Genomic DNA, 72089 nt, shown 5'->3' with positions numbered 1-72089 from the left:
GGTAACCATGGGCACAGGCAGGTTAGTAACCAAAGGGCTCTCCACACTCAACTGCACCTGGGGCGGCCGAAATGCTCCTGGCAACTCACATCGGGGCCGGGTCGCTTGTTGCAGTGATGGTCTTTGTCCGATCCTGCTCCACCTACCATTGGAGAGACCTATAAAATGCGTGCCTGAGGGCTCGCTGTACCCAAAATTCTGTTATTCAGCGTTAAAATTAAGAAATTTCATAGTAGTGCCTACTTTATTATGAAATGAATGAAAGCGGTGGGGGAAGGGGAGAAAAAGGACACAAAATTTTCAGGCAGCAGAAGTCAGCTGCTTTCAAGGAAGAACTTATTCAACCTAGAAACACCAAGAAGTACACGGCAAAATCCTTGTCTGTTCATACCAGGGCATTTTACAGTTGTTAAGGAATTAATCATCCAGCTGTTACTGGTGCTGTTGTTAGCCTCATTTCATGAAGGCAGCAGCTGGAATAGAGAGCTTAAATAGTCATGAAGAAGGTCTCAATAAAAGAAATCCTCCCAATGGAAAAAGTCATAATTTTTTAGCTGCATTAATGTAGAAGAACTATTATGTGCTATAAAATAGTGCTCCGGTGTTGGTCTGGCCTAAGTGATCATGGTTCTGAGTACACTTAAAACAGCACTGAATCATATAATTATTATATGACAAACCTGTGTGCATGGTAAGGAGGACAAAATCACGTCTTTAGATCTTTGCAGGTAACGTAAGCAGGTTTATCTGCCTTTGGCTTGTTGTAGGTGGTCATCGTTTGCTTCTAACACACAAGTCTCCAATGCATGCGTTGGGTATTTGACTGTCAGAGCTGGACCAAGCAGTTTTTGTGAGATAACACAAGTGCTAATAGCTAGACAGAGATGAACAAACTCAGGTCATCTTTGCAACCCGGTCGGCAGTACATGAAAAAGCCACATCTTCTCTCAGGGGGCCATCTGGCCATTTTGAACACCAGTCCTAGAGGCACAACGCAAAAGGCTCTGTGTTGCATTGCCATGCCAAAAAAATTCTCCTTATTGAGTTCGCTGGTGTTTTCGTCTTGCACCTCACATGGTACAAAGCAGAGTATTGTACATTAGGGTGTGGGATCAGCAATAGTTTAAACTCAACACAGACTGAAGGGTTGTCCTGATGATGTTTTACTCTTAATTGGCTCTTGATATGTGCATTTGACTCTACAGGGTTGTCTGCTGGTGGTTAAAAAAAGCACTGAAGCCTTCCCATTCCCCCGTGAGTGTTTTTTAAGCCTTTTAAAGAGAAAAATAGGGTCCTCTGGCAGCAAATAGAGGTAACCACCAGCCTTTGGTAGATACCACCAATTAAAAATTAAAATAGCGAGGTAGGAGGTGGGGAAGAACGGGTTGTTCTTGGCAGTGGGAACCCTGAATGCCTGAAACTGATGAAGCAACATCCCGGTTACTAAAAGTGTTCTCACTTCCCCTGAAGCAGTAATTTGGCAAAATACCCCATCTCATGGGGCATCATGTGATTTACTATCCTTGTTTTCTGGAATAAGGCTTTTCTAGATGCTCAGTCACATTACTCAGCTCATTTATGCCATTGTTAGAGGCTGTCAAAACGATGCTGGGTCATAACATTTGAAACAGCAACACAGAGTTTACATTTAATTATTTTCTCTTTTCTCCTGTGTTGGAAAGTGTGTTAAAACAAGTCAATCTAATGAGCCCTGCACTGTTGCAATCAAATGCTTGCAGGATGCTCACCCAACAGCACTTAAATGCTTCGGTGTCAAAACTCCTGCCTGGTTCAAAGGGAGCAGCATGAAGGTTTGCAGGAAGAAGCCAGCTCTAGGGAGGGAAGTTTGTTACCTTTTTTTCTTGGTGACTCTGCAGGAGAGATGCTGCCACACAGAGCAGTATTAATCCCTTAAACATCTGTGCTTACGGACTCCAGCCAGGAGGGCACCCTCAAACTTACAGTTTCCATCTTCCTGGGTGTGCGATAGGTGTCACAGCGTCTGCGCCAATTTCTAAAATAACACAGTTTCTCTCTTAGTAGCAGGCAAAAGAAAAATCCTTAGGACACTTCCTTGTTTCAGGTTTCTCACAAATTTGAAGTATCCTTTGGGTTATTGGCCCCCGAGCCCACTCTGGTTGCTCAAGACCCCTTTTAAGCAGCTTTTCTGGATGCTAAGTCCATCCACTTGCTATCCCTGACTTTGGCTGTCTCAAAGCCAAAAGGAGAAGTTTGGAACAGCAGGCTGTTTCTCTTTTATTTCCTTTTTGTTTTTTTTTCAGCAACAAGTATTTATTTGGCTCTCTTTATAAAGGAAAAGTATTGCTTGGGAATAGTTTCACTGCTGGTTTTTTTCCCCACCACTCTTGTTATAACTTGCATCCCACCTCCAGACTCTGCTAGTAGCTTCCTACAGTTTCCTCAGCTCTCTTTAACTGACCTGGTCAGTATTTAGTTGTTAATGTGGTCTGCTTTTCCATGATCTTGAATCTGGTGGATATGAGCTATATGTATTGGCAAAAGTGGCTGACTTATAGGATAGCAAGATTTGGAAAGGACATCTGGTCCAAGACCCTGCTTAAATCAGGTTGCTTGAGGCCTAGTGCAGCTTTTTTGAACGTCTCCAAGGACAGAGGTTCAACAACCCGACACCTTTAGAGGCACTCTGGTATGTATTAACCTTTACGGTAACGTAACCGGAATTCATAATTGTGCATTAATCTTCCCAGTCATCACTCCACTGAGAAGAGCCATACTGGTAAGTAAAGTATCTGTCCTTGCTTGGAGCTGTCGGAGCAGCCTCCTTGCCCAGGGCCATCAGCTCCTCCATCCCTGGCACCTCCCATCCCTTCTCTGCTTTGCCGGCATCACTGCAGTGGGAGCTGCCTCCGTGTCCTGCTGCCTCTTTCGAGGACATAGAGACACTTCAGTCATCTTTCACACTGTTTATGAAAGGGCACAGCTAATTACTCACTGATTTACTAACCTTTCTGTGGGACTGGTTTTTAAAGCAGCTTCAACAAACCCTTTTCATGACTATGAACCCAGCATGGATTTATTTTTAATTTCTGACAAGAAGTTTTCCATCTGCCCCAGAGAGAAGGAAAGCAGCGAGCTGGAAAAAACCCAGCCAACATTAAAACCAGTACAGGAAGGACAATTCACCTTTTCCCCTTCTCTTCACCAGCACAGGAAGGGCGATTCACCTTTTCTCCTGTCTCTTCACAACTTCCGTATTTCAGCCAGTCCATGACACAAAACACTTTCCACTTGCGCGTTAGCTGATCTCTGCTCTTGGCACCATTTCTTTGTTTTTTGATGGACCTACATGTCATTTGCCCTGCAGTTACTGATGGGGTTTCTCTGATGGGTTTCACCACGGTCTTGCTGAAGGGCCTGAAACCAGAAGGGGAAACAGGCGATCCCAGAGCTGCAGGGCAAGGACGTGAACGGTTGCCAATGAACTATATTAAGAGGGAACAGGCAGCCACGGGGCACGTGAGAGGGAGCTGTGACCGACTGTAACGCATGGAGAAGAGTGTTAGGGCAGCAGCCAGAGACCTGGGAAACGCCTGGAGGAAGAATGGTCAATAAGAATTTTTAAAAAAGCTAAGAACAACTTTCTTTTCAAATACAACATGAAAAAAAAGATTGAAAAAATCCCCCTTTTGTTAGGAGACAGGCTGTATAATGCAGTGGAATGTCTTAATTATCACTTTAATACACCTAACGGCTGTAAATGAATTTCCTCCTCTTAAAGAAACCCTAAAACACCACCTATAAAGTTTCACCACATGTAACTCGTCAAGAAAAAACAAGGAGTGAAACCACATGTGATGCCACCTCTTAAAAAAATTAATACTGTTGCCAAACAGTATTAAAAACCAGTCATGGGATTGTGACTAAGACAAATGACAAGCCACAGTTCAAGACATTACAGCCTTCAAAGGGTTAATTAACTGGCCTTCGTCTAAACTTTCCGATACTTGATTTTTTCATAATGCTTTTGGTGAGCTTGCCATCTGGCTGTTGTTAAAAACACCAGGTGAAGGCTGGCATTTGGATTAGGACCTCAGTGATGCATCCATGGCTGGGAGCATGTCATCCCTGCACCTCGTACTTCACACAATGTGATTTGTATAAAATTCCCGCAAAAAGGAAAAAAAAAAAAAGATAAATTAGCCAACTGCTGTGAAAGACAATGCCAACCCGGACCCGGCAAGCGCGTCCCCCTCTGCCTGCGCCCCTGCCAGCCTCTCTGTGGTCGGACCAGAAGCGTAAACCTCTGCTCCGACCCAATCCAACGCCTGTCACCTCCAAAGCAATAATGTTTTAAATCAGTCCAGCACCATCAACATCTTGTCTGCCAATTGCTGTGAGAAACAATCTCCCTGGAGCTCCCAGAGCTGATGAGCTTTTCCTAAATTCTCCCTTAGGCCTCAGATTTTTATGAATTTTTTTTTTGGCCCGTCCTGGCTAACCACATTTGGATGTGGCAACGAGGGTTTTTTCAACAGGCCACAACCATTCGCACAAACAAAACCTGCTTGGCGATCGGCGGCTCTGTGGTAACACTCCGTTTTGCCTTGGACGTAGGAGCAGTATTTGCTTTTTAACCAAACCGTGGCAGGGTTACGAAGCCACCCGTTTCTGCAATGAGAGGACAAACTCCCACGGGCCCACGTGAGGATTGATAATGGAGGGGAAGGACTTTGGAAAGACCAAACTGGAGGTTTCCTCTGGAAGAAAAATACCAGCTGAGAGCAGAGCTGGGGCCCTCATTTCCCAGGGGCATACAATCAGGCGAGGGTCTGTTCTGCTCATAAAGACATACACTTTACACCTCATTATTTTCTGGCTTTTGACAGCAATTAACAGTAGTCCTTTTCTTTGATAATAGTGTAAAGGAAGACCGATGCTAAAAGTCCATCCCCCAACACTGGCAGTATTTCCAGAGACACGAGGTTTGGGTCAGTACAGGATTGGAGCAGGAGTCCAGCACCGCACCAGTTGTAAGGTATCTGCACAGCATGCCTCAGGGTTGAGCTTTTCCAAGGGCGGAGAACTAGCTTCCCCCTGTTCCTGGGGGGGAAGATCAATACGGAGGCAAAATATGACAGACCATTCCTGAGGATGCCCCATTTCTGACCCTTCACTGGCAAAGCAAGGGAAGGTCAGCAAGGAAGAGAGCAGGTTTTAGGCTGCAATCATGGGAAAGTGGTCCCGAGCCTCCAGAGCTGCCCTGGGAGGGATGGGGACAACATACGCTGTGCCCCTGAGAAAAAGCAGCTCTTCAAAGACAGCACATGGGAACCGAGAGGGCAGGGGACACGTCCTGGTGGAGGTGGCTGCAGGCAACCCCAGGGCTTTGGGCGACATGGGCACCACAGCCCGACAGGAAGGTGCTGGTTCGGCCCCTTGGTTCCCCCTGGGCTTTCTCCCTTAGAGAGACCTTTATTCTCCCATATTTTCTCCCTGGGAAAAAGCACTTGTGACTTACTTCAATCAGATGCTGCTCTGTCTTCGATAAAGAAAACAGCCTCAATATTTTTGTTGTTCTTTTCTGCACCCTATCTTCATCCCATATAAAGAAATTGCTCATATTGCTATCTATCCCCCCAGCACCATCAGCAGAGGTAACAAATGATCTTGTTCTTCCTTCCCCTTGCAGAGCTGAAGACCCCATTAGCCGCCTCCACCGCTGCATGGGAGTTCACACACCGCTGCTGACAGGAAAGCACTAATGCAGGAAAATTGCAGGAGAACAGGTCCTTTGCGAAATATGGTGGGTGCCCTGGAGAGCGTTAACTCTCCAGGAAAGATCAGGGCCAGAGGGAGAAGCTGAAAATGCCACAAACTGGCTTATGGCAGGCTGTGTCCTCGGGGCTGGCCCTGGCTGGCCCTGCTTTTGCCTGTCACTTTGATCTCATCACCATCAGGCAGTGGATCTTGCTGGGTCTGCTGACATGCGGTCCCCCGACTGCCCGTCTCACAGCCACTAGCGCTCCAGCCACATGGGAGCATCTCATGGTCTCTGCCATCTTCCTCATGGGAGATGCGTCCTAATTAAATTATTTTGGTCTCATTTTGGTGCTGGAACTCAATGGAGCTTCTTGCCATTTTCTTGAAGGTGGTGTGCCGCAGGAAAGAAAATAGGCACAAGGAAAGAGCTTTTGAAAACATACTTGCTGTGAATTTTGAGACTGCATGTTATACCCATGATGCTAGTACAAGTACTGCACTAAAAGTCATGTCAACCTTTTAGAAAGGAAAAAAGATAAAGTAGCAATGTAAATAGTACATCTGTAAAAAAAAAAAAAAAAGGCAAAACAAACCCCAAACCCTAAAAACCAGGGACAGTGCAGGAAGTTTCAGCTGCAAAACAAAAGCTACACCCAAACCAGGCTGCCTCATTAAAGTTATCAACTACGGAGTCAAGAAAATTAAGAAGTCGGGGTCAGACTGTTTGGTTTTGTCATGTCCTGCCTGGATTTTGGTTTATTTATACCCAGTTTGGACCACAGGATTGTGTTTTCCCAGCACTGTGCATCTCTATTCAGCGACTGAACCCAGCACATTCAGACCAAGGGAATAAGCCACAGCTGATACTGCAGTACATGCTCCGCACTGTAGCTTCAGGACAAAGATCTTCCCTGAAACAGAAACTATCAGTGCTCCATAAGTTTCATTTTAATTTTTAAAGGTTTAGAAGCAGTGAAATAAAAATAATTTTTAAAAGCTACCGTAATTTTTATAGGAGAGACTGTCATTCCAGGTTTGGTGATGTGTGGGTGATGCTCACCTGAGTCAGCTGCAGGAACAGTCATTAGGAATCTCACCATGCCTTCACTCTGGTTTAGCACTTGGTGGGTTACAGCCATGCCAGGCTTTGTGTAAGGAGGACAACTTGTTTTTCCAAATGAGCTGGAAGCAAAAGAATGTGTTTTTCCCCTGCTGTCCTATCCAAGCTCCTCGGCAGCAGCATCCTGCCTAACACCCACTCTTGCCTGGGCAAATGCTTTCAGCAGGCAGGAAGGACTGGGAACAAGGTGCTCTCAAGCCAAGGAACCCATTTGGGGAGCAAACTTCCAGAAAACCTCGAAGATGCCAAGATTCCCACATGCAGGAACTGCTGCAGAAACATGCATTGGTCTGTCCACACCCATAACTGAAACACCACGCTCAACAACCGCTGCTGCTCAGGCTGAAAAGCATTTAATCTGCAACAGAGCTAATGGAGATCTTGTGAAGCCCAGCAGAAGGTGTCAGATTAAAGGAATAAAAAAAAGCAAGTGCGCAGCACAGGGGTGCCCTGACTGCTGGTCCCACCACAGGTGGCAGGGAAGAGTGCGGGTGGCTGCTGCAGCGGTCAGCAAATCCTTCCTGCCCTAAATATGTGCCAGGGGCCCTGCTGGGCACAGACCCCCCCCTCCTGCTACCTCGCCATGCCACTGCCCGCACCAACATGACACCTGAGCGTGACTTTTGGGAGCCTACAGGAGCGGAGCAGCACTGCGAAGCACCTGCTGCAAGAGGGGAAAAATTCAAGCTCCTTTTGCAAGAGAAATGCAGGAGCCAAAAATAGGGGACCTCTCTATCCAATGTGCCCTGCATGTTTGGAGGGATCGAGCCTCCAGCCAGCCACCCTGCAAGCCTCTGAAGCAGCGGGGTGCCCACGCTGCTGCGCTATGGGACAGACATCTCTGTCCCATGTCCCTCCACTTCCTACAAGGCTCACAAAGCTGCCTGCTCTCCATCGAGGTCTGGGGATAAGGGACTGGGATTTCACCCACCAGGGTGGCCAGGAGGTAGTGGGGAGCAGGGGCTCAGCTCTGCCACGACCATGCAAAGCTCTTGCCTGGGAGGTGGTTTTCAGCCTGCAGAGTGATGTTCCCCTGCACTTCAAGCCATTTTAGCAAATTTGGGCAGTGCTCTGTGGGCACTGGAATACCAAAGGCATGACTATATTTGTGACAGATCAATGATAAAGTGGGAAGAGATCCCTCCCAAATAAATTATTTTCCTGTACTGCAACCAGGCCACAACTGCCCATTCTCTGCCCAGCTCATACAGTCGGGCACCAGACTGGAGGAGTCACTGGCCTCGTCTCCCACCGCCCCAGGGAAATTCAACTTCTGGTACCCACTGGGCAAGAGGAGATGCCAAGAAGGCATGGCCATGCCCATGTCTGCTGGTCTCTCCCCCACTTCTTCCCATGGGACTTCACTGACTTATCCTTAAACAGGGTGGAAGATAAACATTGTGTATTTCTCTGGTCACTCTCCCTATCTGTAGGAGATTTTCTAGCATCCCTCCTAGACTCCTTTGCTGACTGCATTTCTTGTTTTATTCCCAGTGTGCATGGAGACGAATCTGTTCCTTTGATCTTTGCAGCTGCCTTTCACATATTTAAAAATGCTAAGCCTCCCCTCAGCATTTTCTTCTGATGTTATACTTAAGGAGGCTTTAAACTCTGTAGTTTAGGTAGAAGGTGAGGTCTAGGCTAGGACATGGCTCTTGTAGGAGTTTGCTCCAACCTCTTCACCCAGCTGATTGATAGGAAAGACACTTTCCAGCAGAGCTGGCGGTGCTGCTGGAAAGCTGGAGATGTCCTCCAGAAGCTGTGTTGATAACCACAATGACCCCTGCAGAGCTGGAGGAAAGCTGTTGCACCTTGAGGTAGACTTTCTGGGCTCTTTAGAAGATGGCAGGTCCTTGGTGCTGGGGCAATGCACTGTATCACGCGGTGTTTGGGGCCAAGGACTTCATTGGCAAGTGTCCCAAGCTGCTCTTGTTCCACAGGGAGCACATGTCACAGAGACACAAGCTGCCAGGACAGGCAGCTTCTCAAACATGTATAGAGATGCCACCAGGAAGCTTCCCCTGGTGAGGAGCCCCAGGGGAAGCTTCAAAACTCACCTGTGACCTTCAAACCCAAAGCTTGACTGTGCAAAACTTCCCAAAATGCTTTCTTCACCTCCCTTCTGCTGGGAGCATGAGAAACAAACCCAAAATGTACTCCAATAAAGTACATTGAGGAGCAGGTTTTCCCTCGTCTGCTCAGGCTGCTGCACGGAGACCGCGATTTCCAAGACACGCTGGGGGCGAGGTGCCCTGCTCCAATACCTGCCAATTAGCAGGCAGCAGGTTGCAAAAAGGGGAGCTAGATTTCAATTTACAGTCCATTGCTGCCAAGTGGCCACCTTTACCCTCACCAAAGGCAAAATAATTTATTCCTTGGTTTTTAGAAGAACCCAAGGAGCTGGGTCCAGCGGAGGACAAAGGCAGCCGCCAGCCAGAGATCCTGTCCCAATAGCACACAGCTGGTCATTGAGCGACTTCTCCCAGGTGGTTTTCCATCTGTGAAATGAAGCAGAAGTGCACATGGGAGCTCTGACTGTAGCAGTCCTGCATGAGTTGAGAGTGGCTGAACTCCTGACTTGGCTTTTGTCACTGAACTAAATCTGGTGATGGTAACCTAAGCTCCTAATGCAGCCATATGCCCACTTAAGATGTCTCAAAGGGGCAGTTTTTAACCTCTCATAAGTTAGTAGTCACCTTCGCTAAGGTACAAACTGCCACCAAAAACCTCTTAAGCAGCAAACCACCTCAAGCGAGTTGCTCGGTTCCCAGGGACAAGCAGCGAGCCTGCCTCCGTGCAGCCGTCTGCTTCGCAACTCCGAGCAACTACACACTGAGTAAGTCAGGAGCAAATAACATGCACACCAAGTTTCTCAGGTGTAATGGAGGACAATAGCCTGACTTGGGAGGTCAGCCCCCAGGCACGGAGCCTGCAGCTGGCAGTGAAACCCAGCCAGCGAGGAGGTTTTGCCTCTCTGCCACCATTTTTAGCCCTCACACAAGCTTAGTTTGGAAGAAACATTGGTGCAACGTTCTTGCAAAAGAACAGCAACCTGTTCTTTTGATGATTTCTAAGTGAAAGGGGAGAAGAAAAGAGCCCCCAAGTCCTCACTGTTAACACTTTAATGCTTGCAGCGTTTCTGTTCGAGTAAGCGATTGGGGTTGGGGTAAGAGCAAAACCTGATGGGCTCAAGGGCTCTGAGGAATACTTGTAGCAGTACTCCTGCAACTGGAAGCACAAGAAGCAGTCCCCAGGTTACATCAAGAAGAATCATAGAGTTTAATAAATTTCCATTTCTAAACCTGTAGGATTCACATTTGAAAATCTTCTCTCCCATCTTCAAGGGCCAAATCTTTCTTCTATTAAATTTAGGCTAATATGCAACTGCTTAGGTCAGTAAAACTCCTGGAGGATTTCAAGAGCTCATATGTTGCTTAAAATACCAAATACAGAGAAAACTGTGACCACCACAAGCAGTGATTTCTTCCTTTCCATCAGTTTTTAATACCTCAAGCACAGACCTTTGGTTGAGCTCCCCTAAAAACACCTCCCTGGATATCGATAGCCGTGCAAAGCTCAGTGCAGACACTTGGCTCCCTGCTGCTGACAATGAGGTCGGGTTTAAAACCCCAGCAGCTTGATAGCAGGGAGAGTAAGAATGTGCTCCCGCTGCAGAAGCAATATGCCACCTTGCTAAATACTCCCCTTGGAATGCACCCTTTTCTCAGCAAAGGGTTAAACATTCCAGCACAGAGGCCTGAAACGCTGAGATTACAGACAGAGCTGGAAGTAAGTATTATCGCTAAGTGTCCGACACAGTGTCTGCACATCCAGCTCATTCCAAGTGTTCACAAACGAGCCCTTCGGACGGAAATTTTCCCACGAGAGATGCAGACATCAGCATGTGTTTTAGCAGCAGTTGAACCATTTTTTTTTCCCACTTCCAAACATGCAGAAGAAAGGTGGGTTTTTAAACTCTCATTTTTTCAATTTTTAATATTTGTTCTAAACCAGTAAAGGTGACGGCTCAGAGATGTGAAAAATGACAGGGATCGAGGTATGCAAAAGCTGTAAGACTACATTTTTGAGGAAGACACTCATTTTTGGAAGAGTTTGGATGTTTTGGATTTAAACATGAGAATTTGGTAAGTCCAAAGACTCCCTCTACACACATTTCATTCCCTGAGATTTCTTATGCGCTGCCGTGCTCTAAAGAGCAAAACCCAAGACCACACAAACCGTTCCCAAAGAATTAATGTCAAATACTCTCCTTCACAATCACAGGGGCAGGGCCAGACCTCACTGTGGTCATTTCTTCCATAAGCTAGGGTCACCATGGCAAGAACAGAAGGACTTTATCCCTTATTTTCAATATTATAAAATGCAGGCAGTACCTAGATTTCATGGAGCCCTACCAGGATGTAGAAAATTAGGGGAAACCAGATGTAAACTACATCAAACAGAACAGAACAGTGATGGGTCTATTCCCAGGGCAAGAGGTGCAGCTTCCCTAAGCATCTCCCTGCACAAATCTAGATTTGAACTTGCTGAAGCCACTGGCAAAATACTTCTATTTCATCCTGCCTTTTCACATACAAAGAATTTGTATGGGGGATCATCTGGTTTCACAAGGCAGGGTTAAAAAAAAAAAAAGCCAAAAGGAAAAAAAAGCCACTAAAGATGATCAGCTTGCAAATAATCCGGATGCAGACGTGAGCTCCCTTATGCTTCACTTCAGCGCATTAGAAAGATCCAACCACCACCATCCTCTTCTGCAGGACCCCATTTAGCAAGGACGGTCAGTCCATCTTCCACATCTTTGTGCGTCCCTGGGCCCTACATAATTTACATAGAGCAAACTGAAAACTCGCGCCATTCCCTCACTGTGTCCAGGGAACAGCCTTCCCACGGGATACCTAAATCCTTCGCGAAACTTGCCATTTTTCCTCTGAGATTGCGTGGTGACATTCACCCTATTTCACTGCTGCAGATGAAGGCAGAGAGCAGTAAAGACTTTAGCTTTCCTTTCAAAACACGAAAACATGGTTTTAATATTCTTAGTCGTGATACACAAGGCTGTAATGGCCCAAACATACTTTTTTAAAACCAAGGTTGGAAAAAACGAGCTCCTGTGTTCCTTTATAAACTTGTATGCTGCTCAAGAAAGCTATATCATGAATGCATTTGAAAAGGAAGCTGCTCGTTCTGCTGCAGCAGCAGCTGGAGATCTTTGAGTCTAAGCCAGCAGCACAGATCAGACCTGCCTGTTACCACTTCTGCAGCAAGATAATACACAAACCAAAATCAGGAAAGTGCAAAGCTGCTCTAGTTTGTAACTCCACATCTTAACAGGAAGCAATTTTCCTGAGCAGTCTGAAGTAACGTACCACCCTGAAGCTCAGGCGGTTCCAGCTCACCTTGCCCGCACTGACATGGACTTGACGGTGGCAATCATGACAACCCCCTGCGGCAAAATCTTCCAAGGCTTTGCCTGTTGGAGGCCATGGTTGTCGTCTGTTTTTCCCTTTCTTCTTGAAAAATGCTTTCTAATGGCTTGGCATAATTTGTTGTCCTACATATGTTTGAATAGAAGCATCATTATGCCACAAAAGGGAGTATTTTCTATGCAACACAACGCAACTAGGCTGCTTTGGTAGAAATGAGTAGTTTGAAACACACTGAGAATCTAGAAGGCATTATAGATCAGATTACAGTAACAAAATGGGCCTGATCTATTATTCAGTCCACTGAGATTTTAAAATTTTTTTTTAAAAATACGCCTGTCAGTGCATCTTCTTACTCATTTCTGTCTAGCAGATCAAACAAAATGAAAATGTCTGTATTTTTATAAGTATGGGGAACATTAAGATATCTTCTAGGTTTTATTCTTTATAAATAAGATGTCTCTTAAAATAATGCATTCTTTATTCCAATGTAGTGTCTTTCAAGTCATCTAGGTAGGACCTGCTGGATGATTAACAGGTTGCAAAAAACCCAACACAATTCAAGAGTTTCATTTTGTCCAAAGCCATCATTTGAACCAAAGCGATTAAACTGCTTTTGGAAATGGGAGTTGGGTTCTTTTGAAATCTTTATCCTTTATATCTGCATGGAAGAGCATTTGCAAAGATTTAAATACAGCACTGGAAACTCATCTCCATCATCAACCTACCCATGGGGAGAGAGGGGCTTCTCCAGGTGACCCACCTGACTGACATGGAGCAAGGATGGCAAAGCCATAGCTGCAGAGTCGCAGCCACCCTTCAAGCAGTTCAAGAGGTTTTCGTCCACTGGTGCTGTCGTGTAATTCAAGCAGGACTGTACTAATTAGGGGGCTGCTGGACAATGCAAGTCTCTGACGCCTCCAATCTAGCCCAGAGCAGCAACCCCAACGGGGTCACTCATGAGGGATGCTGGCCATCCCTCCCAGCTACGGAGAGCCACGGAAGGCCAGTCTCCTGCCTAAAGTCAGTCTCGGTGCACACCCCTTCCCAACGCACACCGGGCAGGAGTTGGGCCTACTTGTACAGCAGCCCGAGCTTAAAATTAGTGCTGAGCCAGCGATCAGAGCCTAGCACTGGGAGCCTGGAAAGGACTTTTCCAGAGGTAGATAAAGACCATGGAAGTTCCTTGACACGATGGTGCACCTTCAAACCTTTAAACTGAAGTCACGATTTAATAGTTATGTGGATCAGCTGCAGCCCACTTACCACAGCCTCCTGCACACATTTGGGAAACATCTCCTTAAAAAGTGTAAAACTCCGTGCTGGAACAGTATCCAAAGTTTCAGAGATGACTGCATTAGCTTCCTGTATTCATTCTTGTAACATACTTCAAGATTTGATGCAGAGTTCTGCTAACCAACATCTAGTCAAAGACAAAAACCCCTAAGTCAATCCATGAAGACTAAGCAGTTTCATCATCTTCAAAATAAGTTCTTGAATTTTTTATAGTATTTGATAGCAGCTTTTTATTGGTTACAAAACCTAAGCCCATATACAAAATTAGGAACACATTTAGATGCCTCTTTGAAAGAACGTTTTAGTCTATTTTAACTGATAGTTTAAAAAAATAATAAAAACAATGCAATTTTAAACACTGTTCTGAAAACGTAAAAGTGCAGCAATATACTTTGTTTCCTTTATTAACTATGAAATGGTGCAATCCCAATCAAAAGCTGATAAGGTCACAACAGAAAGAACTGAGCAAACACTTTGTCCTGCCTTACCCAGTTCTCCGATGTTCACTTTTAATGTAATGCATTGAGTACAAGAAAAGGATCGAATCTTCACAGTAGTGGAAAACTGTTGTTTCAGTATCAATTTGTATGTAATCTCTAGGATAATAGTGAGTGCAGGCTGAACAGGGTATCCGTCAGTCTATATGGCATATAGGGAGACTGAATTAGAAGGGGGGAAATATTTGTTCACAATAACACCTGCTGGAACTCTAATTCCACAAAAACTTTGTGACCTTACCTAACTTTGACTTTTTATTGTTTAGTTTTTTAGCGAACACCACACAGTTTCAAGATTTTAGACTATAGTGTGTGAACAGGATGCAGTTACCATATGAAGCTTCAACTCAACTTTTGGGAAAAGAAAAAAGGCACAATGAACTTCAACTCAATTTTATGTGCACAAGAGTTGAAAAATCTGAGCCACCTTAAAGAGAAATTGATTCTAAAATTTATAAAACCTATAAATAATCAGAGGCCAAACCACTATATTAAAACAGATTATCTAGCAAGTAAAAATCTTGCAGTTTAAACATACGCTTGTATCCAGCTGAGATACAAGACAACTCACTCTTTAAAGTGGCTCCACCTTGGCAGATATATATTTAATGAATGCACACCTGCTATGCGTTGTTCATCAGTGGAAAAACAGCTGATCCACAAAGCTCTGATGGCATCTGTCCTTATCTTCATCACAGTAAATACAACCCACATCCAATAACTAAATTAGTTTAGATTTTTCTATCCCTTCACATCAATGCATTGGGAAATTACACCCAGTAAACAACAGCAACAAAACCAGTTTGTGTGATAGCTTACAGAATTTCAAAATTATCGATCTTCACCCCAGCAATACCAAAATCCCTTTGAAAATGACTGGGTCAGACGATTTTCCAAAAGCAATGACCTCACATACCTTATGTAAAGTTATTTAATGTGCGCTGCACATCAGGTTTATGCTGAATAAACGGCAGCTTCCATACAGCCTCACACATCAACCAGTTTCTATCTTTTTTAATCATGTGAGTAAGATTTGAGACTCATTTCTGAATTACTCTTCCAATACTCCAAGAATGAAGCTTTTATGACGCTTCTAAGTAGTTGCTGGTTTGTTGCCAACCACATCATCATAAGCACTGGTTACTAAGTAAAAAATAGTTTAAGACTAAATTACAGTAAACATGAAAGCTCCACAGTTTAAACCCAATATAAATCAACCATATCCAATTATCAATTTAAAACAAAATATATTGACTACTGAAAGTTGAAAGCAAGATTCTTTTTAACTAACACATTTTTGGACAGAATTTTTTCTTTTCTACAGTCTGGGACTCTTGCTTTCAGCTTAAACAGAAGTTCAAGTCCATAACAGGTTGTAGCTCAGGTAAAATACCATGCACAGCATTTGATTACTTCAAAACAGCAGGAACACACAGGCTGAAGTGAGTGGTCAAATAGGGCTCGCTGTTCTCAAAAATTAGGTATAATGGCAAAAGCTTTACCAGTCCAAATCTACAGTTCATTCTCCAACCCTGGTTTCTGAGGCAGTTAATGAACACACATCAATTACTGATAGCTGAAGTAGTTTTTTTTGTTTGTTTTAAACTTAAGTGTTTAATCAATTGCCAAGTGTTTTTTTTAAAGTTACTTTTATTTCAGTTTCACCAATGAAATTCATTTGGCTTGCATTTTTGAAGCTATTCTTCCACATAAAGTATATGAAAATATGTTTGTGGAGGACGATGATGGAGGCTCAGAGCAAACTGGGCCCCTGTAAAGTCTTCCAAAATGTACGCATCATACCAAAGTGTCTTGATCCACAGCGCACCATTTTCCAAAGAAGCTACTTTTCCGTGGAAAGCCAATGTGCCACCACTATGGAATATTCTTAACAAAACTGCAGACTGCGGTTGTCAGCATGTGGCACCAGGAAAAAGGCAAAAAAAGGTAGTTGGGACTGTTAAAAAGAATTCTGAAACAGTTTAAGAGATCATGCATATGCATTTACAGTCCATGTGATAGTGATGTTTGGCAACTGCAAAGTGACCGATACATGGCTTGCTTTAGAAGCATCAAAACGAAGAGGCATGTGTGTCTTGGAGCCTTTTGTTTCTTCACTTGGTAGCCATCTGGTGGTGCTTCATACTGGTGTGGGACAGAGAAGCTGCACTTTTTTGAATTTAAAAATTAAATTCTTTTGTTTGTAGGTTGGCTGTTGGGTCAAAGTTGTAAGTACCTCCTTGAGTGGCTTCAGGAATGAGACTGGGATCTTCATCGATCTATAAAATACAACAAAAACACATACGAGGTCAGTTCCCTGCACAATTCAGTACACGTAGAAGAGATTCACAAATGTTCATATTTTCTTTTTTTTCCTAAAGTATTATTGCAATAAAATTAGATCGTTTTTTCCAATTTAATTCCTCAAATACGTTTAAAAAGAACAACACATCAATTCTGTTCTAATAGCATTAAGGAAACAGAAAATTGTAATGTTTAGAGACTGGGTTGCTGCTTGGTCAAAGCAGTTGATAATTCAGTTGTGTGATTTAATTTTCAATGCCAATTTTTAGTACTTCCAGACTAATCATCAGTTGTGAATCCCCAAATTAGTTTTGTACTTTCTCCCATTTTCTTTCAACATGAAAATAATTTTTATTGGCAGCTGATAGAAATACTTACATAAAGCTTAGAAGAGTACTCAGTATCTCCTAACAGAATCTGAAGGATTTAGAATTACTCATTTCAGAGCAGTGTTATATAGCTCTCATAAGCACAATCTGAATTTTTTTTTAAACCTAAAGTACTTCGTTACTCTATGGATGTAGAATGAAAGGCATCAGTATTCAACTTCACCCAACTTCCTCAGAGCTGTTAGAATTTAGGTATTTACTGCCTCTAGGAACAGCAAATAACATGGTCAGTAGCCTCAATACGCACAACTGCAAACCCTACCCATCCTCCTCCAAATCACCAGCTGCATCTATTCCCTGAACATGTCACCTCTACAAACCAGGCTGCAGGAACCGTATGATTTGTGTCATTCTGAAGCAGGTAAGAACCCTTGTGTGGAGGGTCTAAATAGCGTTCCGAGACCTGGCCTTGGACTAGTGCGGATGTCAGAACTGACACACTTAAGATCTTTGTTTCTCTTTACTTTGGGTGACAATACCTAAACTGGGGGAAAGAGATTAAGGCCTTTGGTGACAGCAACAATCCGCAGGAGGAAGAGTGGGGCATGTCATGCCCAAATGAAGATCGAATCCGTTTTCAGAATGCTTTGCAAAATGTTTGTGAGTTGATAAATTAGCACTTCTGCCTTCTGCAGGGGTACTACAAAGTAATGTTACCTAAGTTCACATGCCTTTAACATAATAAACTAAAGTCAGGAAGCCATTAATGCTGGTCCTAAAGTACATGCCTGTTCACTTTACAGGGCTCAGCAAAGGAGCAGATGGGATTAACAATGAAGGGATATCTAGTAGCCAGCAACATCTCATGAGAATACAGAAGATCCTGAGGTGACAGAAGGCAGGAATACTCCTGGGCAGTCAATCTTAATCCTGCCAAACAGGCTAACATAACCAGTCTCTTGTCTCCCTAGGGCATTTTGGATTTTATTTTTTTTTTCACCAGTCCTCAAACAACAAGAGTTATTTTCCTACTTATAGTTACTGCCTGTAAATTTGTCTGGTTTTATGGTTTAACTCCTATCTCCCAATCATAGAATTTCTACAATTTTGAGTTTCAGAAGCCCCAGAAAACATGGTAACAGTACTAACAATAATCTGAAGTAAGGTCTTGCTCCTGAGTAAAGGAGGTAAATTCAGCAAATCAGGCATAGATTAAATTGCATTAGTTTATGTAAAAAGTAAATGCACAAAAAGGAGTACTAATCTCAAAAGGGATATTTTTCTACCTGCACCAACTAGACTGTGCTCTTCAGATAGCTACAGAAGTCGCAGAGCCATTATAGAGACTATTAGACACTGCTCACATTATCATTACAAGCATAGGGAACTTTTCATGTATCTTAACTTCTGCAACTAACTTCGCAATTGCATGATGTGCCCATGAATTGAAAATTAACGAGTCCTAAAGTTAGAGCTGGTATCTGAAGAGTTCAATTTAAGAGAAGAACTGAAGACATAGTTCTGCTAGGCTGCAGAACTACAGACACCCTGGATGGCCTGGAAAAGATAATTATTGTTTGTCTTCAAATTGCTTGTTGAAGTGCTTCTGAGGCACTCAGAAGCAGCCAGTAGCAGAAAAAGCTAGAACCCAAAGGGTCAAAATACCTGATCAGGGTGCAAAAAAATATCAAATGGTCTAGATCAATCAGTTACAGAAAGTGTTAACAGTTTTGATGACTCTTTTCAATGCAGAATCCAGACTGAGCAATTACAGAGATGAAATACAGTAACCAAGCTGAAAGTAAGGATCCACCACCCCCTCCAAAGACTGATATATGAGAAAGTAAAAAGGAGAGCCAGAGAACTGTTTAGACTCTAATCACAAGTAATTGCATGTCAATTTACATGTCAGTGTGACAAAATTACATCAGTGTCAATCAATATATTAGGCAAAACCAGAGCAGTCATCTTGATGTTGCTAAAGAAAATTCTTGGTATTGAGAAACTCTTCAAAGACTTTCAATTAAGGGAAGCTGTACTGAAAAAGTAGCAGGAAAACTCATTTTCCAGATAACCTATGCTCATGACAACGGGAACTGAGGAACAATGACAACGTACTTACTAAGCTAACAGCACAGTACGTATACTCTTCAAACTTTAGCATACTTACATCATCACCAGAGAAATACTGATCTATGATTTCAAATGCTAGTTTATAAATGTCTTCATTCTCATGCTGTTGCAAGGCTTCGATTTTCTCTAACCCTGAATAAAAGAAAATGGAGAAGAGTTTTATAAGTTTAAACTGGAGATACTGACTACTTTGAAAAAACTAAGAAAAATAATGAAACATTACTACTGAAACATACTAGAAATAACGTAGTTCAGTTTGCAATTATCTACACAGTAGCTATCTTTGTCTCTACGAGGAAAGACCAGTAGTTTGTGAACCTTTGCATACCATGGAATATCCCATTTTATGAACAAAGGATAATGGAATCTCCTCTCTTTTTAGATAAAAATATCTATTTAATTGTTTTTAAGACTTCTCTGTCTACTACATAGCTTTTGTTTTAGTCATTGTGCTTTCTGTATATCACTAAAAGCAAGTGGCTACATTTCTGTGTTGCATACAAGTTTAAAACAACAAGGCAACAAAGCCTCACACCAAAAGCAGCTTAAAACACTAGTCACATTTCCAAACTAGATACGGAATAATACAAGGGAAAAACTTTCAGTGTAGTATGTTCTTCAACATCCCTTTACTGCTATCTTACTATAATACATAATTAGCATGTGTTAAAACTTGGATTGCAGTATACAAAAGACTCATCATCCTGCTTTGGTCATAATGAAATTATGATCCTAGCAACTGCTTCCACGACAATGAACTAAAGCAAGAATTGTGTATTTTACCATACAACAAAGTATATGCAATAATCAAATGAAAAGAAGTACAATTCTCACTTAAAAATAGCTAAGCTACAGAAAGCTCCTTCACCAATTGCCTCCCAAATGACAATCTCTAAACAAAACTAAATAGAAAAAAAGTCATTTCTCTGATTAGAAAAGTCTCACTTGCTTATTCAAATAGTCCATGGTAAAAAAATGCTGTAGTAAATATCAACAGCAGCAAGGGGAAGACAGAATAATATCCAGCAAATTTAATTTTTTTAAAAGCCTAATTACCTCCACACTCTTCTATAATTTCAGCTATTGTGCTAGCCTCATCACCAGCCATTATCAGGATGTTTTTCAGACCATCCAGCACCACCTGTACCACTTGAGAATCCTTTACTGAGAGTAGATTGCAGAACGGTGGGATTACATTTTGCTGTACGAGGTATTCAACCTAAATAATGAAGAAAAAAAAAAGTGCTTTCAACATTGTGCTTCTTACAAATGGCTGCATGTGAAACGTTTTTGTGACAATTTGAAATCCCACTACACATACCTGATCTTTTCTCCCACTTATTGTCAAATTGCTAATTGCCCAAGCAGCTTCCTTTTGTGTTCCAAAGTCCCCCTGAAAAGTAAAATTAATACCTCATTAAAATCAGCATGGAAACATCTGTCAAGCTTATTATTAAAAATCACAGACTCCTTGTGTCAGATTTATAAAAAGAGGATGACAACTTGCATAGCTGATAGTTTGACTGACCTTGGCCAGCTGGTGTATGATCATAGGGATTAGTCCAGCATCTATTACAGCCTGAACTTGTTGCTGGTTTCCTGCTGTGATATTGGAAAGGAACCAAACTGCTTCCTACAATTGGACAAAACAAAAAAGCAGAACACTTAAAAACTAGTTAACAGATTAAAAAAACAAATAACCAAACTAAAGAAAACAACTTCAAAACCTAAAATCGTACCATGACCAATCACTAAACAGAACCTCCAGGTTTCCTCCCCAATAGCACTTCTAGCACACAAACTTTTATTGCACTGTGAAAGCCAAACATGCAGGGGATCAATGTAAAATTGGTATGATTAATTTACGGGGCCAGATTATTACTTTCACAAGGAGTGTCTCCATACATTGGGAGCGATACTGACTTAAACCTTATATCCACTTTGCACTGCTGGAGTCACAGTCATGTTTTAAACTTTCAATCAGTTTTGCAAAGAAAATTGGAAAACTGGTAAAACCTCATATAAAAAAGGACTTATCCTGTAATCCTACTACTAACAGCTCAGTAGTAGCTTTCTGTGCTGATACAAGGAATATCAACTGCAGCTCCCAGTTTCTTCCTGAAACATGAAGTGGAGCTCACAAAGCTCATTCAAGTATCAGACAAGACTCTCAGGCCTGAGACTTTACTCAGCAGTTATCTCTTTCAGGTACTTCATCGACATAGCTAACATCTATCCAATGGCAGTTACAAATTGCTGGTTACAAAGGGGGATACTTGTCAAAACAATCCAGAACATCTTAAAAAGGCTCCAATCTTAAGTAAAAGACAGATGTGGCAAGCAGCCAATTATGAAGTACCGCAGGAAAAAAAAAACGGATTCCATTTTTTAGGGATGTGTATCTTGCTTTTATTTGTATTTGCCCATCACAACATACACTTAAAACAAAACTCAAAGCATTTCTGGACTCCCCTTATACAAAAGTAAATCCTCTCTTGGCATTCAAAAAGAGCTCTTCATCATTCTTTTGTGAGAGCTAGAAGGGCAGGCAGAAACAAATCACAGTAGTTTGAACTGTTAGAGATAACTTCTTCAGAGCTCTTGACTGTTGACAGGGCCTGAAGAAACAGATTCCTCACAAACAGATTTCCCCTCAATGGTACACGAAGTGGGGGAATCATGTAAGCTAAACAAAAAACCTCCTCCTCAGCCAGCCCCATTTTTGCAGTGGAAGATGGTACAATGATTAAAAAAAATGCAAATAACATTAAATACAGCTCTGGAAAAGAGGGCACTGATCACTTTCTTTCATCTAACTCCTCCTATTCCATCCAGTCTTTGCAGCAGCAAAGTTACCTCTACCAAAAGGAAGGCAAGGAAATGCAAGGACAGCAGTACTCCCTACTTCCTTGAAGGTGAAGAGGGACAAGAGAACAAATTCCACTATGAAAAGGTGGAATGGAAAAACTAGATCAGTCTTACTCAACTCACTGGATTCAACCAAAAGTAAAACTCTTTAGTTATGAAAAACTGTAACGCAAGTTAGCCAGTTACTCACTTTGCAAATGAAAAAAAAGTATCACACTCCAAAGCCAAAAACATCAGTCCTCCCAAAAAGCACTAGGCATCAACACCAGTGCATGGATCTTCACTATGGCTGTTTGGCTTTAGCCCTAATTAAGCACCAGCCTCAAAGGCTGCATCTTTATACAAAATTGCTCAGATGCCGGAAATAACATCTGTAAGAAATTCTTCTGCAATATTCTACAGACTACTGTTTTATTTCTTAAAGAAAAAGATTAAGTTAGGAAGAAACAAATCATACCTTGTTTATCTTCTCTTTTGGATGCGTCAGGAGATTTGGGAAATAAGACAAAACATCACAATTGAGAACAACTTGTGTTTGTTCATCAGTACCAGTTACTATGTTGCCTACTGCTCTCAGTGCTGCTGTCTGAATATCCAAAGTGGGAAGGAAAAAAAATTGCATGTTAAAGACATTGCTGTTACTTATACTAAAACAAAGATCATTTTAAGACGTCTCTTTATAAAAACATTTTGCAAAATACAATTTAGCACTTTATCCTCTGAGCTACATCCTAAAAATGGGTACTGTTTCATCAAAACAGAAACACACAGTATACCATTTTACTGAACAGGTGCACTGCAGCTCAACTCAAAAAGTGTAAAGATTAGAAATTAAAAGAATATTAAAACAGTAGAAGAGTTAATTCATCATGTATCTGATCTGAATTACAATTACATTAACTGTTTCTAGGCTTTGACTATGTCTGCCAAGGTTGCTTACTTCTCCATTCAGCTCTCCACAACAGAATTAAAAAACCCATGACTACTTTTCTTCTTATTGACTCCCAGTTGACTTTTAGAAATGGACTTTATATCTTTATGTATTGGTTAGTAAATGCTTTACAAGTGACAATACTGGAGAGTGAACTAGTCTGACAAATTTCAAGACAGCCAAGGCTCATCCAAAGTACAAACTAAACAAACACGACACATGCACAAATATATAAAAAACCTCCCAGTTACGATGGTTGGTTTATAAAAATCAAGCACACATTAACTAACTTCTAGTTTCCCTTTGTCTTTGAAATTAATCAAATAAGCTTAGCTAACCTACCTTTTGTAGTTAAATCAGAAATTTACTTTACTAAAAGGACTCAGCATCTGCAAATATTTTAACATTCAAAAGGTCCCAAAATATTGACCTCCATGAGCTATTCAGACAGAATATGCACAACCATGTATGCAGCAACAGAAAAGAGCACATATGACTTGAATTCTGGAAAATGTAAAATCTGTTGTCATTAAATATTTTAGGACTACAAAAAGAAGGCACCCCTGGTAACCACACAATGGAAGTTAATGTTTAACCTGTCACTCTACTTAAAACTGTATTAGAACTGTTTTGTTTGAGTTTTCTTTCATTTTAATAATCTTTTTTCCCCAGTGTAGGTTAACATTGTTTTTCAGTTTTACCTGCAACAAATGTAGCTATAAATGCTCATCTTAGTACTCCACTAATAAATACTCTAAGGCACATTTTTTAGAAAATAGCTTACAAAGGACTATTCAATAGCAACTGAACCAGACTTACTTGAACTTTAACCTCCTGATGACTCAGAAGGGGAACTAGAAAAGGTACAACTCCCGAATCAATCACCATTTGTATCTGTTCATTTCCACCATCTGTTAAGTAGGACAAAGCCCAAACAGTGTCCACAAGAATCTACAAATTGGAAAGAACATGGTTTACACATTGAACAGTAAAACCCATATAATGGAGGCTTAATTTAGTGATCAACATTTCACATGTCTGAGGGGAAAAAAAAAAAGCATGCAATTTAGTTACAGGAAAAACTCAAACATTATGAAGAGACCTAATTAGTAAAATATTAGATTATTATGTACAACTATGAAAACTGGGGCCATTTGTTACGTAATTATAATTTCTGTATGTCCTCTCTCAAAATTTTTTTAATTAAATACCACATTTTGGTGCATAAAGTGACAGCATACATCATCTCACAAAGGTAAACTGTTGGGTTCGATTTGCATTTCAAAGATAGACAACCAGCTCAGATGGGTATTCGTGCTAGTAACTTTCTGAAGAAAATACCAACCCAGCCTCCTAGCATTACTATAATTTGTTAGCTGTGCTATCTTTTGATTACAGAATACGCAAGTTCCCTTAGTTTCTAATCCATCTATCTACCTTATCTATTTAATCCATCTATTTACCTTAGCATTTCTGATCCATAGTGCAGTTCTGAAGTGACACTGCAAACTATTCTGGATGTATGCCTTTTTCTGCCTTCATACTAAGATTAAAATGCCCAGCAAAGGAAAGGAATTCTTATACCAACTAAAGGACTAGCAACTATTGTAAGGTGGCAACTGTTCAAGCAAAGCAAAAACCCACAGAGAAATTAATATCATGCAGGGTAATCTTAGTATTTTAAAGAAAATAAAGACTAAGTCACTGATGACTTGCATAAGGAGGATTTGAGAGCCCTCAGAAAAAGAAAGGTACAAAAGTTACAGCCATTGAAAGGTAGTATCTGAAGCAGAAACAAAGTCGTCAGAAAGAGGGATATCGCATCACTTAGAGATGATGTTAGGAACTGCAGGAAGAGAAACTGGACCTCACTGAGGACATGATTTGTTGAGGTACCTAGATACTTTTAAAACAGAGACACATTTAAAATTTCCAGCTCTTAAGATAGCTAAATACTACTGTACTGAAACGTAGGAAGGACTTTAAAGTCCTGACCCACAGGCTGCTTCCACCCAGCTCCAGGGACCAGACAGTACAGACCTAATGGTTTCTTGACACAGCCTGCTGCTGCCCTCACCTGCTAATGCCACAGGGACAGCAGAATGTGCTGCAGTGGAGACAGTATCACAGCAGAAGCAGTGAGAGATGGTGCCTCACCAGTTTGCTGCCCCACAGCCCTGTCAGTGACGAGAGCAGCAGCCACCAGAAGCGCTCACAGGACTATTGGCTGACCTACCTGCATCACTGACTCATCTCCAAAGATAGGTTTGCTGCTCCAGTATAGAGAGGCTGGGACCAGACTGGTACCTCCAAACTAGCACCTGACTCTCAGGATCAAAAAGACGGGCACCCTAATTGAGATCAGTCAAAACCTGGCATCACATAGTCTCATAACTACTTCAAGAAGCTCTCACACAATCATTGCTTGCAAAAGCTTTCAAATTTGGCAAGAAAAAAGAGCCTATAGGTTAGAAGTATGTTTGGTTTTGCTATGAATCTCCATTCAGGTTTGTCCAAATTAGAAATTGGAAAAGTCACCATGTGCTGTCTCCCACTCACATTACACTGGGAAAACCCTGGCAAAATCCCAAATTAAACTGTTTGCAAATATTTTGTGGAGCCAAGCCCACTTCACCATTAAAAGAGCAGCAGAAACACCACTACCACAGCGTGGAAGTAATGAGACAGTTCCACCAGTCTTATGCTCTATTCCCAGACCCACCATGAGGGTTCAACTCCTGCTTCCCTAAACTGAAGGATCACTACAGGGAGCAAGAGTCAAAGACATTACAAAGTCCTGACAGGAGGAGAAGAGCAGCTCAGTATCCCTTAGTTACACAGACCTTTGTTCCTGAAGTCCCAATATAAGACTTCAGGAAGTAAGTCCACCCCTTTAAGACGTTACTCAGAAAATAAATGTAAACCCATGGATCAGGAATATGGGAAGTACTGAAGGTTTAGTATTAAAAACCTGAAGAAAGTTGTCAAAGGTGCCACAAAACAATAGTTTATTGCTGTTTATTTAAGTATCTTTTTGTATGTGGTTTCCTTAGTTAAACAGGTTGCAAAGTCAGGCACCCAACAGGTTACAAAAGTCAGATTTACCCATATGATCACAATACTTGATTGGACTGATATGTAGAATTATATACATCTTTTTCTACACAAGCATTATATATCATCTATGCAAAATTATAAATTGGGGCAGAATTAAAGTGAACCTGACGGTAAAACTGGCATTTTAAATTTCTAGTGCTCAATTCCACAAGGCAGGATTTTTAAATGTAGTTTCTAATGTAAAGGATAAAAAAACCTTTTGGAAAAGATATTTCAGAAATGGTGTTTGCACTTTCTTTTTCATGCTCTGAATGACTACAGTTGTATTAGTCTTCATATTTAATTGTGTATTTACTACTTAATTATACATAAATTAATACACAAAACCAAGTTTGACACTTAAACACAATCTTGCAGCATTTTCTCTCTAGAGGAAACAAAGAATCTAAATATCTAAAACTTTAGAAATTACTTACGTTTATATCTGTATGGTAAATGAGAACACATAATGCTGGCAAAATCTGAAAAGAAGTTCATCAGTCATTACGGTAGAATAAAAATCGGCTGTACAGTCACAAATCCAAGTACTGCAGTCACAAAGCTTAGCTTGAGACTGCATTAGCATATTGCATTCACACACTTCCCAGCAGCTGACCATTCCCTCAAAGTACGTATAAAAATATATATATTGTATTTAAAATTTGTAAAAATACAAGACAGTACTATATGTCAAAGACACACAGAGAGCACACTATATTTTGAAAGAAAACAAGCAAACAACACAGATAAGACATCTCCCTGCTATTCTGAAAGCTTTGTTACCACACAATATAATAAAAATCATTAGCCTAATATCAATATATAAAACCCTCTTGGATTAAAGTAAAATTTTCTTTTTGTATTCAGGTATGGAGAAACTATAAAATTGAGCCATGATAAGATTGCTTAGGACAGTGTTTTTTATTTGGTAAGGTATTACTTGTAAAAGTTTCCCCGTTCTCTGCTTCATTTTTAAAATGTCATTGAAGTTTAGTTGCTAACAATATTATACTTCACATGGCTTCAAAAACTGTATCTACACTTCAGAATTTATCTTAACATAAAGAACTTTACGCACATTACAGCTATAGTTCTAGTCACATAGCATCACTTTACTAGCTGTGCCTACTCTATAAACACCGCATTTGCTCTATTCACCAGTTTAAAAGGATTTTCAGATGCTTCTCTTCTCAAGTGGGGACTTGACATTACATGTTCACAGCTAGTCAAAGCACAAACTACACTATGTTCACTAGTTTACTCCCACTTCCTCTTCCTGAAAATAATTACATTTGAATACTTCTATATACAGAATCACATTCATAGCCTTTTTTTAAAAAAACATGAAATGCTGAGTATGTTAACACTTTCTAGTGTGCTAATTTTTTGTTGTGCCCATTTTAATATATGGCTCGTCAGTCTTTAGTCTTACTCAGTTTCAGATGTTACAAATACCTTTATTACAGTCTTAGTAAAAAGCATCAAATTGGTCAAATTACTTCATTTAACAACTGGTAAGTGGCACAAGATACTGGCAAAAAACATGCATAAATTCATAATATGACAATGTTCAACATTTGGCCTCTAGCCCAGAGTATAAAAAATTATCTGTCTCGTAATTCTTTATTTACCTCCTGAACTGTCTCCATAGGCGGTGGGGGGTCCTTATTCCTGCAGAGATTTACAATGACCCATGTGACGTTCCGAAGGAAGGTGATGGGAATGGAGGGATTGATGAAGGACAGAAGAGGTTTGACAACTCCCAGTGATATGACATAATCTCTACACTGAGGACCATCACCTACAGAAATGAAAATTGTTGTAAAAGAAATTACATTAAAAATGGAAAATCTTGAAATGTATGCAATGACATGTTGGGATACTGAAATTCTATGTTTCCTCACCAATAGTCTGCTACTGAAAGGTTGTGTTCAATTAAATATACATCCATACAGATATGTATGTATATTTTACGAGACACAAAATTTATCCTGTTAGTATTTTGTGCAGCAAGTGATACTATTATTTAGAAAAAAATAAGATGTGCGTATGTAATTCTGGCCACGTGAAAAATTATATTAAGCCACAGAATTTAGAGGAAACATAGTCTCATATGATAATGCTGATGTTCAAAAAGTCAAATTCTAAAATGAAACGCTCCCTGAATTCAAATCATTACAATAACAACAAGAGTTACCTATAATATTTCCGAGAGCCCAGACAGCTTGCTCACAAACATTCTGGTGTGGTGAATGAAGTAGTCTCAAGAAGAGGGGTACTGCATCTACAGAAAGATCGGATTTGTTTTTACTGGAACGTGGTATATGCACAATACTTTCATTGATTAATACAAAACACTTTCGCTACCATGCCTTATACTAAGATACATGTTTCTATTTTGAAGAACATACAAAACCTCAGTTAAACATTTCTATGCATATTTGGAGATGGGAAAAAATAGACTTGAGAACAAGCAACTATTAAACAACAGTGCTCCCCACATTTAAACATTTCCCCATATTCCTCAAAGTGATATGCAAGAGCCTCAAGTATGTAGGTGCTAGGTTTAATGTCCTGGTAATTCAGATTTTCCAGTTATCCAAGAGCACAATACATACCTAGCAGAATGACATGCCTACTCACGCAAACGTGCTTCAGATCTTGACTTTAAGAAAACAGCTTCCTCCCAAGAGGTGGCTATAGTTAGTTTCCATATGCAGTAAAGATTTACATCCATCTGCCAGTTCTAAGACACATTTTAATTTGCTCTTATATAACGCATGCAACATACCAGATTAAGGAAGTGGTACTGATTTTAGGTATCAGTCTCTGATGAATTAAACAAATTTATAGCGCTAAGAAACCATCCCCCTACTATTCCCATGCACTACTTCCCTTCAGATAATCCATACTGTTTGGAAGACTGTAATTCTTGCAGCAATTTTTTAAATCTATATATGATCATACTCATCCCATAGTCTTTCTGAGCAAAGTAAAATAGAACAATTTATATACTGTTGAAGGAAAGAGTATTTTTTCCCGTAGAAATAGCTTCAGAAATTTTAAAAAACTGCAATACAATTTGTGAGCAAATGTGAATCAATATTCTGTTGATACTTGTGATAATGAGCCAAAAACCCCTGATGTATTTTCCTGAAAAATACAGAGTGATGAAGAATAAAGACAACCTAAAATTCCTTCCCCGCCCTAGATGAGCAATTGCCTACAACTGACAAGTTAGGAGGGACAGCAACACATGGTTGCTTAAGAACACTCTCGCTGTTTTTGTAACAATCATTCCACTTCCATTAGCTCAAGTGGAATATTCTAGCTTCTTTCTCAGTGATTACTGAGATTACACTTCAGCCGTATGTGTATTCAACATATTTCAGAGAGGAGGGTCAAGTATGTACTTTATATTAGATTGCAATCCTGGTATGCTTTCAAAAGCACAAATGAAATTATTTCCTATCAGCACTCAGGCAGGAGGACAGTCTGAGAAAGTGCGAGTTGCAGGTTATCTGATCTACTGCTCTCAAAAAATTAATTACTTCTGCTCCAAATTGGCTCCTGTCAAGATCTATTCTGTTTTGCTGGGCCTTCCAACTGCCATCTGTGCCTCTTGATTGCAGGAGGCTGCCTTCTTTTGTATTTAGGCTGCACCAGCCTCTTCTGTAGCTGCAAGGGCCTATTGCTTTGTTTCCTCAAATCATCCCTTATCGAAAGGGTGTAGAGTTGGGAGGCTGTTTTCCCTTAGTCATCTCCCAACCAAAGCAGCAAGACTTTCAGACTAAACTTCCATTTTCTCTTCAGGAGTAAAGCTTGGAAAATGCTTTTTGCTTCTTTAAAGTAATTTTATCACATTTTCTCCTTTTCAAGCATTAGCTAAACAGATTTTGGGAGACACATATCCCAGCCTGAACTCCTAGTAATTGTTCAGGCAACAGCAATGCTTTTGGCTGTGCTGTATGTATTTTCATCCTAATTTTCATTTTTACTTTAAGATTTTTTCCAGATTTTTTTCTGCAAAGCTAATACTATAAACAGCCTTTTCATTAGATTAATTCATTCAAATATGATAACACTGTGGGACTTGAAAAAGGAAGAAAACAATGACTAACCAATGAACAAGTTGGGAAGGATGAAAAAACTTGGGAATAGATTTTCAAAGATATTTAGACACTAGAAAAGCAATCTAAAAAGAGAGGTGCCCAAATCACGTCACGATTTTTTGAAACAAATTCAAGATGTTTATTTTTTTTTAAAAGGCTTTTGATTTTTATCCAAAGCTCATTTCGATAAGCATTCTTATTCTGTTGATCCAATATCTTATCTATGTAGAATCTAACTATTAGTGAGATATTTTATTAGCTATTAAAACATACAGAACAGCATTTCATTTGAAAGGCAGGTTCCTATACTTTAAAAAAAGAAATCAACTAAGTCACCATTTTCCCCATACAAAAACACTGAATATGAATAAGCCAAGACAATTTATTATATAATTGCTTATCGATAGTCTCCTGTTTAACGACAGAATGTTGTATTTAGCATAAAGGTGACTGTTTTAAGATAAACATGCTGATACATAAAAGCTATATATATAATCCTGAAAAATTTTAATAATTTATCTTTAATTAACATCAGAGTTTATTTCCTATCTCTTTTCATAATGGAAGTCTTACTGGCTGGTTAAGCAAGAAACGAAGACAGCACCACAAACATTGTATGTATAGGAGATACTAATCATATGGTGAAAGAAAGGTTGGTAATTTTCTTAACTCTGTATTTAAATGGGCAACCTTACATAACTATATGTATTTAACAACTTTAATAAGATTTATGAACATGCCTTTGAGGCAGAATGAATTATTTCCTAACATAAGTTCTAGCCATAGGGGAATTAACAGTACATGATTTCAGAAATCAACCCAAGAATTAGAAAGGACTAACGTTTTTTGTCATACTCATTATAACATCTGTCATTCTCTATCTTCTTTACAGGAAAATCAGGTCTGGGATCCTTAATATTAATCATACTGACAAACAGATAAATGTTTAAGAGCAATCGTAGAAATTCTTTGAGAAAGAGGACAGACATGCATTTATTATTTCTATGGTTTTGATAACAAATGGCATTTGTTATCCAAATACCCCCTTTTCCCTTTTACCCGTAATATCTACCACCCCCAAGAAAACCAAACTGTAGTACTTACTAGACTGTACAACAGCTTGAGTCTGTGCAGAAGTGCCTGATGCTATGTTAGTCAATGCCCATGCAGCTTCAAATTGTAATGAAGGACTGTAATGACATAATTTTATAGTAATAAGTTGAAACATGATCTGCAGATTATTTTGTGGTTCATTTCAGCATTACTAGCTGTATCCACTCTGAGACATTCTACATTTAAGCAGTGCCACTGGGCTAAAAGTTTTTTTTAAATACCTCCTCACATCCAGCTGATCCAAACACCGTTCATGTTTAGTGAAGTAAGTGCAACTGTCTTGCTGCCATTCGTAGTTCTCAATAAATTAACCATGTCTAACCATAACTAATAAAAACTTGGCCCTTCTAACATTACATCCCAGATCAAGTGTAAGCTGGTATACTGGGAGGAAGACATTTTTCTGCTCCATCACAGACTGGGGAAAGATCTAGCATCAGTATCAAAAGACAGCATCACACCTATATTAAAAGTGACATATTATATGCAGATAAAATTAATTATAAGTATTATGAAAGCTGGAGGAACATCTCTTCCAAGGTGTCTGTCAACTGTTGTCTATGCCAACAGCAGTTTAGTAAAACAGTTTGCATGAAAACTGTTGTTCAAGCGAATTCTAAAGGTTGAGTTCTAAAAGCTATAAAAGTTTACAGCGTATGGTGATTAGCATAACAGTAAGCTGTCTGGCTTTGGGAGGAGCAGAGAATATTTACTGTTAGATGACTATTTTTCATTCCCATGCTTTTCTGGGTTTTTATCAATTATGTTTTATATATAGCCATAGCACCTACTTCCTTTAAGCTTTTTTTTGTGCATTAGTTTTGAAAGCATTTTAAGGTTTCATTGGGGATGGGATTGGAAAACAATTAGATAGGAGGGCCTAAGATGTGGAAATAAGGATTCAGTGGATGAGGGAAAGGCTGTGGATTTCGTCTGCCTAGACTTTAGTAAAGCCTTTGACACCGTTCCCCACAGCATTCTCCTGGAGAAACTGACGGCTCATGGCTTGGATGGGTGCACACTTCACTGGGCAAAAAAACGGCTGGATGGCCGGGCCCAAAGGGTTGTGGTGAATGGAGTTCAATCCAGTTGGTGGCCGGTCACAAGTGGTGTTCCCCATGGCTCAGTGTTGGGGCTGGTCTTGTTTAATATCTTTATCAATGATCTGAATGAGGGGATTGAGTGCTCCCTCAGCAAGTTTGCAGATAATACTAAGTTGGATGGGAGTGTTGATCTGCTCAAGGGTAGGAAGGCTCTGCAGAGGGATCTGGACAGGCTGGATCGATGGGCCGAGGCCAACTGTATGAGGTTCAACAAGGCCAAGTGCCGGGTCCTGCACTTGGGTCACAACAACCCCATGCAACACTACAGGCTTGGGGACGAGTGGCTGGAAAGCTGCCCTGCAGAAAAGGACCTGGGGGTGTTGATCGACAGCCGGCTGAGTGTGGTCAAGAAGGCCAACAGCATCCTGGCCTGTATCAGAAATGGTGTGGCCAGCAGGAGTAGGGAAGTGATCGTGCCCCTGTACTTGGCACTGCTGAGGCTGCACCTCGAATCCTGTGTTCGGTTTTGGGCCCCTCACTACAAGAAGGACATTGAGGTGCTGGAGCGTGTCCAAAGGAGGGCAATGAAGCTGGTGAGGGGTCTGGAGCACAAGTCTTATGAGGAGCGGCTGAGGGAACTGGAGTTGTTCAGCCTGGAGAAGAGGAGGCTGAGGGGAGACCTTATCGCTCTCTACAACTGCCTGAAAGAAAGCCGTAGCAAGGTGGGTGTTGGTCTCTTCTCCCAAGTGAGTAGCTACAGGACAAGAAGAAATGGCCTCAAGTTGTGCCAAGGATGTTTAGATTGGATATTAGGAAAAATTTCTTCATGGAAAGGGTTGTCAGGCATTGGAACAGGCTGCCCAGGGAGGTCGTTGAGTCACCATTCCTGGAGGTATTTAAAAGATGTGTGGATGAAGCGCTTAGCGACATAATTTAGTGGTGGACTTGGCAGTGTTAGGTTAATGGTTGGATTTGATGATCTTAAAGGTCTTTTCCAACCTGAACGATTCTATGATTCTACAGTTCTATTTGTAAACACAAAAGTACCTGTCAGCAGCTATCTATAAACCTTTACATTCTAGGATCAAATGCATTAAAATTCTAGTTCTAGGTCAGTTCTTCTTTTCTTCCTCTTGTGATAAGCTTTCAGTTATAACATGAACAGCAGCTTTAACAATCTGATATATAAATTCTTTCCAGAATTTACCTCTACTAAATATTATATAGCAATCACAATTAAAAGGACTGCTTAAGAAAATCTTGAGTTTTATTTCAAAAGGCTTATTTATTTACAAAGGTAAATCATACAAAAACTAGACAGAAAACTCAAATTAAAAGAATTTTCACAGCATTGAACCATCTACTTTTAGAGCAGGCAGGCATTCATGACCCATTTTAAAATGCTATCCTGATTTGAACATTATTGCCAGCTGCCTTCTAAGCAACTTTTGTTAAACAAGCTAGAAACAAAGCTACTCAAGCTTCATGTTTTTGCAACCACCAAATTATAACCAAAATGCCAATTCGCATTTTTGAAGTTTCTAGCCCTCATGGCTGCAGAAATAACCCTGAAAATGGAAATACTGTAAATATACTTATGGCTGCCTGAGACCAAAGATAGGCTAAAACATTTACCTCAAATGTGTTAATCCCCATCTATCTGAATAAAGGGCTCACAGATTGTGGACTATGGCATTTTTCTTACATGTCACTAAATTCTTGCAACTACATGCTCAATGTTCTCTACCTCCTTTACTGAAGCTCTTGTTTTCCAACAAAGAATCGTAACAGAAAGCATGCGCACTGTATTGTACCATCACATGAGGGAGCAGCACAGAGCCAGAAGGAAACCCACCTTGCCGTGAGAACGAAAGAAGCTAGAAACTTAAGCTAATAACGTTAACGAAAAAGACGACAAGAGTATTCTGGCAAAGAGAAGAGCCCTGTTCACAACCCGGCATCTTCTCTGCGTTCACACAAATATGCACAGGAAGTCTGAGACAGGTTTCTAAAAACAGTTAACAAAAAAGTCTGGACTACTCAAAACCAATAAGAAATTTAGTAAGGTTTCCTCCATTAGCTGGATATGCTCATGCAAGCTCTAACAAATAAAATGAAATTTCAGTGGCGGAATAAATACTCCTGGAGAATCTATGGTTTATCATCATGGAATGTGATCCACGGTGTCAGATTATATGGTATTATGAATCCTCAGTTTCATGTGAAAAAATGAGATTTTTTTTGGACACAGATTTTCAGTAAAGGTGAACATTTTTAAAAGTATACTTACTTATCATCCCTTTCTAGGCATTTTACCAGAATTGGTAAAATTCCTGATTTTATTAAGTCATCAATAGGTGGATTTCTGTCACTGGATAGGAGTTTTCTGTGAAATTAAATGTAAAGGTAAAATAAGTAACTTTTGTCATGAAAAATGGGTAGGAAATATATTTCTGTGCCTTTAACTTTTTTTACCTTGCAGCTTGGACAGCACTCAGTTGGATCACTGGGTTGTCACTTGTGGCGTTCTGAAAAAAAAAAAAAACAGTAAAAACTAAAAATGCACAGAACACGCACTTCTAATAAAAAAATAGTTAAATGTAACATACCTGCAGTATAGCTTCTAGTGTTACGTTTTGCTTGAAAAGAAGAAAAAAGTTTTAGTAATTTTGTTGCTAAATTATATTCTTTTTAAACATTTAATACAATCAAACTGATATTAACAGTGTAACAGTTCATAATTTTGCTTTCAAATAGCTGCAAGACTTCCAGTGTTAAAATAAAAACAGAATACATTGTTTTGAGACACCACCAAAGTTTTAAAAGTAATTCCAGAATGAAGGAACTTACTGCTTTGAAGTCAGCATCAACATCAGAATCTTCTAAACTTTCTTCTTGGGGAACATTTCTTTTTTTCAAAAGATGTTCATCTCTTTTGTTCTGTAAAGGAGTGATGAAAAATAAAGACATTTAATGCTTATTAGTACAGGGTGACAATATAATATATAAATATAAAAGTTTAGATAAGATTGTGGGTTTTTTTAAAGGCATTTGTACTTGCAAATAGAATTTGCAGTATTTCAGCTGTAAAAATCTAGCAGCTTGCTAATCACAGACAGAACTATGTAAATCCATGACATTTGAATGAATTAAAACTTACAGTTTGGGGATCAATTTTCTAACAGACATTTACAATACACATTGATCTGCATGATATTAACATTTAGCCACACATAACAGAAATTAATTTTCCAATGTAAGATTAGTTTTCAGCTAAACCTACTTCAAAGTTCCCTGGTTGCATGTATTTTCATCTTGTGTGTAAAGTAGCACGGTCCATGTACGCTGACACTTGTAATATTTCCCACTCACACTGTTATCCTAATTTCTTACTTAAAACAAAGCACCCTCCAGCCTTAGCTCCTTTAAGGAATTACTGAACAAAAAAAATTACCTTTTCAGTGGTGAAGTATGCATTTAACATTTCTACCTTGCTTAATTAGAATAATTGAACACCTAAAGCCCTAATTTAAAAAGGAATAAAATCATCGATTGTAACTGTATCCAAATGCACTTTTTTACAAATTTGCTATGTCTTAAAAGTGTGAAGCGGTCTTTTCTAAATTTTAGACTTTACCATTTGTTTGGTATGTCTAGAGGTACAATCAAAGATAAAAAGGGCAATGGAAGATGATGATGCAGCATGTATATCTGAACACCTTTTTGTGTTTTTTCTTTTAAATAAGGACATTAAGATTTCAATCTCTAATGAAGCAAAACATTGAAAAGGTGTAATAAATACTCTAACACCTAAACCAAATCTATTATACTAGCACAGAAAGGCAGACTTTTCAGTTTCCAAACAATTCTCTGATAACCAAACAGTACCGACTATAGAGATTGTATTATATCATGCTTTGCTTGTAATATACAAAAAAGCCTCTAAACAGAATAATGTTTTGAAGGAGTCCCCAATATTTTATTTCATTGCATGTTAGAAAAAACAGCAACCACAGGTCCAAAATTTCTGTGACTTGCTTATTTTTTAGACATCTTAAAAAGAATTTAAAACAACTTCTCCAGCCTCAGTTTGAAACGCTTGCAAGCAATATATTAGGATTTTTTTTCAGATAAGAGAATGCTAAAACAATAAATAAGCACCAGAATTAAATAGCCCTTTAATGCAGAAGACAACATTCCACAAATACCATAGTTTAATTTTTGTCAAGTCTAAGTACAGAAACAAAATCCCCAAAGAGCGCACAAGATCACCTAGATTAGCTATGGCAGCCTCTCCAGAGCTCCACAGTAACGGCAGCATAGTCGGAGCACATCCATACAGACAAGCACTAAAGGTATTTTGTTGTCAAGTATTTTTGGAGAGAAGGAAGATGGAATGAACAGGCAGTTAAGTGCTGAGAAAATAGTGTTATGCAGACAAACTGCATCAGGCAGGTACACACTGCATCAGGCAGGTACACACTGAAGGATGCATTCACCATAAAGACGTACAATATATTTCTCTCATTTTTCCACACTACATACTTGGCACTGCCATTTTAAGCAAAGAGCAAGCATCATTCAATGCCAGTCAATCTGGCTTTGCACATTTTCCTTTCTTTTCCTACTGTTCGTCTAAACCGTAGCCTATGCTTTGGCAACTGCAGGGACCAGACCCAATTTCCAGAGTCCCTCTCCATGTGCAGGTCAGCTTTCTTCAGTGCACAGCTACTACACACCTCTCCCCATGGAGGAAGGGCCTCCTTCCTGCCTCAGATGAATGGCTCCTACAGGATGGTAAAACAAGGCAATCCTAGGAGAAGGGATTGAAGCTGGAAGAATGTCCTGATGTCTTCAGTCCTGCTGTACTCTTCCCATCCAGAGGTATCAACACAGTTCATGGTGGTGAGTTCACACATGCGTGAATGTACAAGGAGACTTACTTAGTTATGAGGGTGGCAGACACTGGCCCAGCAGACATTTCCTGTCTACAGAAAAGGTGCAGCCTGAAAGAACTGGGGTCTTAGTACAGAACTGTCGCCAGCTGTCTGCTGGAGCAAGTTAAATGATTCATATAAATCATTTACTCGGAAGGATACAGCTTACTTGTCATTAGCAGCAAACTACTGTGGTGCAAGGCAGGGTTTTCTGATTCTGTTCCTCCTAAAAGTATTTGGTTGGATTTTCTACATTTCATGCTCAGAAAATTCAGGGAAACAGCTTTGCAGGGTTTTTCTAGAATATGTTTGATGCAAGAATTGTTATCCACACTGATTCACCCGGTGATAGCTACTTGTTTTTCAAACAAATGGTTTGGTATCAGTGGCGCTCAACTACGTGTCTTGCAAGATCTTGCAATAAAGACAGGTGATCTTTACTTTTAAACTTCTGTAAAAAAGCCTTTTAGATGCAGGCCTCTTGCAGGCCACCTTTGATTCAAAAGATGATGAAATACCTAGAATAGTCAAGAATTTAGCAAACAAACAAACAATTTTTATTGAACTTACTGAAAAGAAAATTCTAGTTAGGAAATGTCACATTATTTCATTTGTTATTTTCAGGTTTCTTCTGTCAGTAAAAAAAGATAAAGCTTTTTAAGAGCTCAAACAGTAGACTCTCCTATTTAGGTGTTTCACACCACTGTATTAGTAGATTCCCCCACCACTGAAATCTCTGACCATAAGGAACTGTCCCCATATGTGGGGAGAGAAAGTGATACACCACCATTCCACATTACTCCCCACAAAAGCACCTACGCAGGCACAGAATGGATGCACCTCAGACAGCTTTGACTGACATCCCTCCAAAATGCAGAGGGTATGCAAGAACCCTTTAAAGTTGTATTACTTCACTCCTATTGTAAGTGGAAACTTAAATAAGGCCAAAGTCTTCTCAATTGTGTTGACATTAAATAGATGGCATCCACTTGGAACGAAGATCCCATTAAAATGGAAAGAATATTAGATATTCACATACATGTGGGCTGCATCTATCATGCACATTACTTCCACCCTCAATACTTTTCCTCCCAAAAAGACATTAACCAGAAACAGTTGAAAACACAACATGCATTTTCTAGCTTGAAAGATCTAGAAGATTTTGGATGCAAAAAGCAATGTGGTACTGAATGTGTATCCCTCTATAGATGTATGTGTCTCTTCAACATATACATCATTCTGAGTGATCAGTGTTTGTCAGGGTTGTGCCTCTACTAGAGCGTAACATAAGGGCTATGGTATCCAGTTACTCCAGAAAGCAAGAACAAAGAAGTATCTTGAGAACCTCTCTCAAACATCCTGAAATACCAGGATGGCAGCGGCTGGAATACAGCAGTGAATCATAGAATGGTTTGGGTTGGAAGGGATCTTTAAAGGTCATCTAGTCCAACCCCCCAATACAATACAGAGAATATAACTGGAACAAAGCAAGAATCCCACTGTGGGTGATAGAACAGCATCCTCACAGAATGGCAGGAATGAGCTGCACAGCCTTCAGCAGACAACCAGCTGGAAAATGACCTTCCACAAACACCAGGCAGTAAGTCCAGAGCATGCCAGTGGACAAAGCACTGGATTATTCCATGCCACTTCACCCAAAGGACTTCAGAAAGACTACCTGCCTGTAACCATTACTTGATACACACTTCATGTTTATTCACATGTGCACTTCTATACAAGTACTGTTAGCTGAAATAACTTGCTTGAGTCTTATTTAGAGGGGCATGCACAAATTCTCTCTGCTTGTGGCCACAGAATAGGTGATGTACACTTTTTTTTAAGTTCTTCCAATTCCCTAGAAATCTTTCAGGGACTTGGACAAAGAGGAAAGGAGGGCAGGTTGTAAATGAACACACAGTTACAGAAGAACAGTAACAGAACAGTAACTTGTCTCTCTCCTTCAAGCAATTGTCCATGCGTACACTGATGCAGAAGGTATCTCCAAATATACTCCTCTCAAAAACTCCATTTACCTGGAGGAGAGTCCCATGAATCCCTAGATGAACAGACACTGAAGGACTGTTCTCCTAATGGCAGCAGCATGCTGCAAGGTGAAATAAAACAGAGCTCCAACTAACTGCTCTGCAGCTATCAGGAATGGAGATATCCTACTGGGAGGCCACTGATGGTGAAGATGGTAACAAAGGAACAACGTTTCACATTCTGGCCCATCAAACATATACAATCTAGGTTTAAATTCCACTGTGGGACAGGGTCTCTTGACAAGAGCAAAACTGGATCAGGCTAATTAGAAATCTTAGCGTGGTAAGACTAAGTAACACTGAAAAGCCTTCCATTTGTAGCTGCATAGAATCATAGAATCGTTTAGGTTGGAAAAGACCTTTAAGATCATCAAGTCCAACCATTAACCTAACACTGCCAAATCCACCACTAAATTATGTCGCTAAGCGCTTCATCCACACGTCTTTTAAATACCTCCAGGAATGGCGACTCAACGACCTCCCTGGGCAGCCTGTTCCAATGCCTGACAACCCTTTCCATGAAGAAATTTTTCCTAATATCCAATCTAAACATCCTTGGCACAACTTGAGGCCATTTCCTCTTGTCCTGTCACTCATCACTTGGGAGAAGAAACCAACACCCACCTCTCTGCAACCCCCTTTCAGGCAGTTGTAGAGAGCAATAAGGTCTCCCCTCAGCCTCCTCTTCTCCAGGCTGAACAACCCCAGTTCCCTCAGCCACTCCTCATAAGACTTGTGCTCCAGACCCCTCACCAGCTTTGTCACCCTTCTCTGGACACGCTCCAGCACCTCAATGTCCTTCTTGTAGTGAGGGGCCCAAAACTGAACACAGGATTCGAGGTGTGGCCTCACCAGAGCCGAGTACAGAGGCACGATCACTTCCCTACTCCTGCTGGCCACACTATTTCTGATACAGGCCAGGATGCTGTTGGCCTTCTTGGCCACCTGGGCACTGCTGGCTCATATTCAGCCGGCTGTCGATCAACACCCCCAGGTCCTTTTCTGTGGGGCAGCTTTCCAGCCACTCATCCCCATGCCTGTAGCGTTGCATGGGGTTGTTGTGACCCAAGTGCAGGACCCGGCACTTGGCCTTGTTGAACCTCATATGGTTGGCCTCGGCCCATCAATCCAGCCTGTCCAGATCCCTCTGAAGAGGCTTCCTACCCTCGAGCAAATCAACACACCCTCCCAACCTGGTGTCATATGCAAACTTACTGAGGGTGCACTCGATCCCCCCATCCAGATCATTGATAAAGATATTAAACAAGACCAGCCCCAAAACTGAGCCATGGGGAACACCACTTGTGTTAATCACTTGCATGTTAAAGATGGCCGTAAGATACACCATAACTGAGCTAACCAAGAGCCTAGTTCTCTCCCGTTCCAGCAAGCAAGTTAATAGCTCCTTAGAGAGCTTTTTATAAGTGCATACACAACTATCCAATTACTTTGGCAACATGAGTATGCCTAAGAGAACACTGCCTAATGTTAATGTTAACCAAAATAGGTATGAGTAAGCATGTATATTCTAATGCCAAGATATTCTACCCTCCTTAAGAGAGAGAGATGAACTTCATAGGACATAACTGACGGCAGGTTGATGCTAGAATTTTTGCGAATGCAGGCAACATCTTCAGGCTGTCAGTCATATGGCACAACAGGCTCCTGAAAAAATTACCTTAGCCGGGGAAAGTAAGAGCGAGCAAGAATGTTCCTGTAGCTACTCACTGTTTGCAGATGGCTGGGCTGAAAAACAGCTGTGAAGAACGTATATAGAGGAGCTTCCACAGGAGCCTGAAGCAGAGAGGCTAGTACTTATTGAGAAGCAGTAAAAATTTCTTACTAAGGAAAAGCTATCCTTATTAGCATTTCTTATGAAGTCTAAGTGTTCATGGAACTTCCAGTCCTAAAATGTGTCTCTAAGGCTATTTGAAACAGCTCTGCCCATTTGCAAAAGCATCCAATTCCTGGGCAGCTAAATCACTCTATATAGAAATTTGATAGACCAATCATTCCCCTGCACAATGTAAAAGAACATGATTTGCAGCTTGGCATGACCTTGAAGTGCTTGCACTTTGTCATACTGTGACAAACTCAAAAGTTTTTGCCTAAATCATAGCACCAGCCTCTTCTGCAGGCTCCTGTGGTGAAAATGAAGACAAATGAGCATACCACCGTACAGCTGTCCTGTTCAAAGCCTGGTGAGAGCACCCTTTTCAAAGGGAGAGGCATCAGACTGGAATCCCTGATGAAGGGTAAGACCTTGTCACCAACAAAACTAAGCAGGTCTCCTTCAAAAGGGAAGATCCTCAACCACTGCCTGAACCATGCGTACTATGTACAATAAAGTCTGAAAGTTTACAAACAGCAGCTGACTGCTGGTTATAAGCATGTCAACATTCTGGTAGAGATCCCACTATAACAGTCTACAGAGGTGTCTGTACGAACAAGAAGTATGTGGGCATATGTGCCAGGCAAAAATGCCAAATGGTTAGAAACAACAGTAATGATACTACGAGTGCACTTTCTTGTCCAGTGTTATGATCTGTTAAGAGTTTTTGATGACAGATGCCCATCGTTTTCTTCACTGACAGTGGGAAGGTCAGGCTGCATGAACAGTAAATATGCAAATCCTGAAGATTCCAGTACTGCTTCTTTACCTTCTTGGAAGATGGTTACAGGACTGAAAAAAAATGTCTATCAGTGCAAACAAGTTTCAAAGACAATATAATTAACAGAAGAAGAATCCTTGTGGGCAAACAGGATGTCCATCAAGCTCTGTGCTGCATTCCACTTAGGAATAGGACATACATATATATATATATATAGGACATGGCCAATAGGATACTCTAATGAAGTTGTGAAAGGTGTTGAATATAAATTTATACATGCTTTTCAGCATTTGACACATGGGGAAATTATGAAGAGTCTCTGTTGGGAAGCTTCAAGATCAAAAGGGAAAAGAAATAAACAAGAAAATCTTTGCCTTCAGGTAACAAACACCATTATGAAATGCTTCTTCAGGTCAGGGAAAGGTTTAGGAACTCAGCGGCTAGTAGGAAGAAGTTTTTTTGGCATGAAATTTAAAATATTTATGTTTGAGTCCTCTGGGGACAAAGAGCAGAACTTCAAGAATATCTCAACATTAGGAACTGGAGTGCTAGCCAGCATTAGCTATACTCACAGAAGACAAGCAGCTCTTACATCCTAGGAAAGACTAAAGGATCAGGCCAGTGATGAAGGTAGATTCAGGTTGTCTGGACATCCCTTTTAAGCTACCACTGTTGTGACAGACTGAGCTGAACTTCTAGGTTTCACTTACATGTAATCTTCAATTTTGGTTTTTGGTGGGGTGAGAGCACCTGCCACAGTCCGTGACGAAGAAAAAGAAAATGCCTACCACTCCAACCTCACCATAGTAAAGGCATGCTGTGAAAACCTCTACTGCATATGCTCTTAATGAAAGTTCTCTTAGATAGGCTATCTAGCCTGAGTGAATTTCTAGTAACAGCTTCTGGATATGAACCTGGGGAAAGATTAAATTTCTTTAATGGCTGGGAGAGGACTATTAGCTGGTTCTACTCACTGCCTTAGAACTCATTAACACCTAGAGAGATTTAAAAAAAACCTGTAAAAAGGCTGAACAGGTCAATCTTATGATTCTACAATCCATAGATATCAAAATTATACCTTACATGCTTAGTAAACTAGGTCCCTTGCATCCAAAGGCGGTCAAACAGATTCCAAGACTGTTCTTCGGACAAAGAGCATAGCTACAGATATGCGGTTAGAAAACAAAGGTAACTTTTCCACATCTGAGTTCTGCTAACTCACCTTTGTGACAACAGACAGCAGTCACAACGTTCTGTTAGGCTGCTGCACATTTTTCTCAGAAGACGAGCAGGTTAACTAAGTAGATGCATACATGTACACCAGTGTGTGGCCCAATAGCCCCAAGCACAAACTGCAAAGATTGAGGCCTGTTAAGTTAGGCAAAAGCATGCTCTTACTAAAATGGACTCAAGCAAGCCTCTAAGGAATTTCTTCATAGCCCTTTTCAACTAAGTCTCAAGAGGAATACACTGAGAATATAATTTTCCTCCTAGGGTCTTTTCTTTGAGGAATCAATCAAGGCCAGGTAGATGCAAGAGCTTTCCCGAGAATTTGCACTACTAAGACTGGATAGAGAAGCCTCTAGAAGAACATACTAGTAGTGCTTCAATCTCCCTCTGACTGTAGCTGTTTATTTTAAAGTTGATGGACTTATGCCTAAAAAAGTGTACTTTACAGTGAATGAAAAGCTATACATTCACATTGAACTGGCAAAGATGTATAACTGAAGCAAGTTTTACTATCCTGAACCTGAAAATGTGGATTTATTTTTTTCCTTCACATTCTCAGGCTTCCCAAGAATCAGAAAAAGATTTTTTCCCACTGTAGCTCTCCGAGCAGGATGAAGACAGACTCCTTTCTTCAAGGCTCACTACTTTATTTAGGAGCTACTGTGGACATAAGCAATCTTATTTAAGAAAGATCCGAGGAGGAACAAGTTCAGTATGCCAGAGAAACAGGTAAAAAAAAGACATATGCCCATGGCTCCTTAATCCACCACCTGTTTAGCAAATAATTGCTTTGCCTTGCATCAATCTTAATTGGCAATTAGAGTTTTCCTGAGCTCATGTCTACGAGCTCTCTAAGGCAGCTGAGTTTGCTAAGAAAATAAAAAATAAACCTTGTGAGAGATCCTGGAAGTTCTTAGGATTCCAGTTAGCAGTCCTTAAAGGAGGACAGGATCCTCTGCTTCTGCTGACGTTAGGAGTGTTACGGCTTCCTTTGAAGGGTGGCATCTAACGACCATAGCATTGACCTGGGTAAGGACTACCTTTCTTAAAGCACACAAGCAGCCTAAGTCAAGCTTCCTCCTCACAGAAAGCCAAGCACCTAGAATCAAAGGATCTCTCACAGCAATGGAGTTACAGGCTTCATTTAGGGATGGAACCTTAAACTGAATCCTAACCATTACTCAGTGACAATAAAAGCTAGGTTAGCCAGGGTCCCTGTTGTTAACAGAGCAGTCTGCAGGTTTCTGTGATGCTGAAATTCAGTGATAAACATTCCAAATCAGACTTCGCCAAGACACTACACTAAGAAGTTGAAATTCTAAATCCTGAGACAGTTTCCATCACTAAAACTGACACCGTTACCTTGTCTGCCTGGAGAGATGGCTACTTTTTAAGCTCTTAGGCCCATTGCTGCACTAACACTACAGCCAGAGACCAAGACCATCTTTCCAGAAGTGTAGTAGGTCCATTCCCAAAATGCATAAAACACATGTTCAGCGAGGCCAATATGGAATCAGAAAAGGGCACCTGACCATGAGGAGTGTCATTTGACTGGCTCACAGTGCCAACCTATGCCTTGGCCAGGATTCTGCCAGACAACTGCTACCCTTTTATGTCAGAGATAGCTTTGTTAGCTCAATTCCGAATCCAATAAGAAGTGACTGGGAAAAGAAAAAAGTAAAACCAATAAAGTTTCTTTCTGAATACGAGCTGTGGTGTGAAGATAGTGAACAGAGATAATATATTCTTGAAACACAGAATGTGTTGCAAATGCACCTTGATGTCTGTAATCTCAAAAGAATAAACACCTCATACTAATGCATGCAGAAATTGTTTACTACTGTTCAAAGCTGTGATTTTTATTTATTCCATCTTACAAAACACAGATGTAAGCAACTTCATCAGACCCATTCATTTAATATTTATACAAAAGTTGATTCAAAAGACAAAGCCAAGACTATGTAGTACTTCAACTGTACAGATCAAGAATATGCTCAATTTGCCTGTTTTCTTCAAAAGCCAGGTGTACACTCAGCATCCGGATAGCTGAGATAAAAGGAAGATACCCCTTTGTTTTGAAGAGGCACTGGTGGATTACTAAGGTCATGCCAACACAAACATTTTCTGAATTTGGCATACTCATGCTGGGGTAGCAGAGTTAACCATAAAGATGAAGACTGAAGCAATGATATTACAACTTATCCTTTCCACTGCCAGAGCCTAATAAAATATCATAGAATCATAGAATTGTTTGGGTTGGAAGGGACCTTTAAAGGTGATCTAGTCCAACCCCCCCTGCAGTGAGCAGGGACACCTTCAACTACATGAGGCTGCTCAGAGCCCTCTCCAACCTGACCTTGAATGCTTCCAGGGATGGGGCATCTACCACCTCTCTGGGCAACCTGTTCCAGTATTTCACCCCTTTCATCATAAAAAATGTCTTCCTTATATCTAGTCTGACGCTACCCTCTTTTAAAAGTTTAAAACCATTACCCATTGTCCTACCGCAAAAGGCCCTAGTAAAAAGTTTGTCCCCATCTTTCTTATAAGCTCCCTTTAAGTATTGAAAGGCTGCAATAAGGTCTCCCTGGAGCCTTCTCTTCTCCAGGCTGAACAAATATATCCCTTCACATTTCAGTCCCAATTCTGTACCAGAAGCAATGGCCTCACATCTGCCACAGAGTTCCCACAGGAAACCAGTTGCCCACCAGCACCAGTTCAGTTGCAGCAGACCAACAACTCGGACACATGGTGAATCTCTTACTAAAACAGACTTCTTCTAGTCTCTGCAGGGAAAGATGTTCAGCAAACACTCCAGAAGAACACAGCTTCCCTCATTTAAGAGCTCTGCAGCTGCTGTTCACTCTTGATTTACAGCCTGACCTACATCCAGCGCTTAGGCTTCTCTAAGTGTGTGACTGATCTGTGCATGTGCAATTTTCTGTGAAAAGTCACTAGCAGCTCATAGGCTTCCTCTTCCTCATTTTCACTCACGTATTACTGGCACATACAAGATTCCTTCCACACAGACAATCCATTGCCTTGTCTTAAGACTCCCCACCATGCTTCTGTAATAAAATGGCCTTGAAATTGTGACCTGTTACAAAAACCAATTATGAGAATTAAATTAAAATTAAAATTCTCACTTTGCACTGCAAAGGTCTCTCCAAAGACTGCACTGGAATGCTCGCATGCAGTCTCACAATTTAACCAGATGCATGAGGATATGCTGCATTAGCTAAGCCATCTTTTACAACATTGCTTTGCTAGCAGGCATAGGCTGCCCAAGTGCTATGAACGACTCTTCCTAGTGCAGATTTCACAGTTATACAGCGAGTTTTACACTGAGTCAACACACTAATTCTGAAGAGAGCAAGCCTTCCGTCTTCGTTTGCAAATAATGAAAAAAAAATTTAGATTAAGTTGGGTGGGTGTGCGGTCCTAAGCAAGCACCACTCAGACTGTCAATGATTCAACTGGCAAACTGGAGATATGCATCAAATGGGAGATCCAAAGGAGCTTGGCCTATATCTAGAGTATTCAAAGCACACGCTTCCCTCAAGTCACTAATGAAAATATTAGAAAACATGGGTGATACCAAGCTGGGGAGGCCTTGAAGCATACTGGGGAACAGAATGGGAACTCAAGTTAAGAAAGTCTGGAAAAAGCAGATGCAATTCAAAAGACAAGAAGCAATCATGTTTAAAACTTCTGCATTTATTTAACTATGCAAATAAAGAACATAAACAACTAGCCTTGCTTTGCCGTACTGTAGGAAGTGTCCGAACGATATAACGGATCACAGACTGAGTGTGAGTCAACAACATACTAAATATAAATAGGAATACTGTGTTAAGAATTGTTTTTCACTGTCCCATTTAAACCTCAGCTGTGGCCTACATCCTTCCAGACTTCCACACTTCCAGAAAGATACAGGCAATTTGGATCTGAGGAGCAACAACAAGTCAAATCTAGGAAACAGAATGTTCAAGGCAAGGGCGAAGAACTGAATTTGTCTCAACAGGATAAACTAAAGGGGCCAGTATCAGTCCTCAAATATATTGAAGGCACCCTTCTCTTTACACATATTGCCCAAGAGTAGTTCAGCTTGTGAAAATACCCTCCAGCAGCAAGCCTTTAACATGCCTAGAAAGGCTGTTGGAAGTGTTACGAACGACAAGGGTGTAACAAATCCTGAATTTAGGCAGAGCACTGAACTAGATCACCTCTGATGGTCATGATCTTCCCAGCTATATTGGCGTTCACCCAATATAACCAAAATCTGACACTAAAATTAACTCCCTCTACAAGCACATAATCAGTAATTTCCAGAAAACAAAATACAAGAACATCCGCACCTTCTAAATGCTAAAACTCTCCCTTTTCCCATTTGGAGACTTTAAACATTCAAACAGCTGACAGCTTCACTGTAATAATATGAGAACTGGTACAGAAACTGAATACAGATTATTTCCAAGCAATACACTGGAGTAAAGCAGCACTGTTTTGTTATACTGAGCTTAAGGAGTTGGAGAATAAAAATAATATTAGAATCTGCAGTTAGTAATCTACAACTTTACAACTCTTTTATATAAAGTTTGGGGCCATAAAGCAAAGCTTGCGGTAAAATATTTTGCTAATAATGCTCTGGTGTCTTAGCTAAGTATCACAGCTGAAAAACAAAAGCAGACTCACCTTCCGCAATTCAATTGTAACTTCATTTCTGTGTCTTCTCATAGTCTGTGAATAAAAAATAAAAATATTTGTATGTAAAGAAAGAAGTGTTTTGTTTTGGAGTCAGTCTTTTCTAGGTCAAAAGTGCAGCTATTCATCAAAAAGATAAGGAAAACAGTGTGCGTAATTTATAACTCAATCTCTCCTAGCAAGATGCACGAGTTGTTTTTTGGGTTGTTGATTTTTTTTTTTTTAAAGATTATACACCTTACAGAAAGTTTTGTCATAAACCACAATAAGTATCCCAAAGGCAGAAAACATTGACTTCCCCATGGAGTTTCACTGGAATGACTCTCCAGGTGTTTACACGTGCATACCAAAAGCAGCAGTAAATACAGGTTAGACAGGCTCACATTCACATATGATCACATTCACAACCTAAACACATAACCTATGCCAGTTATCTGGCCAAAATCAACCACGACTGACAGAAGATGACTGAACTCAATGCAAACAAGACAGAATAGGCTTGTGGCAATAGGAAACAAAGAAGTTCAGTGGCACTGAGCCTACTTAGGATCTATAGCCTGAACACTGTAAAGGAAAACCAGCCAATAAGTATCTCAGGTCCTTTAAGATAGTGGGCACTCAGGACACGTTCCCTACAATGCTGCTATACCTCTTAGCTAAAAGAGATGAAAAGATTGAGAAAGAACAATTTTAGCCTAGTGAAGGCAATCTCCCCAGGTTCATTTTACAATCAGTGGAAAAGACATGTACCATCAGAATGCAATTCAGAGAAAATCAGGACTGGATGACTGCTGGCAGCCTAGAAAGATCACCCACACTAACTAAAATTAGCCTTTTAAAATACTTTCTATGTCCTATCCTTGCTACTGACCTTCACTGCTACTATCATGTTCCTTTTGAGTTAGGACAAATAACTTCCCTAAGCTCAAAAGCATCAGTGAAAACCAGCAGTACAGAGAAAACACCAGCACTCCCCAGCATCTGTCAGAGGAAATACCAAACATGCTAAAGCTCAAACACAGGTAAATGAAATGAGCAGACTTCACACCATGAATCTATACAGGATGTAGTTCCAGTGCTTAGAACACTACCTTAGCTTCACTGTTCTCAACCAGTTTGCATAGCAGTGTTCATTTAATTATTTTAGGTTGACTTGAGAGTAAGGAAGGTTTGTCTTTCTGTCCACTGCTTGATTAACCAACTCAGTCAAGTAAACAGACACAATTCTCCTTTTACATCTACAAGAATGAACTATACTACTTTAAACAAAGCAAGTCCTCATTAGAGTGAGAGGACACCAGCACAAGAGAATCTACCAGAGCTACACTTTCTTCCCCCCTCATTATTTGGCTAAACCATTTGATTCTTGTGACCATCTGAGCCTGCTGCAAAAGCTCAGTATGGTAAGACTGGATTGCTGAGGAATGGGAGAACATTGGGTAGGTAGGGAATGGACAAATGAAGAACCTGAAAAATCATTGCATGTAACTAGCTAGACCAGTCATTTAAGTTTCTCATTACATTATAATTATATATTTGAATTATCTTAAAAACTGCATCAAATGTAAGGACATTAAATAGCTTAAGAATGTTTTTCAATACTTCTTCCCCATGGTAACTCTCCATTTCAATGGAAAAATGTAGTCAGACAAGGCTGTCTTAGATTTCTCCTATAAAACCTCCTTTTCTTGATCATTCTGAATGTGCTAGACACCAAGGTCTACGGAACTTCCCACTAGTAACACCACCCCACCTCCCCCTAAAATCCAATCTTTTATTCCTACTTATCTTACATTCTAAGGGGTACCCCATGACATGACAAATCAGTTAATTTCAGTGTCCATTAGCATGTTCTCCGCCAAATCCAGTATTGTATGTGCCAGATTTGAAATCTCAGTGATTTAATTGATGCAAGGCACAATTTACTTTTAACTTTGCTCCCTAATTATAATTTGATCCTACATTTTTTTCATTTACCTATGTGACAAAATTCTAGAATGTTTTCTATTGAGCAGAAAAATTAGACCAAATCTGAAACTCTTTATGGGACAGCAGTAACATTTGCCAGGCACTATTCTTCTGGAAGCAAGGCAGATTTAAGAAATACTATATGCTGTGTTCAACAGTTCAGCAGCTTAATATTTTTTGTTTAGAAAAAAACAAATACAGTGCAGTCCCAGGCAAGGCATTACTATTCATTTCATAAACTTACTCTAAAACCTCCTCTAACAACGCTTTGACTAAAGAAAGTTACTCAGTCATCCATCCATAAAGGCTCTACTGGGAAGACTCTAAGCTTCTTTCTAAAGGCAAATAATTCACTCAGCTTTCCAATTAGGGTTTTATCTTTGTTGCATACTTCCATTATTTCAGCCACACTGATCCTACCCTATTACAATTCTGCCTCAATTGTTTTAATCTAGTTTTTTGCTTTTATCAATCTGATCTTCAAAATATTTAATTACTTCATTATGGTTTTACATTTAATGTGCAAGAATCTCCCATCTTTTCCTCATTTTGAGAGCTACCACTCTTTAGAAAGATTCTTCAAAAAAGGTTATCAACTATGCGGACATTTTTGCTGACTAGTAGCATACATTTTCTGAGCTCTTCTTAAGGCAATCTCCATACTACCTAGGTTTTATCCTTTAAGCTGTTTCCTTTTAAACTTATTATATGTAGTTTCTCTTTCAAAGCAGCTCTGGTACACTTTTTTTCCTTCGTCCTTTAAAAGGCAGAACAGGCAGTACTCACCACTAAGTCCAGAGCTGCTTCTCCATTACCAGAGCAAGTAGGTTGATAACTGGGGATATCACTTAGCCTCAACTTCACAGAACTGATGAGCGTTATCTGGCCTCCACTGAACTAAGGGCTCCCAGTCTTGCAGAGTCTCCTGCTGGCACAGCATCTTTAAAAATTCAGCATGTCAGGGGTCACCAGGATCATCCAAGAATCAGTAGTACAGTGTTAGGGCTACAGTATTCCTACAAGTATATGGGACTAAAGTTCCCAAAAAGTCTATGGTGCATTCTGGCAGTTAAACTCAGTGGCCATGGTCAGATCATCACCAGTGTTCTCAGCTAGATGTATGCTGACATTATTTCTAACCTGATGATACTAGTGTTCCACTTCATATCCCTGACGTATGAGATGACCATCATATACCAATATATTTAAGACCATGAATTCCACTTAACACATGTCAATTGTTGCAACTATAGACTGTATATGAAAAACACATGTATGCACAAATTTTATTCCCCCCAAAACAGACTTAAGTGAGCCAGTTAATTTTTTGTCCTGACTTGACATTTCATAAAAAGTAGGTATTTAAAGCTTGTGTTTCAGATGAAGTGTTTTAGAATACAGGTTATCAGTACCTTCCTACAGCCTCCGAAGAAATAAATATACCATAATCCAACAGCATACAAAAGAAGCAGTCTTAAGCACTAGAGCAAGCCTCCCTTTAAGGAAGCATTACCACTGTAAGCAGAATACCACACTTTTACACTACTTGCAAGCCCCAGCACATAGGGAACTGACAGGCATTTACAAGGGATTTATACGGTGCTAGAAAGGTTAAACATTTTCTCCAGCTAACACAGGTCAGCTAAAATAGAGAGTAGAGACCAAATTATTCTGCAGCTTAACCCCATGGATTCATTACCAGCTTTCAGACTGGGAGGACGACAATCTGCTGAAGTCTATATATCCAATACTAGTTGAAGCCTAGCAAGATGTTACCAATGGATCTAATACAGTGTTTGACATCCACAGCGTCTGACTACGCTCATTTTTCAGCTTAATGTACTCAAAGAAGTAACTTCATGTCATGCTGAAACAGCGCATCTCAAAACTACCCCCAAGACAAATCTGAACTGTTTCACTGAATAAAATCAGACTCCAAATCTCAGAAAGGGAAAACTCTGCATGGGCAAAATCCTACAAATCACAAAAACGATGACAGTTTATTCCTGCAGAATCTGAACTGTGAAGCCATTCCTAAACAGAGGGGTATTAATGCACCATACTCAAGGTGCAAAAAGTAAAAATTGAGGCTAGTAACTATCAGTCAGCATGTACTATTAAGAAACAAGAACTTACAACACTTACCAAGTTGTGCTACAACATTACATCTCAATTGTTACACTTACGTTCATAAGGCTTTTGTAACAAGAGTTTTCTTCTCCCCAGTTCACCATCTGTGAAGAACAATTACTTACCAGTGTGTTTGACAGGCTGACATAACTACAGTAATGCACCAAGTACCATAAGTCTTGTTACAAGTCAAAAGTAGATGTTCAGCAATATTTCTAATTTCAATTTCCCTGGCATTTTGTTATTTTATAAAATAAAACAGAAAAATCCCAAAATATCTACTACATGCTGTTAGATAAATCAGTGTTCTCATTTCTACCCTGTATTTCTGAATACTCTTCCAAAGCCAAATACAAAGTGGTTACATGCCAAGAATCTCTTCCTAACACCTTCCATTTGAAAGAAAAATAATCCCTTGTTCCCTCAAAGTATCAAAACTGGTATTAATTTCATATGCCAATAAAGAAAATCACCACACACATTAGGGCTGTTGTGTTAAGGGCTGCAAGGGAACCTTGTTTCACAGTGATACAAAATACAAAAATGCTAAGCTGACAAAAGACAAGAGATTTAAAAGACACTAGACCTCGAAAACAAAGCAAGCCTCAAGTCAACGCCCGAAATAAGGCTTCAAAGAATGCCTCGTCCATGTAAAACTGCCTTTGACACACTCAGTGGGCACGAGCAACACAGAATACAGCCATCCTCATCAGATCAGCATTTCAACTCTGGTATCTCTCTTCCAACAAGAAGCTGACCAGAAACTCAAAGGTCAATTTCAGAGCCACCTGTGGAGAGGGGAAATGTCTTCCTTATTTTTCAGTTGATATTTGGTTTATGACAGAACACAAAACTGTGCATAAAACTCTTGATATTAAAAATCAATGGCTAAAAATAAACCTGTGAAATTCTGAATTATCAGCGTAACAGTAACCCTTACCACCAACACATCCAAAAAATTATTTTTAAGTGACTAAACATTTGGGACCCTCTGGCTCAACCACACAAGTACTGTTTGTGAAACCCTATACAAAGGTGCACAAGATGTTCACTACATTTTAAAAAGCAAGTATCACTGCTGTAACACTACCACTTGATGTCTTAAGACAGCCCATCCACACCTTCCTGGCAAACAAACAAACAAACAAGATTACTTTGAAGTTTTGAAGAGCATTGAGATTCCAGAGGAGAGAATTAAGTCTAGCAAGCTTCTCTGGCTTCTTGAGCCTTTGTTTAACATAGAAAATGTTTAACTGCATAATACATTAAACCACCTGAAAAGGCAACACTTACAGCTTCTGTAAACAAAAAAAAAATTTTAAAAAATCAAGGAATCCTGAAACCAATCAGCTGTGCCTGTCTAACATAGGTCAGAACAAGATAACACATTTTCCAAAACCCTCTGTAGCAAATACATAATGTAGTGTGCTTTTCCTGGGGGGAAAAACAAAACAAAACAAAACTCTACCAAAGTTATACAAGACTACAAGAAGAAAATTCAGGCTAATTCAAAAGTACAAAACCACATTTGAGACATAGCAGTCAGAATAGTCCTTGTATTTATGAAAGAATGATTTAAAACATTGGTACTATTTTATGCAAATTAGATCTCATTCACAATGAAATACGGGAACTATTCTTAGGGTTTCTGATAATTTGAAATTTATACTTCATATCTAAAAATCAATCTTAATTGATTATAAGCACTTTAAAGTCCCTTAAGTATATCACTTTCAGAAACAAGAAATATTGGATACCTGATAAGATTACTTCATCCCCAGTTACAGTACAAATCAGAAAATGAAAACTATTTAAATGTGTGAATGATACAACTAGTGAGAAGCTCAAGTCATTACATTCCCTCTGTTATGCTGGGATAAAGATTTCTTAAATTAAATTAAAAATGAAGTTTCATGTACAAGGTGTTTAATAACATACATCCTCTGTACAGAAAAAAAAAATAATCAAATGCTGCCACAGTAAGTGCCATGAATTTTAAACATTTTAACCATTTTTAGCTATACCATTTGTGTCAGAGGGAAGATCAAGGCATAGCCATCATTTAATGACTAAAAATCTACCTACCATTCTAACAACGAGATCTCGAGCTCAGTGTGGTGCTCACCCAGACTAGCCACTTCATTAAGCAGGATACCTGAGGAGTGTCATCTTTTAATCAACACATTTACAGCATTTTCATTGCAACAGGAACAAGTCCAGAAAACATAAGAGATGGAGAGGCAGGAAACAGATGTTTTTGTGCCAGTCAGCATATCAATATTGCCAGCATGGCTGGCCTGCCAGCTGCCCCTGCTCTCCTGCAGGCCAACCAGCATGCATCATCCTCCAGCTAGCCCACGGAAGTGGGAAAGCTAGGCTCACCTGGACAAGACGAACACCACATACCAGTGTCAGTTTTGGCTACTCTGTGGACACAAAAGATATGTTTTGAGAAACTTTGGTAAGATGTGCGTTTAATTGCTTTTGGAAGTTCAGCTACTAAGTGGAAAAGAGAGAACAAATTCACTGACTGGTTCTAATTTCTCTGCATCTACAAACTTCATTAAAAGATAACTGATTATTTAAATTTTTTATTTCTTGTCCTGCCTCTCAACATTACAGGAACTGGTCTCAGAAAACCAGAAGATACACGCTTACAGGGAAGAGCTACCGTGAATACATAGCTGGGATAGTAAAGTAGTTTGATTAAACATACAGGGTACCCAAAGAGCTTAGCATTTGCAAGTCAATTCCAGACTACTTCCACCTGCCTAACTGACAGAAAAAAACTGGCCCAGGTCCAACAGCTGGATTGGATTTAACTAATACCTCCCCTCTTGCATATGAACATACCCTAGAGTATAGTTCAAACACGTTACAATGTAGATGTGGGTGCAATACAGTGAAAGGAGAAGGTGTTTGCATTGATGAAGTAAACACCGTTCTTTCCTAGAAATCACTTTACTAGCCTTTTTCCCTATTCCTTCTCTGACACCTTTTAACAAGCACGAAATACTGCAATGCACATGAAAATGCAGAAGCCTCAGGAGCTGGGCTGGTTTTGGGCAGGAAAAAAATTCAAGTGCTTGTTTGTATACAATAGTTGATATGATTAAGGTTGTCAGCTGCCTATCTTCGGTTAACATTAGAAGTTAAATACTCCATATTTGCATAGGAATATAATTTGTTAGTATGTGTAAAGTTGAGGCTTAGACTGATGATATTGTTCTACTTGTTCTGGTACAGCTGGCTTCAGCCAAAAACAAAGAGACAAAGGGACACTGATAGAAGGTGATACTGCTGTTCTACCTGTTCATGCTTTCAAAGTGCATATAGCTTACTCCAAGAATCACAAGCAAATCACAATACATGAAGGAAAAATTCTGGGACAGCACCACGATGGCCTGAATGCAACTACTTAATCACAACTGAAAGAACTAAAACCAATGACACTGTGCACACTGATCCTCTGTTTCTTTTGGACACGCAGAAAGATTTGACATCCATACCAGACTAAACCACGTTTAGTCAAAATTAACCCTTCCTGCCAGGTTTATTCCTTTAGTTACAAGCATCATGGATTATTACCCAGCCTTTCCCCACCCCCCACAGCGTATGTTCTAGGCAGCCTCTTCTTCCCCACGCCCAATTTTGAGATTTACCTAATTACCAAGTACTCCCGTAAAGCTCTAAATTGTCCTTCTAAGAAAAACAGTGATGTTTTTTCAGTCATATAGACTACAAAGTTAGAACAACTTCACCCCTGGCTTTGTTATAATAGCTCCATATTAAATTATGCTGACCCAGTTAGAAATGCAGGCAGGGGGCATGGATTCCACAGTATAAGCAACAGATCTACTAAAGCAGACAAATACACTTACAATGTGCTTGTACCCTGACTTGAGACTCCAAGAGAGTTTTAGTTCATTTGATTACTATTTGACTTGAAAGGTATTTGCTCCTCTTTTAGGGAAACATTCTATTATTTTGCAGAAAGTATTAGATCTTGGTTCAGATTCTTTGTGCGCTGCAGAACCTTAATAGTATAAAATTCCCTTTTGGCTTGTAACATTTAATGCAGTACTAGGTACATTAGGAGCAGAGTGCAGTATTTACACTACTGTGTTTTATGCCATAATCTGTCTGGGACTCATGTTCCTCAGGGTTAGTAAAGGCCACTGAAGGAAAACTAGTTCTTTTGCAGTTGGGGCTGACACACTATGGCTTGGGGGTTTTTTTATCCCCAGTTTGGGGCCCCTAAAATGAATACCAGCTGCTTTTTGTTAGCCAGTCTGTGGCAAGATAATTCAAGTATCTGAACCTGGCTAGTCTCAGCAAACTGGATGCATCAGATATCCACTATGACTCTTTTACTTAGTGATGGGTAATGACTCACTGAAGTCAAACATGCACGCCAATATGGAAAGCCACAAGCCTTCAATTATTGTTGCTCATGGTGCTGACTCACCTGAAAGCCCTATGGAAGCAGACAAAGCTGCCCATCCACATTATCCACTTCTACTGCCCCAGAAGATCTTGGCAGAAAAGCAATTGCTAAGTTTATTTCTTACCAGCTCTTTTGTAAGCTTATTCTTCGAGGTTCTGATATCCTCTCTGCATTTGTTTAACCTGCATACTGAGCTACTACCAGCAAAGAAGTGAGATGTGAGCACTCATGTTTTAATTTCCATATACCAATTAGCCAGTTTACAAGTACAGACATATCAAACAATCCTCAGGAGACTGGACCTGAAGCAATTTAGTTGGCTGCATTCAACACAAATCACACCAATATTGAAGGACACAAAGCAGTCCAGAATACAATCAATGTGTTATCTGCTGTTTTAATACAGAATAGAAGAGCTGGAATTTTCTGTTCAACATCACAGTATCACAGAATCACTAAGGTTGGAAAAGACCTGTAAGATCATCAAGTCCAACCAAAAAAACCCAAACCAAACAAACAAAAAAAACCCCACACACCAAAAAACACCACACCACACACCACCATGCCCATCAAGCCACGTCCCACAATGCCACGTCCACCCACTCCTTGAATACCTCCAGGGAGGGTGACTCCACCACCTCCCTGGGCAGTCTATTCCATTGTGTTACCACTCTCTCAGTAAAGAAATTTTTCCTAATACCCAGCCTGAATCTCCCCTGGCGCAACTTGAGGCTATTTCCTCTTGTCCTGTCACTCATCACTTGGGAGAAGAGACCAACACCCACCTCTCTGCAACCTCCTTTCAGGTAGTTGTAGAGCGCGATGAGGTCTCTCCTCAGCCTCCTCTTCTCCAGACTGAACAACCCCAACTCCCTCAGCAGCTCCTCATAAGACTTGTGCTCCAGACCACTCACCAGCTTCACTGCCCTTCTCTGGACGCGCTCCAGCACCTCAATGTCCTTCTTGTAGTGAGGGGCCCAAAACGGAACACAGTATTCGAGGTGCGGCCTCACCAACGCCAAAACTCAACTAGAGGCAAGAAGACAGAATCTAACAGATTTCCAGTTACTGCTGTTGTGTGAATCAAGGACATTATACCTAGTCAAAAGTTTTACAGCATTTCCATTCAGATGTAGGTCTTAACCCTGTTAATCACACCTTTACTGACACCAGTAAAAGATCACAACACAGCCATATGGGTTCCACCTGAAGTCAAACTAAAGTTTCCAGGTAATCCCAGAGCACCCCAAGCTAACCCACTGTGCAACAGTTGGTCTGCACAGACCAACAGGCAGGCAGCAGGGATCACCAACTAACCTGAAGTATTCATTTTGTCCTGTGGTCCTAACAGGACAAGGAACCTGTCCACATAGTGCTCCAAAGAGCGGTGGCAATGCAGCCACTGCTATCTCCACTTTGACAAGGGCCCACCTTGAAGAACTTAACTGTGGACTTTGGTCATTTATGCTACAGCCCAAAAGAAACTACTGGTCTCAAGGATACCTGTATCAAGTCTTTCTTCTTTTCCCTTACTTTTTGGAAACAGAAGGGCATACTGAATTTTACAATGATGCCAGCTCTGCCTATACTGTGATATGCTAAATAAGCACCAAGAACAGTGAATAAATAACCAAGATAGCCTAATTACAAGTGATTCCTATTCACACTGTTTAAAAAAGTTAGATGATTAAGGCTTCTTGACACACTCTAAATACGTACAAGGATTTTAAATTTGGTACAATTTTATGTTACAGGAACCTGCTTTTGCCAGTACACAAATTTCTATTCAGATCTGTGAACACTAAAAAGATATTTGTTATTTTTCTGTATTGCACAAACAGTGTAGCAGATGCTTTAGAATCTCCTAGAAACAAAAGTTTATCCTGTCCTTGAGGGAGAACAAGCAAAGCACCTACATGACCCCTTGGTGTCTCCCAAGACATGACACCACCTCTGTCTCCCCCTAGAATTTCTAAGTAAGCATCCCTCCCATTCCCTTAGTGAAGAGGGAAAATACACTGAACTGTCTATTCAAACAGAGCAGTTGATTGCCATTCCAAAAGAGCAGGAGTCCCTTTCCTCTTATGTAGTCTAGAAGACCCCAATTCAGAGGTATAGGTTCAGTTTTTTCTAACACGTTACCAGAAACCAAATGCACCACTTTTAATGCCATACTTCACAGCCAAAATACCGTCTTCACTTGTGTACAGGACATGAAAACAGAAAACAGCAGAGCAAAATTAAAATGACTGTTCATGGTAACTAGGTGCAAACATCAGTCTAAAATTTTGATCTTTAGATCAGCATAAAGACTTAAATTCTTTTAAATGTTAAAAAATTTTATAAAATTGTAGATAACCACTTCCAAGAATCTAATTATAAAATGAAGTGTTTGGTCAGAAAGGCCTCACAGACTTCTGGGGCAAATGCCACAGAAGACCAGACATTCTTAAGCTTGCCAAATATTTATACTAGTTTCCCCTAGGAAGAAAAAAAAAAAGGAAAAAAGAAAACCTACTAGGCTAAATACTAGCCAGATACCTTCTTGTGCAATCTATGTTTGAACAAAGACACTCCCTTTCCAGATACTTAAAGTCTTCAACTGTGATATCAACGTACCTCAGACAACCATTCTATGATGTATTTATAAGCACCTCCCTATGAAGTGAGGAAAAAAAGTCCTATTAATCCATCTATGAAATGGGAAACAATAATTGCAATTTGCATACATTCACAGGGTGCCATGAAAAAAACACAAATCAGGTCCCTAGAGAGCTAGTCTATATTCAGCCACAGCAAGCTTTTTTGGTATAATATTACATGGCTCAAACGAAATGGGAATTTTTTTTTCCTGTATTTTGAAAGATACAATCAAAAGGCAAAAAAGATTAAACATGTGCTAGCTGCCTAATTAAATCTATGAAGAGATCATTCTGCTCAAGATGCAAGAGAAAACAACAAATCCAGCTGACAACCCAGGAAGAAGATGGAGCATTAGGAATTAGAAAATACACTCCAGCAACATCTCACAATCTTTTATGAACCCTGTCAGCAACCCTTCTGACTTAATCATTTCAGTATTATGAATTCTAGATGCTTCTACCTCACTTTTTAACACTACATAAGCCCTGATTCCAATGTTTCTGCTGTTTCAACATTTTGGGTATCATACTTCTCTCCTTGAGGATACCTTCAGTTTTTCAAAATTCTAATCTATATGTCCTTCTATAAAAGGGTATCGGCTAGCCCTAAGAAGTCGATTGGATCACAAGAAGCAGTCTGGTTTTGATGGACAAGAACCAATACAAAACTCCTTTGAACCTCACAGTTATAGGGTCCATCAAAACACAGGTTACACTGAGCACAGAGGTATAGTGGGCCATACCCCTATTGGCAATGGGCATGGGAAGAGAGTACTGCCACATTCCGACTGCCGCTGGCAGCTCATGATGCTCAAAGGCGCCGCCACATTGATTGCCTGTGTCGGAGCTCCTTAAACGTCTATCCTTGTCTGGAAGGTTGCTATTCAGTGCTGTTTGTTCAGTGTGACAAACACTACCCATTACCAGCCTAGTCCTTCTTGCACGCCTGACTAACAGTGGTTAATAGGATCCTGCTGACTCCTAGCAGGGCTCTCTCGTTTCAGGATTCTCTCTTGATGTGGAAAGCCTTCTATATCTGGCTGCAAGTCAGATTTTTGGTGCAGAGAAATGACTACCACTGACTTTGCATCTAACATTTGTGTGCATGAAAAGAAGCAAGAGACCCTGATGCCAAAAAGCTGCATGCAAAGACAGTATCTGATGGTTAGGGTGACCTTACCTAGGTTAGCTTACCTAGGAGAGCTGCAATGTGTCTCTGCATAATTCCATCAACCTTCTGATTTACACTGTATTTGACTAAGAAAAAGCAAGGACTAGGACATTCTGAGAACCGCAAATCTGAAATCTCACACTGCACCTGGCTAGGAATCCCTTAATGCATCTCTGAAAACCTGGCCACAAGTCACCCTAGAACCATGTCTGACCACCTTCTCCTCATGCAAATGAGCTTTGACTATGTTCCACACCAGCAAGTTTGGAATGGGGCTTGAGCACTCATTAAAATACACCTCCATCAAGGCTAACAAGTCAAACTATAAGGAAGCCATTTCTCCAAGTTGATTTTGCAAATCACCTATTCCACCACTACCTCCAAAGTCCACCTGTTACCGAATCTGGCAATAACCAAGGTTAAAAATGCACAAGAAGAGATCCTCAGCTGGTCAGACACGACAGAATATGGGAGAAACGATTCAGTAATAGGTGATTGAACAGGGAAGATATTAATTTTGTCTCCTGTTCTGCAGCCATTTGTACAGTATATATTCCTATTTTGTACTTGCTTTATTTATCAAACACACACAAAATCAAGTTTAAAACTGACTGTAACATTTGCTTAACCTGAGAAAGGAGACAAGTGTCAGCTGATCCAGAAGAAATTATATGGAGCTTTCCCAGCAGATTTAATGGTGTCAATCTGACTGTGAAGGGATAAGAATCCAGCAGTTAAATATGACTAGACAAGGTATACCTTCTCCCCTTCACACTGACCTCTTTGAGCCAGCACTGGTCTTCTCCAGACATGAAAGGTTGGCTCAGGAAGCTAAGGGAGCAGAAAATTAAAAGACACGTGAAGAGCTTAGCAACTAGTTCACTCTAAGGCACAGCCACTTCTGATGCAGGACTAACTTTTTGGAAGAAACTAGCTCTCTTTTGGCTACCCATGTCAAATTTTGTGAAATGGAATGCAAAGCCCACAGTTCTGCTATTACAGAGTTAATCAGGAATACCAATTCAGTATCAGAGTTTCACAGTGCTGGGTGTTTTGGAAAAAACTGATAGACCCTATTCTTGGAAAATATATAGGTTCTACATTTCTTTTTCATTTAAAGTCCGTTCACGTGGCAATCTTTACTACTTGATGACGTGCCCCATCAGCTTCAACCAGTTTGTTGCCTTTTCTGGCCTGATCTTATAAATTAGATGCCTCATTCCACTTCCAACCCCACAATAAAGACAAATCTGATCACTCACTTGTAGCCGGTACATCCTCCTAATCGCTGTCTTTTCAGATAACACAGTTTTAGAGGACAAAACGTCCTACTTGGATTTGTGCTGGAACTGCACAAATATTATGAAAGCCTCAAAGAACTTATGTAAAAATAGTTAAAGAGCTCTTAAAACTAGTATGACAGTTACGCTGCTACCAACTTTGACAGTTTACAAGTTAAAAATCAATCCTTTAATAGAAGCAGCTTTAGAGATACCAGAGCAACTGCTGTGGTGTTAGAAATACACAAGAAGGAAGAAAAACAAATTCTATAATTACAGGAAAATTAGCTAAGGCTTGGTATATCACAACAACAAACAGCAATAACTGGGCCTCAGTATAGCAAGCACAGATCCCAATCAGCTTATGAAGATTATGTTTATCACGAGATGCCATCTCCAAATTGTTTTCTCCACAGGTATTTCTGAAATAAACAAGGACTTCCTAAGGTATCTGTGTCTTTAAACATTTTAAAATGCAATGCATTCAATTGATTTTGAACCTCCTAAGGAACATACAAGACAGTGTACGTAAGTGGACTTATTAGGTGTTTGTTTTCTGCCAAGAGTCACTAATGTTTCACAGCATTGTACTATTTACTTGCAGACTAACTAGAGTTTGGAGAATTCTGTAGCAATAGCAACCGAGGAGGCTTCCCACATCTACCTCTTACTTCCTACCCATGTAATCCTTTCCAAGGTACGAACATGTACACCTGGTGTTCTCCCAAGAGTATACTGGCCTGGAAAGGTAATAAAGCAGCTGCAGGAGTTAGAGCTTAGAAACTCTGCGTGAGAGTACTGGATCTTACATTAAATCCAGTTCCCAACAGGAAGCTACCTGACACCTGTGTTTTCACTTAAACTGCTGAGATTCACTGAGTCAGTGAGGCTATTAAGACAGCAGGTCCACAGTACCCTAAACAAACCTAAATCAGCTGTTACAGCCCTATTCCCTCCCATCTCTTCTTTTGCCAGTATCAGTTCCTGTGCCAGCAAAGTGAAAGACAGAAAGCTGATCAATCTGTAGGAGCGAGCTCCTGAAAGAAACTGGATTGTTGCAAAGTAGCTGGGAGTAACAGGTTTTCTGGGATTGCTACAAGCCTTATTTGTTTCATGTAGTGTTTGAGGGGAGTACAGGGAGACAGCAAAAACACTCGTCAGTGTACAGAACAGCATCAAGAAATGAGCTGGTAGCAGCATGTCTGCTCATTCGTTAACACTGCGCAGCTATGGTACCTCCACTGCAATAAGCCTTTGACACTTGACAGGAACATGGCTTTAAGTCAAGCTATACCTTCCTCAGATGCCCAGAGACTGTACAGATTTGGCCTCCCCAGAATGATATTCCTCTGCTTGCAAAAAAAATCATGGCAGCACGACAGAAAAATGTGAATAAATTCAAGCATCCTCAAGAACTAGATCCACACTGTCAGCAAAGCAGCAACGGTAAATACACAGAAGCTGCCAGAGCTGATGATGGAGATCTGGGCTAAGACCAGTTTCTTCCTCTGCCTCGTGTGGGGTCGGGATGCTGAAGATACAGAATAAAAATGGATCCTTCGAAGTCCCTGGACTCAAAGGTGATACAATTGCCCCGAAAAAACTGTAACTGGCGAAAAGACATCAGTGGCCAGGACCTCTGAAGCTTAAAATCAAATAGAGCAGGAGTAGGTGAAAGATGACAGAGTGGCTATGTCTCCTTTTGGTAAATAACCTTCAACAAATTTCAGGAGATTAATCCTATGGCCTAAGCAACAGAAGTTCAAGGACTTGTGTTCTTCTGACTTATGATTAGGGGTACGACAAGTATACAAAAAAAATATTTGAATCCCAGTCATTAAAGTGTTTTTACGGAAAGTTATTTAGGTTATAATGCACTAATTCCTCACTAGGGTTTGTTTGGGTATTTTTAAATGAGTGCACATGGAGGCTTTACTTTTGATCCAGTATGCATTTTGCTAATTACATGACCACATAGTCTCACTGCATCACACACAAAAATAATAGTAAGTCATGCAGACAGCCCTACAAATTTTAACATCTCTATTCATCAAGAATTCTTCCTCAGTTTTAGTCAGGCATGCTGACTAATCCCGACAAAAAGAGATTGGCCGAATTGTTTGATCTGTCACCTTAAACATCAGAACAGTGAGCCAAAATATGGGTGCCTGCTATTGTAATAAAGAATAAGTAACAATTCTAGTCCAAGAAGCTGGAGGAGTAAAAAAAGTCTAAGGAGGATGTTACTAGGCAAAGAATGAAGCTGAAGAACTGCGAACAGAAAAATCAGAAGGTTCAAATTAGGTTTTCTAAAAGCTAGGCTAGTTTAGATATCAATATAAACAAATAAATGCAGCAGTTACAAGGGGTATTACAAATTAAGTGATTGCAACTGTTTAATCTTGTCCTGTAAAGCCTCAATTGTATTGGAATAATCAGTGCCGTACATTTAGAAGAAACCCACTGAGACTTAAGACTACATGCCTATGTTCAACACAGGAAAGCTTTCTCTTCATATATGGGACAATTTAAAAAGCCCTTTTATATTCTCCAAAGATGTGAAATTGAGAAGGTTGTGAGGAGAAACTGTTCTGGCAGTTGTTCGTCCAGATGAAGCCACTAGTGTCTTGGCTCCTTATCGCTCAGCTCTGCATGTTCAGGTTAGCGCTGTCTGCTGCAAATCACATGTCAATACCTATAAAAATAGAAGAGTCTCACTAATAAAAGCAAGAACACAAACTCATATTAAGTGAGTAACACTTCGTTTCAGGCATTTGATTTTCCTATTATCCCTTTCAGGGCTAAATACTTTTTGGAAGTATTAATACCTCAAAATCAGAATTCCAGTTCTAGATACACAACTCTACCTCCTTAACAGAAGAAGCAAACAAAAAGGTAAGAAACTTCCACCCAAACCTGAAGTTAGGAAAAGTAGAGTAAACCTGTGCAGGTCAAGGATTCAGAAGCTTTGACTTCTGCTCAACAGTTCCGTTGCTTTGCTCTTAGAAAAGGAGCATAGTGAGAAGTTGCATGGGGTACTGAGGTCTGCCTTAACATAAAACAAAAGTACTTACTCATCTTTTGTTTCCCTTAAAGTTGCATTAACAAAAAGCAAAGACAATTATATGGCCTAGCAAACCCAGTAATAAAATGTAAGTTAACTACAAATTAAAGGAGTAAGTATTTTGGTCTGCCAGAAGAGTCTGTACCCAGAGGGGACCAACAATAACTCATCAGTATTTATTAGAAGCCAAAGGAAGATTACTAAAGAATGTATTCAAGCCTGATGAGTTCAAAGGCAGTGACTGTCTCCAGGCAGAAGGTGACTCAAATGCCACTGTTTTCAAACTGAACTTGAGAGCGTACAGCTTTGAATATTTCAGGTTTTCCAAAGGATATAATCTAGATATCAGACCACGATTTATTACTCAACCATCCTAACCACTTATTTTCTCTTTGGTGGAACTTGACAAAATGTGTAGATGCAGATCAATGACAACAATAGCACTGATGCCTCCTGGTTTCCAAAGTTAAGTACAGAAAATTGGAGGCAGGATCTCTACCTAAAACTCCTTATTGTAGCACAGGGACCAAAACAAGTGTATTTAACTGCTGACAGTTGAGAAGTATGTATAATATTTGATTTAGAAAAGAAACATTTTGCAGAGAACTGATAACTTTCACTAAATACAGACAAACTGTCCAATCAGCAGCTCAGTTTGTGTAGCAGCATCTCAAGAGAAGCAAAGTAATGGCAATTACATATCACTTTTGTACTCCTTCATTCTCCACTACAAACTTAACTTACATTGTTTTACTTCTGGAGACTTAAGTTAGATAAAGTTTACTTGAAAGAGCATTTCTAACATGAAGTTTTAAATAAGTACCATGATCAGAAAAGAGTCAAAAAGGAGACATAGTAGAAAATTTCAGACATTTCATACAAATGAAGTTGTTTTGAAAAACGCTGACACATTTCTAATTTTTACAGTCCTTTAAATGAATCTAAATTTCATTTTAGCATGTCTCCATGGGTATAGAACTATCACATACTTTGTGTTTCATCTGTTTGTTGCTCCCAAAAGAAAGATGCTTCATAGATTTTAATTCTTTTCAAAAGCTTTAACCACATTAACATTGTTGGAGCTATAGACCAAACAGTCTTAGGCTCAGCCACAAAAGGAAGTCCGCCAGCACACTGGAAAATAACCCTAGAGGATATACCTCTCCATAACAGCAAATACCCTATTCCAAAATAATTACTCCCCTTCAGGAAGAAATGAGAGCTAAGCTACCTTAGCTTGTCTGGTATAAATAATTTCAGTAAAGCTTAGGCAGTCAGTTCCCATCTTCTCCCCCATAGAGGCAGATATTTAATTCCCCTAGTCTCGGGCATGCTATAATATAAGCAAGTATGGATGACAGATCAGTTCACACTAGGCACGAACATACCTAACCTTTCCCTGTTTAGAGCTCTGATGGATTCAGGCCAGTGACTGAGAAAGCAGCAACAAAGCCAGTAACCAATACGGGGAGATGAGAAAAGGGCAAAATGAATGAGGACCAGCAGGAAGAGTCTCACTGGATAAGAAGGGGAAAAAGAAACCACCACACCTCCTCCTTACCCTGAAAAGCAACTGCTAAACAGAAGGATGGGCAATTTTTAGTTACTTTCTAACATTTACTAATGTTAGCCAGAAGTGCTGAAGTTAGCATACTCTTTACATACAATGTTTTCCGTAAGAAATATTCACTATCACCAAGTTAAACAAAAATTAAGAAAAAGATTAGTTTACACCGTGAATGTCATCTTAAAGACACTGCTGCTGCTAAGCCTGACCTGCATGAAATTGTCTCCACCCAAACAATAGCAGCAGAGGTATGAATGCTCCCAAAATAAAAAACGTGCTTTCAAAGGACTAAAATTCCAGCCCTACTGATTACAAAAGTGAAATTAAGTGATCATATCGACAGAAGCATGGAAAACGCCCTCAGGTGAAGTCAAAGTAATCTGACACACATTTACCTTTTCATCCTAGTGAATCCTAATCCGATTTCAATCTTAGTCTGATTTCAGAACAACTCCCTCCCCCTTCCTTTCCTATTACAGAAACTTAAACACAAGATTTGGGATAGCCTCCCTTTTCAGTTACGACTAGAATGGAAAATGTCCCCAGTAATGACACACAGCTTCAAAAGACCTTCGGAATACCTCCAGGGAATAAGCTTCTAATCACCCAGCGTCTCTCAAATTCGGGGGAGGAAACTACTACCCCGTTAGCCTTAGTAAGCACCACGCTCCTTCTCGATTTAGATGGAGACGCCCAGCGGACGATTACTTATGTGCCTACCAGCATTTAAAAAAAAAGAAGAGGAGGAAAAGGTTGATTTAAGGCAGCGCAGGGAGCAAAATCGGCCCGCACAGTACACTGTAGAAAGGCTGATCAGAGCGTGGGAGCGGCCCGTACCACCAGCGCAGGCCTCCGTGCGCGGCAGCGGCGTAGCGGGGCGCGGGGGGACGGGCAGGGCAGCCCCTCGCCCCGGCGGAAGGGCTACTACCTCCCGGAGGGGCCGGCACAAAAGGCAGCCGGCACCATTGTCCACCCCACCCCAGCCCCGATCCCGCCGAGCACGGGGGAGGGGGCGCGGGGAGGGGGCAGGACGGGAGGCAGCTGCGGTGGGGGAAAGGAGCGCTCGGGAGGAGGGGACGCGGGGCGGGCGGGGGGTGCATCCCGCCGCCTGCCGGCCCTGCCCGGGCACAGCCGCCGGCGCGGGGCCCAGCGGGCCCTCCCGCGCCCCGGCAAGCCGGCGGAGGGGGCGCGGCGGGGCCCGCACGCCGCCCGCCGGGGGCCGCGCTCGGCCCGGCCGCGCCAACCCTTCCCCCCGCCGCCGCCGCCGCCTCCTCCGCCCCCCGCCGGCCGCGCCCGCATGACGGAGGAGAAAAAAAACCCCCCGCGGGCGTTTTCCCCCGCCGCCGCCCGCCCGCCCCGGGCGGCCGCTCCCCGCCTCCTTCCCGCCGCCCGCCGGCGGCGCCGCGAGCGCGGCCAGGCCCCGGCCCCTCCTCTCGCGCCCGCCGGAGGCGGAGGCCGGGCCCGGCCGCGGCGCCGCCGGCCCCGCACCTACCTCCACGTCGCGGCCCTTGTTCTTGAAGCTCTTGATGCGGTGGTTCTCCAGGCCGGCGGCGGCGGCGGCGGCGGCGTTCTCGGCCATGGCAGCAGCAGCGGCGGCTCCCGGCGGCGGCGGCTCCCAGCTCCTGCGAGGCGGCTCCGGCAGCGGCTCCCGGCGGCTCGCGCGAGGGGAGGGCGGGGGGGGGCGGAGAGGGGGGCGGGGGGAAGCGGGACGCTCCGTGACGAGCACGGGGGAGAGGGGGGGGCGAGCGCGCGCCGTTGCTGAGTGACTGGGAGCGCGGCCGCGAGCGCACGTGACGCGGCGGGCGGGCTCCACCAATGGTGGCGCGGCCCTCCCGCCTCGCTCCGTCTCGCCTCGCCCGCCCCGCGTCCCGACCGGAGGGAAGCCTTGCGGGGCCGACGGCTGGGGACTGCGCTCCCCGCCCTGCACCGCGGCCGCCCCCGCGCTGCATTCTGGGGGCTGTAGTCCCGGCGGGCGGCGGCCTCGCACGTGGAGCGGGCGGGAGCGCGCCCTACCGGGCGGGCGGGGACGCCGCCGGCCCCACGCGGAGCTGCGCGGGTGCGGTTGTGGGGGTCGCAGCTCAGTGCTGAACGTTCTGGGGCTCCGGCAAAAGCCGCGGGCGGCGGGGAGGGCCTGGTAGTGGTGCGCGTATGCTCCTCGGTGGCCTCGTGCTTCTGAGGGGGCCCGGGGCCCTACCTGCCCCGTCGGGGTCAGCCCTGTCAGGGGAGCTGCGGTGGGCTCAGGGCTGTCACGGCCTCCGGGAAGCCCCACGCCCTTGTTAGCTGCGGTTTTGTCCGCCGAATGCACCGTTGCGGTGACCTCACCGGTGTGGCTCACCCACAAAGCTGGCCTTGGGTGGCTGTGCCAGCCAAGGGTGTGTCGGGGGTCTGCGCCGCACCTCCCTCTGCGCCCAGCGACTGCGCTAACGTCACCGCGTGTCGCCTGGGAAATGCTGCACAGCAAGGATCTAGCAAATCCAGATGTTTTGGGAAGCCCTGAGTCTCCTTCAGCTCCCAGGCTACCTGGAAAGCAAATCCAGCGCTTCGCCAACGCACCCTTCGTAGCACGCGTCCACGCGGCGGCTGCGTGCGTCCAAGGGTGTTGTATCTACCGTAATGCAGAGCACAAATGGTCTCCGCCGAGCCGACAAATTGTCCCCAAACTGTCAAAATCACTGCAACCCCCCCAAGTCATTAGTGCAGCTGGGGGGGGAGTTGTATACATTGCAAACAGAGCCAGGACCTCCAGGTCGATGGGCACAGCAGCTTGGGTCAAATACAGCGCCTCGATGTCACACCCACTGTTTCCAGGCTAGAAAAGAGGATGTGAGGGGGTGATGTCAGGTAATTGTAGACAATGGCAAGCAGTGATCTAGCACCGTCCATAAAGTACGATGTTATTTATTTGGAAGAAAAGCGTCCAAGAAAACCAAAATCAAATATAACAAGAACATGTAACGTTCATATCTAGCTCATCTTGTATCACATCAGCTTCTGCAACCGACCCTTATAGCTATATATAAGCTTCTCACAGACTTCCTTCTCTTTCAGAGTCTCTCCCTCTAATTGACAGCTCGGCTTTTTAATTGCTTTTCCCCAACCCTTCTTTATATCATTCAAATGACTGTAACTTGTAACTCACAGTTCTGGCAAAATAAAGCTTGCAGCCTGATGGAGATGAATAAAAATCTGGAAGACTAATGCTCTTCTTCACTGTCGTTCAGCTGCATGCCAAATGTTCTGATCTGAGGGACCAAAGTAGCATTTCCATGCCTCTCCTATCCAAGTAGTTTCAGCTCCCTATGCGCATTCCTCCATGCTTTTTCCAACAGCTTTGTCTGGGTGTGCTGCACCATTATTGCTAGCAATGGAAGAGAAGGAGCCAGAGGCAGGCAAAGCCCAAATGGCATGACCAATGTGACGGTGTTTGTCAAGATCACTAACGTCAGAGATGGCTTCTAGGCTCTGACACTTGCTCTTTTGAAGGGGAATTGGATCCAGCTGTCCAGCTGTCTTCAAGAAAGCTGCTAAAGCAGATTCAGAAGCTGAGAACTTTGTTTTACCCGCCAAGGAAGGTGGCCATAGCTGCCAGCTGTGGCTTTCGCAGGCCTGCTAGGATATCAGAGCAATGCCGATCCGATCCCTGCCGGGCAGGGCAGTTGCAGTCATCCTCTGGAGGAGTTGCTCACCATTACCATGAACAAAAGAGCTTTGTTCAGCTCCATCCAGCATCATCTGTGAGGTAAAAGGAAAACATGCAAATAAAAAATGGAGTGTCTCCAGACTGGGACAACTCAATTTACCAATCCATAAATCTATACCCATTCCACTAGATAGGATTTATAGATACAATGGTGGCGATGTCTTTTCTTTCCCATTTTTTCCTATCCATGATATAAGCCTTTCAGAGTTTCTATAGTGCATTTCATTAGTCTTAGTAGACACTCAGGAATTCAATGCCTCTTAGACAGCTACATGGAAGTTTGATTAGTTTTACTGCCTGAATAAAGCTTCTTGGTGGAGCTCTTGACTAGATAATTAAACTTGCATGTATTCAGAGAGAAAACATTTTGATGTAGTTAAGCAAATACTACTTTTTGGCACTGTAATTAACAGACAGTACTAAAATATAAAGAACGAGTACTTTGCTACTTTGAAAACTGAACGAATCATGTGGTTCAGGGTGGCCATTCTTCCGCACCATATGAGCTTCATATCAATGTCCTCTTGTCACCAAGACCTGCAAGATATGTGTCAGGGCCATGAGCACACAAATAGGATTTACTGGCCCTGAGCAGTCTCCCCGCACTCCATTTCAGCCCCCTGGGGCTGTCAGTCCCTGCCCCAGTGACGCTGCAGCGGTGCTGGTCTTCAACTCCATAGCAGCCCTGTCCCTGATGTGCAGGCTGATGTCCTGGCTGGGCTGAAATGGGGCTTCTGGGTGGTGGGAAGGGGTGAAGAGGAGGAAAAGAGGCTGGTTAGGGCCAGCGAGGTTTGTGGGTGCCTTCAGTGCCCCAACAACATAAATTTCATAGCTTAAAGAGCTATGGGGAGGAAAGATCTTTCATAATTCAAAGATGTGGGACAATAACAACTCTTCGGGTGTCCCATTACTGAACAGAGTTGAGCTGTGCTTGTTTCTGGGATGACCTGTTGGCTTCAGCAAAACAAAATGAACCCAGCCAGTGATATTGCCATATTTTGGGAAGTGCACTTGATCAGCTCAGGGCCCCACCTACAGCTCCAGAGTTAGAGGCCATTCACCCTGCCATAGCTGTTCACTTGCTCTTTGGCAGTCAGTGATTTTGTCTGTATCCACCAGTCCATACGGCTGCAAGAAAACCAGCATGTAAAAGAAATGTAATGAACCTGAGTCATGCTCTTGCTGGCAGTCCCTCCAAGAAGGATTGGGGAGGTTTAGGTGCAGTGCTTTAAGACGCTACCTGTTGTCAGTCCCACCCTGCTAGTGGATGTTAGAAGGCAAGGCAGGAGAGGCAAATAAAACATGTGTCAGCTCCTCAGTCTCTCTGTTCACAGCCATGAGCAGCTGAAGGCAAGACCTGTGGCGTGGAGGAGGTGTGGATGCCTCCCGCTGCTCCCAGCAGAGGAGCGGGGCAGCTGGCCAGGTGGTATCGTCTTAAACCACTGCTGCTGTCTTGGCTATAGACCACCTGTCAAGAACAGCCTGTAAAATCATGAAACTTGTCATCACAGAAAGGTACAAGGACAGTTATTTAAGCCTTGAAGTTGATCTAAACCACTCATGAGTCTCACATCTTGCGTGCCCATCTCAAAATGGAATGCCTAAGCATCTCTGACTTGGGTTGCACAACAGCTGTAACCGTGTAGTGCCATTGGCACAGCAGAGTGGGAGGGAGCTTTTCCCTACAAAATTTGCCACTATTCATGTGCTCTGTAACTCCCAGCAGATGTTAACTTTCATGCCTTGCTTTCTCGTGTCTGCTAGAGGCAGCGTGACTGGCGCAGGCTCAGACACGCGCGTGGCCGGGGTCCCTGCCTGCATCGTCTACAGCTGTCCCCACCATAAGTACGCTCTCCAGCAACTGGCTGAACAGCGTCTCATCGGGTGTTGCTCTCTGACAAAAAAGGATGAGTAATGCATAAAATAAACTAGGGCAAAGTCCCCTACAAACAATGCCTTTGACGCTCATTTTCGCTTAAGATAAATGTATCATTTCAGTGAGACTATTAATGCATGATTGCAGTTCTCTCCATCACTGAAGTAAAAATTTGTCTTCATAGGAAAAGAGTTACCTCATGGTAACTAAGGCTTAGTAATAAATGTGAGGTAAATCCTGGTAAAAACTCCAGCTTTGTCAAAGGCCACGGATGCTAAGAGGTAACACAAACTCAAGGAGGGACAAGATCGGTCCACCAAAGAGAAGCCCATGGAAAGTTGCTGTGTACAATGATCCACACCCAGGTCAGGAAACCCCTAATCTGAAAATGGTTGAAAGCTGGGAAGGTGTTGGGGGAAGCATCACATTTTTTCCTGTTCTTATGCTTTTCTTAAGGGATCCGTTTACTGGTGACTGTTGGAGATGCAATACTGAATAAGACAGGCTTTTGGTCTGACCCAGAATAGTCCTTATATTTACACCAGCAAGTCAGTGTTCAATGAACGATATCACTATGAATTTGGCATCTGAATACTCTCAGGGTACAGTGTGGTCCTTCATTTCAAAGTAGTAGGTTATGGGTGTCACCATGCTGTCCCATTGCTACTTTGCCCCTTTCACCCAAGGTCCA

The 72089-nt window shown here is 41.4% G+C and overlaps 1 protein-coding gene across 2 annotated transcripts; it reads right to left on the bottom strand.

Moving 5' to 3' along the window:
- Positions 1-13703: 13703 nt before the first annotated feature.
- On the bottom strand, positions 13704-67401 carry KPNA3 (karyopherin subunit alpha 3). 2 transcript variants are annotated; one of them, XR_009484250.1, is made up of 18 exons: positions 67315-67401; positions 47545-47589; positions 34879-34968; positions 34638-34667; positions 34504-34556; positions 34319-34414; positions 30977-31062; positions 27958-28044; positions 27392-27561; positions 26198-26242; positions 23484-23615; positions 22191-22319; positions 20394-20498; positions 20187-20258; positions 19922-20084; positions 18903-18997; positions 14720-16378; positions 13704-13729 (listed from the first exon to the last, which is right to left on the bottom strand). XR_009484250.1 is itself a non-coding variant. In XM_059823208.1 (17 exons), exons 1-17 carry the CDS (start codon positions 67399-67401, stop codon positions 16280-16282), a joined length of 1584 nt encoding a protein of 527 aa, XP_059679191.1. In that variant the 3' UTR covers positions 13849-16279. The 2 variants fall into 2 exon arrangements, 1 of the variants encoding a protein (XP_059679191.1); XM_059823208.1 differs by lacking the exon at positions 13704-13729 and having other exon boundaries at positions 13849-16378.
- Positions 67402-72089: the final 4688 nt, after the last annotated feature.

Source organism: Gavia stellata, chromosome 1, assembly GCF_030936135.1.
Source record: "Gavia stellata isolate bGavSte3 chromosome 1, bGavSte3.hap2, whole genome shotgun sequence".
NCBI classification, from domain to species: Eukaryota; Metazoa; Chordata; class Aves; order Gaviiformes; family Gaviidae; genus Gavia; species Gavia stellata.
Note: the sequence above shows the minus strand (reverse complement) of the source record. Positions and strands in the feature narration are given on the sequence as shown.

Bases quoted from the DNA above. Each gene is read 5' to 3' on its own strand.
- KPNA3 (XM_059823208.1), bottom strand. From the start codon at position 67,401: ATGGCCGAGAACGCCGCCGCCGCCGCCGCCGCCGGCCTGGAGAACCAC. The intron at 28,045-30,976 runs GTAAGTACTACA...ATCTTTCTGTAG, and splicing joins TCAAGCTGTTGTACAGTCTA to ATGCAGTACCCCTCTTCTTG. The intron at 22,320-23,483 runs GTAAGTCTGGTT...TTGGATATTCAG, and splicing joins ATCAGGAGGTTAAAGTTCAA to ACAGCAGCACTGAGAGCAGT.